This window comes from Paramormyrops kingsleyae, chromosome 19 (genome assembly GCF_048594095.1).
Source record: "Paramormyrops kingsleyae isolate MSU_618 chromosome 19, PKINGS_0.4, whole genome shotgun sequence".
NCBI lineage: Eukaryota > Metazoa > Chordata > Actinopteri > Osteoglossiformes > Mormyridae > Paramormyrops > Paramormyrops kingsleyae.
In genome coordinates this window covers 545,814-614,013 of record NC_132815.1, presented here as the reverse complement: position 1 = coordinate 614,013, position 68,200 = coordinate 545,814, and the positions used below count along the sequence as shown (strand labels likewise).

Here is a 68,200-nt window from a genome sequence, read left to right as displayed (position 1 = left end):
TTTACCGCGTACATGGCAATAAATTTTAATCTACCGGACATTCCGCCATTGCTTAGGTTTACTGCTGTTTTCCCCAACTATACCTGTCCTGTCCATTAGTCTACTTAAATATGTAACACTACGGTCCACGGGACGTTATTTTTGAAGGAGTCTGGTTGTGTCAAAGCCACACATGACCTGATTAACCATAGAAATATTACCGGAGTTGAATAGCAACTCCCACCATAGGAATAAAATAAGATGTTCTTTTATCAAGTTCCCTTATCTTCGATGCAGTGAATGAAATCGCAACTGAGAGCGGTTTTCAGTCGAAATTTAGTTATATTGACGGGATACTGATCTAAATATTACCGTTCTAGTCACAAAAAGGAAATGGGTCGGCTGTTCGAAAACAATGGAGCCATAAAACCCGGTTCCACTCAGCTATCAATCTCTATCAGCAATCTTTCAATATCTACATGTAGATACATCAGTCGGACACAAACACACACACGTACATGACCATTTGCTTTTTTAGGAGCAATTGGGCGGCTCTGAAAAGAGCCTTTGGGTCTGTAGATTTCCTCGCTGTAGCTTTCACGCTTAGCCGCCGAAGCCGTACAGAGTGCGGCCCTGGCGCTTAAGAGCATACACAACATCCATGGCGGTGACGGTCTTCCTCTTGGCGTGCTCGGTGTAGGTAACGGCGTCGCGAATGACGTTCTCCAGGAACACCTTCAACACGCCACGGGTTTCTTCGTAGATCAGACCGGAGATACGCTTGACGCCACCTCGGCGGGCAAGACGACGAATAGCCGGCTTAGTAATACCCTGGATGTTGTCGCGAAGGACTTTACGATGGCGCTTAGCGCCACCCTTTCCGAGCCCTTTACCTCCCTTTCCTCTGCCAGACATAATGCTTTCTTTGAAACACAATTAACAAATACGCTTTCGCTAGTCATTTGTTATATGCTTGAGAACTACCTGATTGAAGCCATAGATGAGATTATGCTGATTGGTCCGCTGCAACCCCCGCCCCTTTGTGTAGTGTTTTTATATTATTTTACTTCCCACATCTATATACTTGGACATTTCTGTATTTTTTAAATAACTTTTCCATCTTTCTTTATCTAAATTCAACTTTATATTTACACAAATCTTCCTGTATAAGTTCATATTGAAATTAGCGGCAGAAATTTGACCGCTCCCCATTTTCATTGGCTACGAGTAATGTCGATCTCAAACACACGTATATACTGTAACCACATTTCGGTTATGGTAGTTGGCAGACGCCGTTAGCCAGGGCAGATTCTAATAACAAAATGAGACTTTTTAAAACCACTGAGGCTTTCGAGCCAAAAGGTTTATTACTGTACACTAGTGACACCTACTGGTAAATAAACTTAGCACCACAAGTAAGGAAATTTTTCTTTGTTGTGACAATACTTCTTGGGAATAAATATTATACCGTTGGAAAGCATATTTATTTCCCTTTTAAATGGTGCCACATTTGTAAGGATAATGTATTTGTGGGCTGAGCAGCAGAGATGCGTATGTGGGTTACCCCCTGACAAACTTGTCAGATCTCTGCCAATGCTAAACAGCTGATTCTGCTATTGACTTTTGTTTGCTGTCCTTTAGTGGATTGGATGATTGAAATCTGGAGAAACAAGACATATTGGTAATTTAATAATTTATTCATTTAACAAACAGGAGCCTCAGTAGCATGTGGAAGAACCATACACACCCATAACATCTTCTCATGCTGGTCACCAGCTTGGTCACACACTGCTGTGGGATGCCATCCCATTCTTCAATCAGCATTTGTTGCAAGTCAGCCATTATAGTTGTTTTGGTCACTCTGGCATGAACAGTGCGCCCAAGCTGATCCCACAATTGTTCAATGGGGTTGAGGTCAGGACCGCAGGCAGGCCATTCCATCCTCTCCACTCCTGAATTCTGGAGGTAGTCTCTGATAAACCTCACTCTGTGCGGGGCGAGTGTTGTCATCTTGGAGGATAGAGTTTGGTCCCAGACTGTGAAGATATGGGTTTGCCACTGGTTACAGAATATCATCTTGATGTTTTTCTGCATTGAGATCGCCTCCAATGATGACAAGCCTTGTTTGGTGGCATGGATTCAACAAAGTGCTTGAAACATTCCACAGAGACATTAGTCCATGTTGACATGACACCACCACACATTTGCTGCAGATTTGACAAATGCACCTTTTATGATGCAAATCTCTTGTTCCATCACAACCATAGGTGCAATATAGGATAGAGATCTTGTGACGGATGCTAGTGTGTGTATACACAGATGAGACAAAACATTATGACCAACCCTACATGACAAGAATAATGTTTTAAAAACAGTACATGTCAAGGTCTGGTATATATTTCATGTTAAGCTATCATATAGTGACATGGTGAATGCAGAAGAAATTAGGAAGGGCTAAAGATCTGAGTGACTCTGAAAAGGGCCAAATCATTATGGCCAGAGTATCGCCAAAATGACAAGGTTTGTGGGGAGCTCACAGTGAGCCATAGTGAGTACTTACTGGGAGCAATACAAGCATGGCCAGAGTATTGTCGAAACGACAAGGTTTGTGGGGCGCTCACAGTGAGCCATAGTGAGTACTTACTGGGAGCGATACAAGCATGGCCAGAGTATTGCCGAAACGACAAGGTTTGTGGGGCGCTCACAGTGAGCCATAGTGAGTACTTACTGGGAGCGATACAAGCATGGCCAGAGTATTGCCGAAACGACAAGGTTTGTGGGGCGCTCACAGTGAGCCATAGTGAGTACTTACTGGGAGGGATACAAGTATGGCCAGAGTATTGCCGAAACGACAAGGTTTGTGGGGAGCTCAGTGAGCCATAGTGAGTACTTACTGGGAACGATACAAGTATGGCCAGAGTATTGCCGAAACGACAAGGTTTGTGGGGAGCTCAAAGTGAGCCATAGTGAGTACTTACTGGGAGCGATACAAGTATGGCCAGAGTATTGCCGAAACGACAAGGTTTGTGGGGAGCTCAGTGAGCCATAGTGAGTACTTACTGGGAACGATACAAGTATGGCCAGAGTATTGCCGAAACGACAAGGTTTGTGGGGAGCTCAAAGTGAGCCATAGTGAGTACTTACTGGGAGCGATACAAGTATGGCCAGAGTATTGCCGAAACGACAAGGTTTGTGGGGAGCTCAGTGAGCCATAGTGAGTACTTACTGGGAACGATACAAGTATGGCCAGAGTATTGCCGAAACGACAAGGTTTGTGGGGAGCTCAGTGAGCCATAGTGAGTACTTACTGGGAACGATACAAGTATGGCCAGAGTATTGCCGAAATGACAAGGTTTGTGGGGAGCTCAGTGAGCCATAGTGAGTACTTACTGGGAGCAATACAAGGAGGGTGTTGGGCAGCCAGGACTCGTCAATGTGCGATGTGAACTAAGGCTATCCCGTCTGGTACGAACAAACAGAAGAGCTTCTATGGCACAAACGGCAGATAATTTTAATCATGACTGCGGGAATAATGTGTCACGGCACACAGGACATGAAGCTCTGCTGTGTTTGAGCCGTCAATCAATCCATGTCAGATAAACATATTTGGTGATAGAGAGGCTATAAAAAGAATATATGATCGCATGCCATGTCACATTATTGCCGGCAAGGTTTCCACAATATTTTGCTTCGAGTGTAATGCTTGGGTGAGGGAGTCAAGCCCTGTGACATCACCCCTATGGTTGCGGGTTTGACTTCCAGCTGTGTGGTTTGCATGATCCCTCTCAAGTATAACTGCACTCCGCAGTGACACTATGGGTCCTGGGAAAATGTAAAGTAGGTTTTTCCTATAACAGGTGTTTCAGAAGGGGAGTTGTGAGCCACCTGGGAAAAAACATTAAAACCATTATTTTTCTTTTTTTTTTTTTAACTCTCACTTTATTTTGGTAATATTACTATAAATTTTACACATAAATCATACTTTTTTCCACACTCCTATACAGAGTTAAAACTATATTTCTTTTTCTCTTTAATTAGGTCAAGTAAATGTTTGAGTACTTCCTATTTGAAAATTTCCTCCAAAGAATTTAGATAAAACATTTTACATGTGCAAGTGGTTTGTGTAGCTAATGCAAAACTTTAACACAAAGAGCAATAAGACAGGAGACTATAATGGTTTAGCTTATTACCCACAACTTGGTACAGAAGACACCACAACCACAGCTGCTGGTGAGGCCGCACACGCCCTTTTTACCTACTATGCTTGTCCATTTATGTGTAAACGCATGTTATGACCAGCCATGCTCTCTGCCTTCCCACATGTCCGCGTGGTGCCCAAAGTGGGCACCATCTGAGCTGGAGTCCTGGTTCAGTCCCATGGAGGGGTGACATTGTGGATGTGACTTACAAACCGTAACGTCATATGTGTAGCCTTCAGTCTGCCACCCTACACAGTCAAAGAGATTCGACTCTGATGAATTTGACTTCGCCCTTGACCACACTTCACATCTTGTTTTTAGCAAGCAAGCCCAATCTTTGTTTTTCAATAATGTTAGCATTAAAACCTGGGCACCCTGTTGACCTTGGTTCTCCAAAAACTTGGGAGTTCTTGGTTCCTCTCCTCTGTTGGCCTTTGGCTTTCTTTCTCTCTTTCTTTAATTCATTCATTCATTTCTTTGTCTTCCCTTTTCCCTGTTTCTGTATTATTCTGTCTGTATGATGATGTAATGTATCACAGCTCACCCATGTAAAGCGTCTACAGCCGATTGATATGAAAGGCGATATACAGAAATAAACTGAATTGAATATCCAACACTTTCCACTTTGAAAAGACAACAAAAACATACATTATGTGCTGAAATACATACAAGTACTGTAATTTCACCCAACATGAATGTGTTAAAACTAATTTTATACACTTCCTCACACAGAGTAACAGTACACAGGCAAAGTCTACAGTGTTGATAAACATTGGTAGCTTCGATCAGTAATCAACAACACAATTACAAAACAAATAAACAAACGTGTATTTTTCAATAAATGCATGTTTCTGAAATTTAATTTAAGAGAGGATATTAACAGTCAGACAGGTTGTTTCTTAAGCAGCTGTGTCTATGTGCTTGGATTGACCTGAAGACGACTTTCAAAGGTTCACTGCTGCCAGGAGCAGGATAAGCCATTTTGGACTAGATTTACTAACAGTTCACTAGTGCAAACACTCTTTTAGCATTAAAATAATTAAAATAGTACTGTCAGGATTCACTAAAGACGCACTGTGGAAAGGCGTTGACGGTTAATTTTGCGACTGGCCATATTGCACATGAGTTTTTTGAAGTTCCTTTTCAAAGCGCAAAATTTGGGAGAGGACAGTAAATGAATCTCGCAATGTGATTTACAGGAAGCAAATGGCTCGTTTTGCACTGGCCTTGGTAGATTGGGTTGGTCATTATTTAAATGAGCTGACTGCAGGTGATCTACGAAAAATGCACAAATTTATGGACACGGATGCAGAGTTGGTCACTCCAATTTCTGCTTTTTTGTGATTATGTCTGCAAGCTAATTTGGCTTTCTTAGTAAATCTGGTCCTTTATGTAGGCCTAATAGTTTTCATGCTTCGACAATCTGTACCATATTTTTAAATCATATGCAAAAAAAAAAAAAAAAAAAAAAAACACAAGAGAAGCATCAAGGCACTGACTTAAGACTGTTAAAAACCTAAGTTGCCATGGAGGAATAACATAATATTGTATATTAATAAATAAAACAAGCAGGTGGCTGGGAAAAGCCAATACACCGACAGGAAAATATTCTGAAAACAATCACTAAGGGTGCAGCAATTGTAATTTGAACTTGAGAGGTTCGTTGATATGTTTAGTGTCTGATGCAACAATTTTTATACATTTTCTGTCATAAGGCCTAAGGGCTACTGACCTAGAGGACAGAGTGTCCAAGCTCTCTGTGACCTTTCGTTAGACTTTAGAGGAACACCGTCAGGGGATTCGGACTTTATGGAGGTACTCCAGCATGGCTCCCAAGGCCCAGCTGCTCTCAAAGCCTTTCACTTTTTTTGTCAGCTGCAAAATAAGAAGAACATATGAGGGAGTACTGCTGAAGGCCTCCCACGGACAACAACACGCCTGACCTGCAGGCCCACGGACAACAACACGTCTGACCTGCAGCCCCACGGACAACAACACGCCTGACCTGCAGCCCCACGGAGAACAACACGCCTGACCTGCAGCCCCACGGAGAACAACACGCCTGACCTGCAGCCCCACGGAGAACAACACGCCTTACCTGCAGGCCCACGCTGTCCTGAAAGCCAAAGCCCTCTGTCAGCAAGGCCGTGATGTACGTCAGGTCCATACAGTCAAAAGGCTTGCCGTAGTGATCCTTGGACTTGTCACCACATACTGCAACACAGCACAAAGAACAAGCTCTTCGCAACCAAGTGTAGCTGAAAGCCTTGTACTGTATGATATATTCACTTCAAAACATGCAGTTACACAAATGAGGTCTGCTCTCTCTCCCTGGCCAGACAGGGCACAAATGTTTGAGCTTGTGCCAAATCGAACACAGTAACCTGCACAGCCAGGACTGACGCGGTGAGACCCCCGCCTGAACCCCCCAGCTTTCAGCAGGACACGTCCTCACCTTCTTTTGCTTTCTTCTTAAACCTTTTCACTTCCACATGCTCATCTTGACTGCCTTCTGAAATAAATTAAAAATTTCACTTTTATGCACAATTTGAGTACATTTTAAAATAAATTAGGAGCATTCCAGGGATTTCAGTGATGGCAGCTGATATTTCTCTGCACATTTTTTGGAAACTTTTTTTTTTTTAAATGATATCTGAAATATCGAAACAGAACCCGGAATAATTAAATATATAAAAATTGTCCAAAAAGTCATATGTAACATTTTCATGTGAGCCCTGGACCATGCCTGAGCACAGAGCCAAGCTCTACTGGCCTGAAAGACTCAGATGGGGGAACCAGACAGAACCCTATTCCAGAGGTTCTCAAATGTTTTGATCAAAGGCCTGCATCAGATTTTTGTTCAAAGTCAGAGGTTCAGTATAATAACAAAAGTGTTAATTCATTAAAGTTCATGTGATGCTAACATTCATTATAGAAATCAATATATAACGAAAATAATAGAATCTTAATGTAAATATGGATTCAATGGGGGGGGATTATGACAAGCTGTGTGCAAAGTTTGATGGTTCGAGATTGTACTTTTGCATTTCAAACCACATTAAGCCTTTTCACATTAACCATATCGACTCATAAGGTGCGTTACCGGCTGGGTCCGGATTAACCTGTAGTGAGGTTGGCATCCAGACCACAGTCCGGACTTTGAGAACCCCCACCCTAATTGCTGCAACCAGGCTCACTCCAGTCTGCAGATGTGGCGTAAGGGAAGAGCGTCAGATATAACCATCCAGAGGAGCTCTGCATGCTATGGATTCTACTCACCAATGAGGCCTGAGTCCTTAGCCATGTCATAGTAGTAGGCAACAGCATGAAACATGTTCTCGTGAACATTGTACGGCTTGCGCACAGAGCCCTTGATGGCCTTCAAAACCTCTTTGTAGCAGGTCTCGTAGCCATTGTAGCCTGCAGGCAGATTACAAGATGTGCAAGTTATTAAAGAAAAATAATCTAAGATCTAAATGAATACTCCCATTTCAGGATGGACCACAGGATAACTCACTGCATAATCAAATCCAGTCCCTATCATGTGAATACAGAACATTCACCACAGGCATCAATATCAACCACTATTTGAAGTTTTTCCAAGCAGGTTTAACTGCAGGCTTTTAGATTAAAACAGGCGCAAGTCCCACCCTTTTCACCAAAAAACATAACTGAAAGAGAGTGATATCGAAGGGGCTTCTATTGGGATCACTATTGGGGAAAAAAATCCTTGTAACCCCATTCCGGTGGGGGAGGGGGGGGGGTGATCGATAACCACAGTCGTGCTGGCAATCAGGCTTAGTTAACCATACTATCGCATTACATCTGGGTAAGTAAAATTTGCTTCTTAGTACAGCACAGAACTCTCCTTTGTCATGAATGCAAACAACAAATGTATTCTGAAGAATGCTGAATACTAACAAAAGAAAGTGAAAGTTTCAGTTTGTCACTCCTATGAGCAGATTCTTACCATTTATATTTCCACGGACTTCGTATGTGATCCCACCAAAGGTATAATTATCAGAATAGTTCTTCGGCAGGCACAAACTTTTAAAAACTTTCTTTCCTGGATCTGGAAACCAAGAAACATCAAAGTTGCACCGGCATCAATTGCAAAAAAAATTTCACAATTCACCAAACATGGACAGCATACATGATATACATATATACATCAATAATATAGTAACTTGGTCGTTACTATATTAAAATGAGAATGTTCAGGAAACGGGGTCGATATGTCGTCCCCATGCCAGCATATGACCCTGAGCTGTGTGAGAGCGCCGTAATTTCAGCACAGGGAGAATAAGTCCTAAAGGACATGAACCACAATGAAACTAAACTGCTTATGCATGAATAGTCTTATATTTGAAATTGAAGTGCATTTCCCCAGATTCAGAGCCATTGTTACTACAGCCGATTTCCAAAACAATCAACCACAAACTGCAAATAAATTCATACATTTGATATGTCTCACTCTTTGCCACTCCAGAGTAGAGAGAGGCCTTTGAAACACAGTCATACAAAGTCTGAAGCATCTGAAAATTAGCGCTAGAGATAAGATGCTTTGGGACACGACAGTTTTGACTATTGCTAAATGCAGATTTTTACAGAAGTAACCTGGGAAGATGTATGGTTCAGTTTAACCCAGCGGTGGCCAATCTTATCCGCAAAGGGCCGGTGCATGTGCAGGTTTTTGGGATAACCTGTAGGTCAGCTGTTCAAACCCAGGTGTGAGGACTCTTCAGCCAATCAGTCCTCTAATTAGTAATATAATTAGGGAGTTGCAGTGAAAACCCGCATACACAGCGGCCCTTTGCGGGTAAGATTGGCCACCCCTGGTTTAACCAATCACATTTTGCTTTGATGTATGATTTCCTAACTCCTTCTGCTGTGCTTATAAACCATATTGTGAAAGACCATTGTACCATTATTTTTCTCTAATACCTTAATACTAATTACCACACAGTATTGGAATCAAAGTGCACAATGACACAAGTCTGCAGTGGATGTATCGTGCTCCCCTAAGCTGTAGTACCACCTTTTTTTAATGTCTGATACCGATACTGTAAATTTGGATATCGGCCGATACTAATACAGATCTGATACAGTCTTTTTTTACGCAACAAAACAGAAAATTGTACTTTGAGTGTTGAGGTATGCAGAATGCATGCAGACATTTTTTCCCAAATATAAAAAGCATGAAAACCATGAAACAAATATTATACTGATAAGAAACACATTACACCCAAAACATGCCTTAGTTCAGATAATACCTGTTTTTTCAGTACTATATGGACGTTTACTGACTCAGTACATGAGACAGCGGTCCATCTGCTTACAGCATGTGAATAGTTTGTGAAGCATTTCCATGATGTTTATTGGATCGGATCACATTTTTCATTCCTCCCTGATATCCGATCCAGAAATTTAAGCCAGGATCGGACCGATACTGATATTGGATTGGCACATCCCTACTACAGGTATACATAGAATACTATAAATGAACAAAAGAACAAGTACATCTTTGTGATAGCTTCATTTATGTTAAGAAAAGGATTTGACATTATGGTTTCATATAGTATTACAAAGGAACTGATTAAGGACACTGATAGTTAGCAGAAACCCAAACAGAACCGTTCAATGAATCAGCCATCCATGTATCACACAGACATGCTCTTAATTAATCTAATGTGTACGTACATAAAAGATTCAATCATTCGACAGACAAAACTGTGGCCCCAAGGCTGTGTGATTCCCTTCACAAAATACACTTTACATACCTGCATCACCCAGGGCCCCTAAAGTGAGAAGGCGAGCAACTTTGAGTCCATTTTTGAGGTAGCTGTGAGAAGAATATTTGCGTCAGCAACAAACATATACAAACATGAATGACAAAAAAACACATTCAACCCAACAAACATGAGAAATCACTGTCCCTGTGTGCCCCAGCGCATGGCAACAATTAGCTTTTGCCCTTCAGGCCCTTAATTTACAGTGTGCTGATGGCTCCTGTTTATCATGGGAAGTATCCAGTAATCACACCATGCTGACTGCATGGTCACATGCCCTTACATACTTTTTGTTGGTATGCTGCATTTAATCAAAACTGGGAATTATGTCACACTGAAGTTAACCCTGTTCCAGTAGGACGAGCCAGGTTAGTCATGAGCAAAATCAGTTCTAAGAAGGATCATTGGTAGCCATTGTTATATATACACTCACCTAAAGGATTATTAGGAACACCATACTAATACGGTGTTTGACCCCCTTTCGCCTTCAGAACTGCCTTAATTCTACGTGGCATTGATTCAACAAGGTGCTGAAAGCATTCTTTAGAAATGTTGGCCCATATTGATAGGATAGCATCTTGCAGTTGACGGAGATTTGTGGGATGCACATCCAGGGCATGAAGCTCCCATTCCACCACATCCCAAAGATGCTCTATTGGGTTGAGATCTGGTGACTGTGGGGGCCATTTTAGTACAGTGAACTCATTGTCACGTTCAAGAAACCAATTTGAAATGATTCGAGCTTTGTGACATGGTGCATTATCCTGCTGGATGTAGCCATCAGAGGATGGGTACATGGTGGTCATAAAGGGATGGACATGGTCAGAAACAATGCTCAGGTAGGCCGTGGCATTTAAACGATGCCCAATTGGCACTCAGGGGCCTGAAGTGTGCCAAGAAAACATCCCTCACACCATTACACCACCACCACCAGCCTGCACAGGCATGATGGATCCATGTTCTCATTCTGTTTACGCCAAATTCTGACTCTACCATTTGAATGTCTCAACAGAAGTCGAGACTCATCAGACCAGGCAACATTTTTCCAGTCTTCAACTGTCCAATTTTGGTGAGCTCGTGCAAATTGTAGCCTCTTTTTCCTATTTGTAGTGGAGATGAGTGGTACCCGGTGGGGTCTTCTGCTGTTGTAGCCCATCCGCCTCAAGGTTGTGCGTGTTGTGGCTTCACAAATGCTTTGCTGCATACCTCGGTTGTAACGAGTGGTTATTTCAGTCAAAGTTGCTCTTCTATCAGCTTGAATCAGTCGGCCCATTCTCCTCTGACCTCTAGCATCAACAAGGCATTTTCGCCCACAGGACTGCCGCATACTGGATGTTTTTCCCTTTGCACACCATTCTTTGTAAACCCTAGAAATGGTTGTGCGTGAAAATCCCAGTAACTGAGCAGATTGCGAAATACTCAGACCGGCCCGTCTGGCACCAACAACCATGCCACGCTCAAAATTGCTTAAATCACCTTTCTTTCCCATTCTGACATTCAGTTTGGAGTTCAGGAGATTGTCTTGACCAGGACCACACCCCTAAATGCATTGAAGCAACTGCCATGTGATTGGTTGATTAGATAATTGCATTAATGAGAAATCGAACAGGTGTTCCTAATAATCCTTTAGGTGAGTGTATAACTACAGCTTCCACTCCAGTCGATGAAAGTTGCAGCCATCTTGGATTCTGAGGTCAGAGTTGCATAAGTTCTTGATTCTAGTGATTCTGACTACAGGGGGGCATCCAGTTGAAATTTGACTAGGAACACAGAAATTTTGACTTTCCAGTTCAAATGGAATACAAAATTACCATCATTCTCTGAATCCCATCAAACAACTCACTCATAGTTCCAGCAAAGCAGAAATGAAGGCTCACCCCCCAAATGATGCTTCAGTTTTCTGTGATATTTGAACCCACAATACGATTTAGACACTGCAGACCTCGTGAGCATTAAAGTCACACAGTGCTCTATATTAAGGAGGCTTTGTTTCTCATGTCCTGATACAAGACCCAGTCTGTCTTATTCCCTGGGTGTTACATGCACACACACACACACGCGCACAAACACAAACACACGCACAAACAAACTTCACTGGTAACAGACAAAAAAAACAAAACACTGGCCCGGTTACCTGTGAGTGTAGAGCAGGTATGTTGTGTTTAATATCTCCAATTTGGCAACATGATCAGTAGGAGCTTTATTAACTGTTTTCTGTTAAATAAAGGGATGTAAAATACAGAGGACTGCATGTAAAATACAGAGGACTGCAAGTAAAAGCAAACAATATTTTAAAAAAGAATCAGTGGAAAAAAATGCACGTAATGAAGAATGGCATGTTTACCTGACACTTAGGTAGAAATGAGATTTGGGTTGAGGCCCCACCCAGGTCTAAAACGCCTGCTGATCTCTTCATGTCGACATGCAAATGCCCTAGAAACAGGCACATTACTGAGCACCACGCCCCATGAGAAGACATTAAAAATGTCCTGAAGAAAACAAAACAAATATAGAGAAGAGGCCAAAATCGGTGAAAGTTCCGGGAATTCTGTCAGTGATAAGTTTACTAAGTGAACAATAACGTGTTTGGCTGAGCTCATTATTCATGGATTTGGAGACAGATCCTACACTTCGCTGTGTGGGTAACAATAATAAGGAAAGAATATTTTACACACTTCTAACTAAAGCAATTAAAACATGTTTCTATCCATTTGTAACTCACAGGTGTCTAATAAAAATACAATTTGTTTTGTGACTTAAATCAATCAGCTTAACAGCACTTTACCCATTAGGAAGTTCAGAGACACCCAGGCCAGGATTCCTAACAGAAACAGAACAGAAATCATTTAATATCACACCGCTGAGGATGCAGTAATATATGGAATTAGCAGTCATGACTATACAAGATAAAATTTGCATTAAAAATAAACTCAGTCCACTTTTTATTTTTAACTCAGTGTAAATTTCTACTTACTAAACTACCTACTTTAGTTAAACTACACTGCCATACATGTATTACTTATTATTATTATGAATGCAAAATAAATTTTAAAAAATGATATTGTAGAATTGTGCCGGTTAACTGCTGGACAAGAGAGCTTTTACTTTCCCGTGAGGTAAGAGTATGGCGGCCTGCCTTTTGGTAATTCTGTAAGCTGACTCGATACGCAGAGCAGTGGAGTTGTCTAGCCTGCAAGGGTAAGAGTGTGGCGGCCTGCCTTTTGGTAATTCTGTAAGCTGACTCGATAGGCAGAGCAGTGGAGTTGTCTAGCCTGCAAGGGTAAGAGTGTGGCGGCCTGCCTTTTGGTAATTCTGTAAGCTGACTCGATACGCAGAGCAGTGGAGTTGTCTAGCCTGCAAGGGTAAGAGTGTGGCGGCCTGCCTTTGGATAACTCTGGAAGCAGCCAGCCACACATACCTTCATATGTACCGTCGATGATACTGACGCTTCTGCTTGTCACCAAGAAGGGGGACTGACTGAAGACTTCCTTGATCTTAAGGAGAGAAGAAATTATAGCAAAAGGAATACCTGAGGCACAAGAAAACTGCAGAAACACCTAGTGCTCCACAAAGAGAAACACCAGCTGCCAGGACTCAACCACCAGACAGTTTCACCTGGATGACTGAGAATCTTCACAAACACCTACTGCTCCTGTTTGACATAGGGAAACCTTCTGTACATATCATCCACAGAGGACATTCAGAAGAACTTAAACTACATATGCAGTCAGAATAGGAGCAGAAGCTCATGTTAGTGAAAGCAAACCCAGGATATTTAGTCTGTGAGATGTCAGTGTATATGACTCCTGTGATATTGAAATGAACCTTCCCGGCTTCACACGCAGGCGACTCACCTCCTCAATCAACACGTGAGCTTTATCCGCAGGCAGCAGCCGAAAGCCGGCGGTGGCCCTCAGCACCAACGGGGTCTTGTGCCACATGGCGCGAGGCACTGCCGACGTTGCAACCTTCAGTAGTTCCCGCACCAGCTTCCCAGCCTGAGGGAGCAGAGAAAGGACAAGCAGGGCTGTCTGATATCTGGCCGCACTGCAATCAGTCCACTCCCAACTACAGAGCCTCAGCCGTGGACTGTACTCTCAGGTGAAGCCGCATACACAGCCAATTAGACAAGACCAAGAGAAAGATGTCAAAAATGTCTGGTCACAAAATGCATGCCAGGCAGCATTACAGGGAAACCTGAACCTACCTCCTCAGGCGTGTTCACATACGAAGATAAACCAATCTCTTCCGAATGGAACGTTTCGTTGTGCAAATACGGCAGCCCGTCTTTAACGGAAACACGACAGAAGCTTAGGCACATTCACACATGAAATGGAAACGGCAATCGGAGCCAATGAGAAAGAACAGGGATGCTTTCATTGTGTTTCAAAGTCCAACACACTGAAGCCAAATTTAATGCAGTATAATTTAATCTAATAGATACTACTGTAAAATCATATTTTAATGAATTACTCAAACAATGGCCAATTGAGAGAAATATTTCCAGATAAAACGGCAAACAGCCATGGGCATGACACGTGGCATGGAGTGCAGGGTCTCACCCGGGTCCTCCTGGATGAAAGAGTAAACATGGATGCGAGTGCCCGTGCTGCCAGCGTCCATCATTATCCCGTAAAACACACGGCTGCTGTTGGCTGGCCGGGCGCTGTTTGGCAGGATATTCTCCCGCTGTGCAGAAAAATCAACATCAAAAAGATTTCCTTCAACAAAAATGGTTCCATCCAGAGCCCGGACCACCAGTACAAAAAGCTGCAGGAAGGTCTTCAAGTCCATGCTGAAATTTTTGTTCCGTTTCCCCTCCTCTGGTCTGTGCCTGAGAAGAAACGAGTCCGGTAAGTTGCTAAAGCACAATCCGAGTCACACTATACACTGTGCATAAGGTGCAAGGAGATACAGGCGCACAACCACTTGTCACGTACAGTTATAATGAAAATATTCAACATGTACTAGACAGGAAACATCTACGATCACTTCGGAATTTTAGCTCATTTATCAACGGTAACATCAGAATACTGCACCCAGTGGCACATGGGGGCAGGGAAGAAAAGTATGATGGATGAAGAGGAGTTTTCAGAATCTGCTGAATTATTCAGGGTTTTGTCCAATTTTAAGTACCGGGGATTATTTGAAACAAGTTTTCAAGTTTATCTTTTCCTCCCAACACACTTGCAGTTTAAAGAACAAAAACGAAAACGGATTTAAAAAGAAATCAATTTTTTTAAATAAAAACTAGTTTGTTGCTGGCAAAAACTAACAATACAATATTAGTGGGGTAGGCTTCATAAAATTCTATAGCAGAAAACGAACTTATATGCTAGTTGGGGAAACGCTATGTGAATGTTATAAAGACGCTTTAGTTAAGTGCATATACATATTTCCATGAATTTACGCACTCCGATAACAAAACCAACCAACAGGAATTAAAACCTGTAAACTGTCATTCACAACATTTCCTATTAAGTCCCATTTTCTCACAAGCAATACTCATTTTGTCATTTTGTTAACACTTACTCACCTCCTCCCAAAGATTTAGAGGGTAGTTACAAAACGTAACTGCAAGACACAATGACAGGTGCATACATTACTTTTCCGGGGGTAACAAATTCTATTTACCAGCGGGCCACAAAAAGAAAGAAAGAAACAAAGTTAAATAGTTAAAAATTCTATGTGCGATACATAAATAGAACTGTATCCCATCTAAGCAAAACACTGAATTGGCAAAATCAAAATGCCGCAAACCTTCCAATTTACCGCAAGCGAATCCGCGACAATAACCGATTATCTGGATGCGAGCAGCCGGTCTTCTAAAAAGACAAAATGCGAACATTAAAACTTAGCAGGTTAGCCAGCTAACTGCACACAGCAGTTAAGAATCACAGCTATGACACGTACACAATATGGGCATACTAAATTAAAATTCCTTACCCATGACATTACGCTTGGTCTACATATCCAGCGTGTCAGCACACAGACCAAACACATCAACCTGAAAGTCTACGCGTTACCGAACCACGTGATCCTGCCGCTCCCCGGCTGTCATGCAGCTGCCTCGACTTCTTCGCTGTATTTGGCGACGGAATCCTTATTACATTTGTAGGGACATATCGCCACCTACTGCCCTAGAATGTAAATGAAGAAGACGTGTAATTATCATTTTACTTAAAAACAATCGTTGTCTTTTTCAGTATTATTCAAGAAAGTTCTACATTTCACTCATATAGAATTCAGGATATCTTAGTCAAGGTCAGGCACTTAAAAACTATGGGTAGTTTTTTTCTGCATATTAAGTATGAAATTTACGTGTGTATTTACAGCAAATCATGCCAACAGCTTTGATTACATTCATTCTCAAACCATAAAAATATTCACTCCTAATAGCAAACTGACGTCTTATCACACTATTAAATTGCGATTACAGAATCGTTGCAATTTGTTTAGCCTCAAATTGAATTAAAAGACTCTTTAGGCAAAATTATCGACAATACTGTTGATATGTCTGGAAGGTACATTATAAATAAAATCAGGCTGATTATAGATGTTTTAGCCGGAATTGGTCACCGAAGAAAGCTTTCTCGACTTTCATGAAGCATTTGATTTCATTGAACACGTTTTCATTTAGAAATTGCTAGAATCGCTTGGTTTTGGTAATTTATTAATAAAAGCAATAAAAATGTTAAATGCTCATGGAAATAGCATTAATAATTAATAATTATCCTTTGGCACTACAAAACGCTTTAAGAATGACATAAACAGAACAACTGAATCAAACTAACAAAAGGAAAGACATTCCATTTCGAATTTCAAGCAGTAACCCACCAGTTTTAGATTCTGGTAGATCTTATATTATCTACCTGCCCTTTTTATTTTTTTTTCTGGAAATTCTATATACATTCTTGTATATCTGCTGTTCAAAAGTCAAACTTCATTGCGTTGAATGCATATTTACTGACATATTAATACATTATAAAATCTAGTAAAACTCTACAACCAGAAAACTATAACTTTATGGAATAAATTTGTTGTCTGAAATGTTTAATGTAAATTTGATTTTAATTTATTATACTTTTTTTCTCATTCTATTTGCTCGTCTCCACTGGAGCTGTTACTTTGTCAATGCATGAACATTGTTTTCCAAAATGCCTTATAAAACGTTTTTGTCTATCTGTCCTGTTTTTGTAATTAAATAGTTGTGTGCCATACAAAAGACACGTAATTGATGGGCTTATCCACCAATCGCGTAACTGCATTACGCTTGTTTTATTTAATATTGTTAGCCAATCGCAGTGGAGAGGCGGGCTTATTCGAAATCACGTGGAGACGACGTTGTGCAGGTAACGAAATAGTATGATGGCAATGGCGCTGTATTTCATATGTGTATTTATATAGGTATCTTTCAGAATATTCTGTTAAAACTAACTTATTGCGTGATAGGAAACTGTTATTATAAGCGGTGCTGTTTTGCTTATTGATATAGTTTTCTCTTAAGTTCGATGCTATTATATGTTAGCCACCTAGCTTGCTTGGTAATTTCGCCCTAATGTGGCGATCTTACCTTTAAGGGAGGTACAAACTTTTGTTGTACTTAGTGGATGTAAGATTGGCATTGGTATAGTTAACGACACAGTCAATCCGATACGAAACGTGACTGAAAACTTTGGTTGAGCCATGTAAGGCGGGTTTAGTGTTTTGGAAGAGAATACACTGTAGTAAGTGCGCGTAAAATGGTAGGTGCGTTTCCGGATTAATACACTTTTCTTCATCACTGGTGGTGGGAATGAAGACAGTGAACATGCAGAATAGAGGGAATGAGCGCAGTCGGCACCTCTGTGGCTCAGGTTGGCGAAGACACGGCAGTAACCGCAGGGCTTACGAGCGGAGTTACCGTGCGGCACCGATGGACGCGCTGCATTGAGTTACACTATATCGTTTTGATTATCAGTATGGTTTCAGTTACACAGCATCAAATCGCCTTTTGCTCTTTCATCAACTATAAAATCATGACGATGAACATGCTAAAATACACTATCTGTATTGAAATTCACGTTTTGTTTTTTCAGTCAGTCAAGCAGGAGTCTTCTCATTCCCGTGACATTCATTATCTCATATTTTTTATGTCTAAACACACCAGTCAATTTTACAAAAATCACATCTTGTTGATAATGATTCGTCAGGCTGTTTTGGGATAAACTTCTGAAATGTCAATTACAAAAAAGTCTGCCAGCATTCCATCTGATATTAATATGGAATTTGATAGATTCTCTGGGCCAGATATTTAACGCACATTCTTGTGTTTCATCTCCTCCGAAGAGATTGTACTGGACGCTTAAGGACTCCCTTAATTTCTTGGTTTTATGCTGGTGTCCTTGACATGCACCCTCAGCTACGCTGGTTATTCCTGTGAATCTTTCTGCAGCCTTGAGGGAGTTTGTGCATCTGCTGAGACCCCTTCTCACAGGGCATTGGGTCACGTCACAGACACCAGCAGTTCATCCATCAACACTCAGATGTCTGCCCCAGGTAATAAACTGCTTTTTTTTGGGGAGAAGTTAATTTTTTTATGATATTTGGAAGTCTAGGTTATATGTTTTATAAATTTGGATTTGAGTTTTATGTAATGCATGGCATTTGTGTTGCATATTTTTTAGTGCTGATACTTGGTAACGCATTAATACACTGGCTAGTGTCATTGGTGTATTTTGCAGTCTTTGTCATACTTTTTGTTTTGTGTTTTTTTACAGAATTGCCAGGGTTCTACTTTGATGCTGAGAAGAACCGTTACTTCCGTCTGTTGCCAGGACATAACAACTGCAACCCGCTGACCAGGGAGGGCCTGCAGCGGGAGGAGCAGGAGCGTCGGCGCCTGCGGCTCCTGGAGGAGGAGGCGGCCAGCGTAGGGACGGTGAGCACGCCGAGCCAGTGTGCGGCCCTTTGTGGCCAGGTGTCCGTATCACCAGCTCTGGATTTTATGTCAATTTGTATACGTCCAGTTCATTATGACATTGGAAATAGCTGGACCCATTTCTATGGCCGCAGTGCAGGTCAAAAACAGCGTACCGGGATTTTTCTTTTCTCTAGAAGTCACCTCGGGTCGGCCTCAACTCTACGCTGCTCCTGCAGAAACGGCACCTGGGGCTTATTCCAGGAAACTCGTACAGCAGGTAACCTGCCAAATGGCTTCGGCTGCGTTTCTTCTGAGTGTAGCTGATCCGGGGCCGTAGCTGATCCGGGGCCGTAGCTGATCCGGGGCCGTAGCTGATCCGGGGCCGTAGCTGATCCGGGGCCGTAGCTGATCCGGGGCCGTAGCTGATCCGGGGCCGTAGCTGATCCGGGGCCGTAGCTGATCCTCAGCAGTTAGGAGATCTTAGCAGTACTATGCCTCGCTATGGATGGATTTTTTCATGTACTTTGAATATATACATTGACATTTCACTGGTATTCTGTGCAAATTAATTGTCCTTCTGATTGCTGAGGCTTATTCATGAGCTGAAGGTGTGCAGCATGAGGCGCCAACGACTGGAGGTGCGCAGCCCTGACTCCAGCAGCCCCGACACCGACAATTTCCGCCTTATTGTAGTGAGTAACCGCGCCTCCTTCCACCTTATTGTGGCGAGTAGCAGTGCTTCCTTCTGCCTTATTGTGGCGAGTAACAGCGCCTCCTTCCGCCTTATTGTGGCGAGTAACGGCGCCTCCTTCCGCCTTATTGTGGCGAATAACGGCGCCTCCTTCCGCCTTATTGTGGCGAGTAACGGCGCCTCCTTCCGCCTTATTGTGGCGAGTAACGGCGCCTCCTTCCGCCTTATTGTGGCGAGTAACGGCGCCTCCTTCCGCCTTATTGTGGCGAGTAACGCTGCCTCCTTCCGCCTTATTGTGGCGAATAACGGCGCCTCCTTCCGCCTTATTGTGGCGAGTAACGCCGCCTCCTTCCGCCTTATTGTGGCGAGTAACGCCGCCTCCTTCCGCCTTATTGTGGCGAGTAACGCCGCCTCCTTCCGCCTTATTGTGGCGAGTAACGCCGCCTCCTTCCGCCTTATTGTGGCGAGTAACGGCGCCTTTCGATATAGGGCTGGCAAAGACATGTAGTGTAAGCAGGCCCAGGCAGTGTTTGTGTTCTGGTCCTGGCCTACCTTAAAGCTGATTGATATAGCTCTGATTGCCCCGCCCCCGTCACTGTGGCAGTAGTAAGCCCTCTCCCCACACTGTCCTGTCCCCAGGCTGACTCAGCTTGCGAGCGCGTTTTCACCGTCAATGACGTGGACCACGGGGGCTGCAAGTATGGCATCATGAACTTCCATGCCGGCAGTAAGGGCTCACTGTCCGTCGAGATGTGCGACAACCTGTATTTCACCAACCGTAAGGTAAAAGGGGAATAGGGTCACCTGGTGTCGCTGCCTTGATTGTCTTGGCTGAAGACAATGAATGTATGGATATGAGGCTGCGACTGGGACAGCAAGAGCTGATACATCCCTCTGTTTCCAGGTGAACTCAATTTGCTGGGCCTCCGTCACCCATCCAGATTCACACGTACTGTATCCTTCACGCATCTCAGGGCCATGTGTTGACAGTCTCTTCGCTGGTCTTTGGTACATAATTTTTTTTTTTTACATGAGGGGACCAAATGGCAACAACAATACTTGCTTCCTTAATGGGTTTCCGCAGACTGTGTCTGGTTGGAATAGCCCAGACGCCAGGCTGCGTCAGTTTGCTACCAGCGTCTCTGTTTAGCAACTCGAACACTGGTGAGATGAGATTCCTTATTCCTTAGCCTATTTATGTAATATATGTGTGTGTGTGTGCATGAAGTGAAAGTAGTTGTCATTGTTGACACACCACAGCACACAGTGCCCAACATGAAATGTGTCCTCTGCATTTAATCCATATGTGACATCGTGACATAGCAGGGGGCAGCTAATTCAGTGCCCAGGGAGCAGTGCTTGGGGGCGGTACCTTGCTCAGGGTACCTCAGCCTTGCTGGTGTGTGTGTGTGTGTGCGTGTGTGCGCGTGTGTGCGCGTGCGCGTGTGTGCGCGTGTGTGCGCGTGCGCTCACTAGTTACATCCTAGGATATTAACCAGGTAGTGTATAATATGGCAATTTGCTCAAAAAGGGCTTTCATTGTAGTTTATGACTTATCGGTTGTCTGTGGGAGGGAATGAGATGAGAAATGCTCGGTCCTGTGTTGCAGACCAGCCCGGAATGCTGTGCAGTTTTAAGATCTCGACAGCTTGGTCCTGTGCCTGGTGTCTGAACCCACAGGCTGACAAGAACTTCAGCACAGGTGAGTGAGCGCAGGGCCCTGGGGCTGCATGACCGGGAGGGGGGCATTTGCTGGGCTGAGCCCTTCCGAACCACTGTGCCGTTGTAGGGCTGTCAAGACGTGTCATCGTGACGGACGCTGTGACGGGCCGGCGGCAGACCTACGGTGTTGGCAGTGACGTGCTGGCACAGCAGTTCGCCCTGCGGGTGAGTGAGCGACGCCATGCGCCGGGCGCAGGTGTGAGTGAGCGACGCCATGCGCCGGGCGCAGGTGTGAGTGAGCGACGCCATGCGCCGGGCGCAGGTGTGAGTGAGCGACGCCATGCGCCGGGCGCAGGTGTGAGTGAGCGACGCCATGCGCCGGGCGCAGGTGTGAGTGAGCGACGCCATGCGCCGGGCGCAGGTGTGAGTGAGACAGCTTGCGGGTGTGAGCAAGAAAATTTTTTGCAGTTGATACTGAGACCACTGAAATCTTTAAGTTCTTGATATCTAATTCGATACCACAGCAAAAACAATTGTTCCATTCAATCATTCAATCCCATATAAATGAGGAATTAATAATAAATGGTAGTAAAACTGTTACTATTATTAAATGAACATTGAAAGTGGCTGTAACTGGGAGTTTTGTTATACAATCGTTAACTGGGGTAATGCAAAGAAAAAGGTAAACGATTAAAACAAAATAAAGCAAACAAAGTTTTTAACAATATTAGAACATTGATTTGTCGAACTCAAAAAATGGCACCTTAAAAATAAAAAAAGTTACAAGTATCATTTACAGGTTTATGGGATATCAAAGAACATAAAATACCCAGAAGCCTTAAACATTCTTTTTGAATGTGCTGTGTGGCGGCTGCAAATGCTGCAGCTCATCTCAGCAACTCCCACGGAACAAACTCTGGCGTTTCCTCGGAATTCCACACCGAGAACAGTGGCAGGTGTCTTGTATCTTTGCATGACCTTGCTCCCCCTGTCATCCGCCAGGCCCCGATCCTGTACAACGGGGGGCGTTCGGGGGAGATCTTCAGCATCGACCTCAGGCAGCGAGCCCGTCGTGGCCACGGCTGGAAGGCCTGTCGCTTCTACCAGGAATCCGCCATCACCTCGGTCCATGTACTACAGGATGAGAACTACCTCGTCGCTGCTGACATGAAGGGAACGGTCTGTCGCTGAAGCCTCTCCTTTTCCCACCAATCCTGTACTTTTATAGCACATCAAATGGAACGATCAGTTAATTCTCCTACCTGTGACCTGTGTCTTCATGGGAACCCCTTGTATCTTTACCCTGCGGATTCCCAACTGGATACAGCAAAGAGCTCAGAGTAACTGTTCCTCTAATAAGCAGAAGTTCTGTGTGTCTCTGGGTGAGCAGATCAAGCTTTGGGACGTGCGCGTCACCAAGGCAGTGCGGCAGTACGACGGGCACCACAACGAGCATGCGTACCTGCCACTGCACGTCTGCGAGCCGGAGGGGCTGCTACTGGCAGGTGAGCAATGGAGCCGCTGGTGTGAGCCGCCCCGTCTGTGGCAGGTGAGCGAGCAGCTTTGTGTGCAGTGTGCTTACGTACCGTGACTCATTCCCTCCCCAGTGGGACAGGACTGTTACACCCGCCTGTGGAGCCTAGGCGATGGGCGCCTGCTGCGGACCATCCCCTCCCCCCACCCCGCCAGCAAGGACTCTGTGCCTAGCGTGGTGTTCTCCTCGCAGCTGGGGGGTCGTCGCGGCCTGCCCGGCCTCCTGATGGCCGTTCGACACGACCTCTACCACTTCCCATACAGCTGTGACTACGGGGACGGGAACGCACTGTCGAAGGGCTGCTGAGGCAGGCGAGCTGCCAGCCACTGCCAACCACGTCTAAAGATGGCCACACGGCTGCTTCCAACGCCTGTGTGGAGGGGGCAGTTCTTGGCCCCAGGGCAAGCTCACACTTGGCCATCAGTCCTTCTGCCATACTTACACTCTCCTCAAATAACCTTTTCTTGAAGGCCCTGTTTTATTAATGACCTCTGCAAGTGCAATTTAGACTAAAGGATCAGTTTATTTTGTGGTCAAACAGTTATTTTATGCAAATGTTCCATATTTCAGAAAGAATTAAAATGTGTAATGATTTACAAAATACATTTTCTCTGCTATATATAGAAATGTGTCATTCTGAAGGGATGTTGACACAAATTAAGACACAATCACTAGGAGAACAGTGTTACTTGCAGGGCAGCTTGGGGATTCTGGTTTGTCACTGGCTGCAGTCAGTCAGCGGCTACAGAGAGCAAGTTGGGGGAGGTATAGAGAGAGTTTCCCCACTGGGATCAGTGAACTCTCAATTATTACACATGCTTAGTTTAATTGCACAAAACGTAGGGGAGTGGCTGTCATGGAAACTGCCTGCAGGACGTGAGGCTCAAGACGACGACACCCGAGAACGACCCTGATCCTCAAAAATCACTGGCTATATTAGCTCATGATGGAAGGACTTGGCTCACGATCCCTCTGATACCTTATCGGGAAGCTTGTGACTGGAGATCAGGTTGGCCTCTTCTGCCTGGAGAATCGGCCGAAGCTTGTGTGGAGGCTTCTCCTTTCAAGACTGCTGCTATTAGATAAACTCGCGTGGCATTATGCGCTAAAAAGTCCTGCAGTGTCAATTTCAACATTATCATTCAGTTGTGCAGTATCATTGATGTTGATATAATGATCCCCAGTCTAGGGTTGGGGATCGCCAGAAAGGTAGAGGAGAGGGGGAGGGGAAGACGGGACAAGCAGGGAACGGGAAAGGGGGACACAGGAAACAAAGGCATCTTTTTTTGTATTTTTTTATATTTATTCACAGACGGTTACAAACACGAGGTGCAACAAACTTCGGGAGTGACCCACGCCAAAATGACAACCAAAACAGCTAACGAACACATCCCAAACTAAGCTAACTCTAAAGGTAATGAAAACAAGAGGAAACAAAATGACAAAGACTAACCAAAACAACAGTAAACACCATGTTCGCAAAAACAACAAGGCAGTCACTCCTTACGCACCTAACAGACATGTACAGAAACCACACAGGCCGAAACACGGTATCCAAAAAGGGCAAGGCAAAGAGAGTAGTCAGGAGCTAAGCAAGAGTTCAAACCAGAAGACAAACAAACCGAAGGCAAAGGTACCTATAGGGCAAAGCAGAAAGTCAGAAACCGGGAAACCAAAACAGTCATATACTCAGTAAGAGTCAGCCAATAACAATCCAAACACAAATCCAAAAATGAGCAGAGCTCTCGAAGGTTGTTTCTGTCCGGCTTAGAATTTGGTCATCCGTGGTCAATGTTGACACACCATAAGCACAACAACAAAATGTGTGTTCTGCATTTAACCCATATGTGACATCATGACGTAGCAGGGGGTAGCTAATTCAGTGGCCGGGGAGCAGTGCTTGGGGGTGGTACCTCGCTCACGGAACCTCAGTGGTGCCTTGCTGGTCAGGGATTTGAACCAGCAATCTTTTGTTGTCAATTACAAGTTCTTGTCAATTACAAGTGTACTTCCCTAACCATTAAGACGCTACAATTGTCATAGTCAAAATATTTTGATATCATTGTTTTGATATAGTTTATAGGCATATATCCCTCCGACTGTAACACGATGATGATACGGTGGATTTAAGATACCCAAATTTGTTCACTTACATTGAGCCCAGCCTGTCTTAAATCTGACAAGCTGTCTGTCTGAGCAGGCTTTGAGATATGGGACCCAGATGTTGAAAGCTTGGAAACTATGTATAAACAGCAGTAGCGGAATATTCTCCAAGGGTCATACTTCTTAAAAACACTATCTGCATAAAATGCGTCTGCATAAGGAGATTCATGTTGCGGTTTTTGAATAGTGCTCTGCTTTCCAATCCGAATAGATCCATTTGCTGAGCAGAGGTTCAAATGTAAAGCTGGGCTTAAAGCTGCCCTTGACTCCTACAGTATGACCAGTGGGATCACTGTCAAACCTGCTATACAGAAATGAGAAAATGTGATAGATGTCTGACGCATCCTTCTGTAGATACAAAAGGAAACGGATATCTACTTAATGCAAAGTGATGTTTTTAATTCCAGTAGATCCAGTGCTGGATGGTGTTCAGAGGTAACATAAAGGTTAACAGGAGATGACTGAGTTATAAAACTTCTACAAGGTTCCAGCTCCAAGCTTAGTAAACTTGTTTGTATGTCTGTCAGAAGAACGGATATAAAGTGCGCTCTACTGCCTCCGTGTGGGAAAATTAGTTTCTGCAGAGGTTATTGTGCTTCGGATCGCACTGATCGAAGTACATTCAGTGCAATCTGTATTAAAATTAAGGCAGTTGGGCATATATAATTATGAGTATCTCACTTTCCACTATTAGACATTTTAATACTGAGAAGCTGGAATGAATGCTTAATGAATATTATTGAATTAAATAAGTCGCACATATCAGGGCAAAGCTATCTTAATATTGAAAGAGACCTTTCCCCTAAACACACACGGTACTCCTACAATACTATCAGTTTGCGCAAGAAAAATAATCAGTCAGTGACAATGAAACAGTGGGAACCGACTATCATTCAGATTCTTGGAGCTCAAAAGCATATTATACCGACATTTTGACAATATATCCAAGCATTTTGACTCATGGTTAAAACGATGCTGATTCTACTTTTTGTTTTGGTGACACTGACTAATTCATTGGTGAAGTTATTTGCTTTTGAGACATAAGATAATTGTTTTGGGTGAGTTACAGGCTTTTGTAGGTAAACCGTAGTGTTTGTGTACTGTATGCATGAATTGTTTTGAGAAATGCTCTTTTTTGTTTTGAGTCTTGAGAATGTTAAGCACGTGTCATGAAATGTGCCAAAGCAATCGAGATAAATTGTAATATTGAGCGAAACAAATGACTGCATTTCCCAATATGCACCGCTTTCAAGAAACGGAAGTAATTTGGGTTGTCTTCTCTCAGGCTCGGTGACTTCTTTTGCGTATCTGTCTTTGCATATAAACTAAACCTGGGACTATTTCGTATTGTTCATCGTACAGATTTGCTAACTAATAATTTACGGTTCCGTCCTATACTCCACGATTTTCCAAAAAGTTCTCCAAGTGCAATTCAGGAAGGATTTGGATTCACGCTTAATCATGGCAGATGATGAATTTACCGACATACATGGTAAACCACTTTCGCTGGAATACCGTTTTCATTCCAGTTTCTGTAGAGAGTTCATAGTAAGCGCGCCTAAAGTGTCCTTGCTTAAGGTCATGGTGTACACTTGTACAGTTTGGTTATTTGCCTACGCCGTGTTTTTCGTCACCGAGGTAAGACGGTTCACCAGTCAAGATGCACATGTTACTTTCTGCAGACTTTGGCGGTGAGTCGTGTTAAAGTCGCTTGGTTTGCATTGCAGAACACGGCGGTACTGTCCGCTGCCATCCTTGTGACGCTTGTTGGGATGATGCTGCACATCCACTTCATCAAGATCGACCACGAGACGCTGCTGATCATCGGCTCTTTGGGCATCCAGGTGTCGGCGTCCTATGCATCGGGCAGGGAGAGCACGACTTTCATCGAAATGAGCAGGATCAAGGACATTGTTATTAATGAGGCTATTTATATGGTGAGATCCGAGGAGACATATTCTCCTGAAAGTGTTGACGACCAACGTTAAATAAGCAATTACTTGTATTTGCATTTGAAGATGAGGCATGGCTAAGATCAGCAAATTGACAAGTAAATTAATCCACGTGCTTTGTGATGTGTTTGGTGTCCTTGGGGTGGTTTGTAATTAATATTTTCATAAATCTGTTTCAGCAAAGAGTGATTTACTACCTGTGCATTCTGGTAAAAGAACCGGCAAACCCTGATTCGGTGTCCAACGTGGTGCCGCTCTTCCAGGTATGGCTTCGATGGAAATGATCATAAAAATGCTGTTTTATTTCATGATTTTATTTTAATTAATGTGATCAGTGGTAATTTCCCATAGGCTCTGGGGGCACTGAAGTATACAGTGTAAATTAAAAGCAGATTTTGAAGACATAACAGTAGAAATGCCCTGGGCTGTCTGTGACGTGCTGTGTAATTATTAGTGGTATGCACTATAAAGGAATAATTCTCTGTTTTAATTTCCTCAGAGTTCCAAGCCGAGATTAAATTGCTTGATTAAGGTATATAGAAGTTGCCAAGAAATTCTTGGACAGAGCTAAGTGCTATACAAAGTAAGTCATTATATGAACTGCAGAAAGTCTTCCATCACATATAATCATTAGATCTGACACTGGAAAAAATTCGTTCGAAACTGGAAGGTTTAGGTCCAGAGAGTACAAATCCAGACCAAGATTTCGTTTCAACCAGCCAGTTGAGTATAAAGAGACACAGTCACAGAGGACTGAACTGGTTGGTTGCAACAAAATCTTGGTCTGGATTTGTACTCTCTGGACCTGAAATCCCCACCTCTGCCTAATGAACCTTCCTAACGGAGGGACTGAAACATGGCAGCTAGTGTATTTTCACTGGTGCTGAACTTCATTTTTTCATTGCTATTTGAAAACCTATGGCTGGAATACTGCCTGTTAATCAAGCATCTTCATTATTTATAGCCTGCATAGATGTTCAGAGACTAAATCTGAGAATAAACCATAATTCACAATTTTCATAAAATTACTTATAGTATTTGTATCATATGGTGTGGACATGTATTTTGGAGCACAGTGGTCTTGTTTGTAATGTATATGAAACTAAGAAACTTGCTGTATTCTGTTTGGTTATTGTGCTGTGAGTATTATTTTAAAATGTTCTCATTCTGAATAGAATAGAAGCTTTAGAGACTTCAGTTAACACCTTTACAGATTTATTGGTCCTTCAAAATACTGCACATTTACTTGCTAATTGTTTTTCTTCTGTTTAATTGAAGGGACATGAAGTGAGGAGCACTTTCAGACTCACAATTGAAAGTGAGGTGCACTACTGACCAAAAAAAGGCAGAATTCCTTAAGACTTAAGGCTTTTGTGAGCTTTCGTGGAAACGTTACACAGATTGAGCCGCATCAAAAAACTACACTATGCTGTAAAAGTAAAATCTAATTTTAGCATTACTGCTGTAATGATTTTAACGGAATTTTTTTTAGTCTTTATGTTTAAAACATTGGAATTCCACGGTTTGAGTATCACATTTACTGTGAATGTCACTGATATCAGCTTTTTGGATTATAGTCAGTGTTACTGTGTTAATATAGTCAGCTGAAATATTGATTTATAGCAGATTACTTGAGAATAAAGACCTGTATAGCAAGACTGTGTTTAAAGTAATATAAACCTTATTTTTTAAGAGTTCAGGTTCAGGTTACTTTATTTGTACCCGTAGGTAGAAGTGAAGCTAATTATAATCTTGACTATTTTTGTACACCATTTATGATGATCAGTATTTGTTTTTTGTAACATCTGTACATCCAAAGACTGTTAAATTCAATGTGGATTCTCTGAGATTTATTAAAATTGAATTTTTATTTATGTATTTGATTCTCATTTTATTTTTGCTGGCTATTGGTTTCATTGAAAACAGTTACTCTGCATGATTTAATTTTTAAAATATAAAACCTTACCATAATGGTGACCATTTCTGTCTAGTTTAAGAAAGTGATTGAGTGACAAAGGGATGTCTGTTTTTTACTATGAAATGACAATATTGTCGTTGTTTTCTGTGTGCACATCAGGAAGGGCATACTTCTGAGTTTCTTATCGAACATAATTCAACAGCATTATATTGATTAAATGATTATATTCTGATACATAAACTGGAATTATTTGCAACAGATTTGGTTCCCAACACTGAATTTCATATTTAATCCTCATATATGAACTGTTTCATTATATTAAGTCATAAATGCACTTAAATGTAATCTGAAACTGTTTCACATATTACTGCAGAGAAATTCCACATGATAATAATACCTGATCAGGATACATCTTTGGAAGATAGATGGATAAATAATACTATGGGAAAAATGAAATTCTTTGGCACGTAATCGTTTACAAGACAATTGCAGGTCAAGTTTAAATCATAAAAGCGTTGTTAAACCTGGGAAAGTTTAAGACGAGGCTGGTTTGGTGGCTGAAAACACCCCTGCAATCTGCTGTGTATGTGCAGCATGTCTCCTGTGATGAATCCCAGCACAGGAGGAGGTTCCCTGTGGTAACTTTTGTCAAGCAATAAATTTTGTCTATGAGCCATTCAGGCTGCAAAGGCTCTGAGGGCAGATAAGGAGGCATTTGTCAGAGGAATCTGAGAGCAAATGATGCATAACCTGTGGTCTAGTGACCCACATCCTGCTTACAGAGGAATCCAGGTAATACACACATCCAAATCTGTTCCTCTGAGAGTCGCAGTCTGGGCAGGTGATGGAACAGTCCTTACAGATGACAGTCAGCTATATCTGTCAATTAAACACAATGAATTCAGTAGATCAGATAATCCAACTGAGTATAGGAGTGTTTAAATACTGGGTGTCATGCAAATTTAAAGTTGAATAAGATAAACCCAAAGTTTTGATCACTGGGCCTGCAGGGAGTGCTTGGTCCCATTGGATCCAAGGTGAAGTTGTGTGTTAAGAACTTGGGAATTATCTTTGATTCTCAGTGAAATTTTTCTCTACATGTAAAGAAATTAGGTCAATCTTGTTTCTTCCAATTAAGAAACATTGCAAAAAAATCACATGTGCCCTATCTTTTCAGGACACAGAAATAATTGTTCCTGTATCTGTCATCTCACCTGGACTACTGCAATTCCTTATTTACGTGCCTTCGTCAGAAAACTCTGATGTGGCTTCAATTGGTTCAAAATGCGGCGCCTCGACTTCTTACAAAGTCTAGACGCTTTGATCATATTAGTCCAGGACTGGCCTCCCTCTTCTGGCTCCCAGTGACGTTCAGAATAGAGTTCAAACTATTGCTGCTAACCTATCAAGCCATACATGGCGAGGCTCCTGAATATCTTGTTGAATACCTTAAATTGTTGACTGTTTATTCGAGTTCTGGGTGCCTAAGGTCCTCTAGCCAAGGTTTGTTAGTGGTTCTTAGAACCAATATAAAGTGGAAAGGGGACTGTGCTTTTGCCGCTCGTGCCCTGAGATTATGGAATATTCTCCCCCTGCCTGTTAGGGAGTCTGACTCTTTTGCCACTTTTAAAAGGCGACTAAAGACACATTTTCACTCCTTAGCTTTTACTAGCAGTGAGTCAGTATGACTTTTTATTAGTTTTACGCATTACGGCCATGTGGCACGATTCTGAGGGTGATCCGGCTTGCAGGATCCTCATAGCTGAGGACCCGAGCGGCTGGATGAGGGCAAGAGGACTCTCACCCAACACCTGGCTGTGGCAGATACTGTAGATGGGCACTTGGCAGGAGGGCCTGACCCGCGTGCCAGGCATGCTCCCCAACCTGACCTGACCAGAGCAGCCCACAGGGAAAATGCAATATGGCCAATCCAGCGCAGTTCCTACAGGCCACCTTGTGTTTAGGGTTTGTGTCTTGCAGTGGCCTAGCTTTGTCTCCCAGGGTGAATTCCAGCCTTGTGCCTTGTACTGCCCGAAAGCTGCTTATACTGTTCGGGATCACGGTGGTACTGCAGCATATCCCAGGCAGTACGGACCCCAAATTTGGGCTTCACCCTGAACTGTATGCCAGTCCATCTCAATGAACATATGGACTTCAGCGTCAACATCATAAAGTCATATCTGCAGCCTTACTGAAATGTAAAAGTACATGTAACCTGTGTAACAACCACGTCTAAAGCTAGTTTTATAGGCAATGCTTGATGATAATGTTTAACATGGATGAGGTGAACATTGATTTAAGTTGGTTTTATCAGTGGAGTTGGTGTCTTGGGTTGGATGCAGAGTTTCATTAGATACATTTTAATCTTATTTCAAACTTCCCGTATCCCGTATTTTGAGGGATGGGTGGCAACCCTAAACTTAGGTGGCATACCACTTTCTTGGTGGTAACGGACAGAACATTTCGAGCCACGAACGGCAGAAAACGCGTAATCATAACTTGTGCTTAAGTCCAAAATCCACGAGCATTGCGCGAAATCTCGCCCAGAACGAACTGCGTCTTTGGCAATCACGTGACCTTGGCTAACTGCCTTCCTTTAGTAAGAGTGGGAAGCAGGTGTCAGCTTATGCGTTACACCTTCGTGAGCACTCTGGAATATAACAAGACTGATGCTTTCTACACTTATTTTATCGGTCACACTAAAAAGACAGAAAAATATAAGAAATAATATAGTGCAATACACAACTGTAAAAAAATGTCACAGGAGAGAACCAATACACACAGTAAGATAATGCTACTTCCGATTTTTAAAGTAGATAAAACCTCGCGATACATAGGGCAGAAACTTCGTCACGAATCGACGTCATGCAAAAGGTTCGGCAATCATCGGGATTTTCAGACTATTCCAATAGAAAACTGATAGCGCAAATGGAATACCCTCAAAAAAGTATTTAAATATTAGATACGTAGCCAAATGTAGTCATTTCTAGTTAATACTGGTGCGTGTTGGCGCATGATGTTATATTGGTAACAAACTTTGAACAAAAACCCGGTATTTAATCGCGAAATAGTTTCTGTATTTGATTTGTATGCCTGTTCCCTACTTTCTCCTCGCTATGGCGCCGTGTCCCTGCTCTCTCAGTTACTGAAAGTGGCCGCCTCTCAGCTGCTGCCGGCTCAGCGCTCACAGACTCGTTCGTTGCCCAGAACCGCCATCTTGGAGACAGAGAGCAGAGAGCTGGCAGCAGCTGAGAGACCGAGAGAAAAGGGGACAAGGGGGCCGAGGTGAGCTAGTGCTTTTGAATAACATGGTAGGGGAGCCATGGGGAAGATGGCCGGGAGGGAGAGAAAGTATTAGAATGCGGGGATCGGGTGGTAGAGGCCGCTTTCTCTCTCCGCCTGCTAACGGGGAAAGGAGGAGAAATTTTGGACTGGATTGTGGGCCTCGCCGAAAAGCAAAAACACACCAGGTTCAAAGTCTTAGTCTGGATAGTGAACTAATACTTTCATTTACCATGAATGGTGGTGGCCTTAAAGTGACAGAACCTATTTGAATAATCAAATGCTGAAGAAGTCAAAGTTTTAAAATACTGTGGTGTCCGACCTACTCAAAACAAAGGGCCCCAACTCGCTCCAAAGCCCCGTATTCAAATAAACGAGACAGTAGACGGCCAAGTGCGGCGTTAAATTCGCCGGATTTTATTTCAGTACTAAGTTCTTTGATCGTGGGATTTTGTGATGGCAAACAATCCAAATTTGTATCTGACTAAAGTACCATTATTGGAAAGTTAGCCGTTTTGTGATGCGATCTTATCTCATACCGATAACACATGACCTCGTACACAAAATATTCATTTTCTATACGCGTTAATGATCCGTCTGCTTGTGCTTCGTGTAGGTAACCAGCTAGGTTATCGATACAGGGTAGCTAGTGCTTATACTGCACAAGTGTGCGCCACCACGGGCGAATTCCACACGTGTAAAACGGTAAAACCCAACCACAGGTCATCGATCCCCTTTATTATTTAACCCCCATTTTTACTGCACACGACTTAATACTGTCACTCATAAGACATTTAAGATTCACATTACCACCAACACTCAGAATTTAGTAAATACGACTGCAATGCACTGAGTTGAGGCTAGTTAGCATTAAAGCTAAACCTTTAGAGCAAATACGGGGTTGGGATTCAGAGCTGGGTCACGATTGGATCGCCCCGCATTACGTATGAAAAGTTATAGTCGAGGGAAAATATCCCACCAGTTTAAAAGCATATAATAACGCGATTTATATACTATGTGTTAAGTTTAGTCTTTTCCATTTAATCACATTAAATTAATGGCAGAGTGTTGGTATGCGTAATACGGAATGCAAATACAGAAAGTGTGTAACTATGATATATGTAATTTGGTTGCATTTTAAAAACACTTGATAAAAAAGTTTGTAAGCATTGTGTGTTTTTGAATTAAACACAAGGTCCGAAAAACTGAGATATGCATTATATATTCAGAACAATTTATTTAAATGTTTAGATTAATAAGTTACGAATTATAATCAGTCATTAAGTTTGTCATTTTAAAAAGACTGGCGTTGTACCTGACTGTGTGCTTACTTGGTGACCTTGAAAAAGGACAGTCTTTTTCGATTAACAGGCGGTTTTAGGAAAAGTTGGTGCCACAGCTAAAGGACAGACAGATTCCGATTGGCAGAGAGGCCCATAATGCATGTCCAGTTTGCACAGGACTATGTGCCTTCTGTTGCACAATAACCGCACTCTATTAGAAATCTTGTGTTTTTACCCACAGGATATGCATAGGGCATCCAGTGTGTATGTATATTTGTTCATTCACAAGATGAAAGCATAAAATTGATTTTAAAATATGGCTTAATTGTACTGTTTAAATTACTGTGTAAGAAATCATCCATGAATTGTTAGTTCGGGCATTTATATTGAGAAGTCCATTGGTATATTCTACACCTAGTCAAGGCTTTGTCTCATTTTAATGGCGTGTTATGAATATAATTTATTATATGTACAATAATTTCCTTACAGCTGTCCAATAAATTCTAATACATGAATCGTGTGTCACCTGTATTTCTGCCTGCCTACCGTTTCTGTGTATGTCGTTGTCACTTGGTCAGCGTGTGGTGTAATGCGTAAGGAACATAAAATGTCCTTTGTTCGTATTATTGGAAGACTATCTGTGCACAGGTGATTGTTTTACAGATTGGTAACAAATAGCTTTTAAATATGTAAGTTCCTCCTGGTAAAAATATTTGGCTGCTGCACATTTAATTTAATAACAACATAAGAACAAAGTATTTTGATATAGATAAAAGCAAGAGCTCACAAAAATGCCAGTGTCAGTATGAGTCTTTCCTTGAGATAGTTATTGGTGTTGTGTAGTAATTGGATGATGCTATTTTCATTTATTTCCATACTCTGTGATGTGACTGTCCTTATGCTGCAATGCATTATATGTAGATCATTTATGGATATTTGCTTTCATGTGATTTCAGTTTTAATCTAGAAGGAATTCCTATAAAATCTTCCAGAATTATTTTGCATTTGCAAATTTAAAGCTCCATATTAATGCTTAGCTCAGGGTATAAAAAGATAGATAAATTAATACCATTTATCTTTGTTTCTCATTCTCTCATAGGAAAAAAAATATATACTTTATTAGAATCGTATTGACAGGTATACAGGTATGTGAAATTATTATTATTATTATTATTATTATTATTATTATTATACCCCCACAGGTTCTATGTTAAATGGAATTAAACTCTTGTTCCATGTATCTTTTCCTGTCTTCTTATAAATGATAATAGTGCTTTTGCCTTAATGCCGTTTGTTGGGGCGTATAACCTGAGTCTGTCCATGCAGCTGTCATTTAATGAGGTAAAATTGAAGGAAAATAAATGTTGGATTTTTGTTTTTCTTTAGGCTGCAGCTATTTCTCAGGATTTCACTTCTGAAATGAAGACCGTATTGTGATATTTTAAAAGGTTGTCACCTTTGACTTGTGATGTTTAAATGTATCATGTTTAAAATGTTTTGTTAAAATGTATGTCAGCAGACCACAGTTAAAGCAGAGAAAACTCACTTCTTTAAAATGTAGCATTTAAAATGTAGCACTTTAAGATTATTCATGTTACAGATCAACTGAAATGCAGGTGTTATACAGGCATGTAGGTGACTAGTGACTCTGTGCATTCTGCTGCATGCCTTTGGCATGGCGCTGTGTTGGGGTCCTGTAGCTGTGCTGAGGCCTTCTCCCAGATGGCCCTGGAGCAGGATGAAGGCGAGGAGTCTGTATGCTCCAGGCTGGCCCGACCCCTCCATCTGCAGTACCTGGAGAGGTCCTTGAGGCTGGATGCCTTCCTTCGGCAAACAGCCACCGTCTTTAACAGAGATGTGTCCAGGTAAGGGAGAGCCGCACTGGCAGGTATGTGCAGCAGCGAGAGGCTCTCTGGGAAGTCGCGAGGAGTCCGACACCCGTGTCTCTGCTCTCTCGCTCAGTGATGACAGTGACGAGGGGACAGAAGATGCTCTTTCAAGTCCCCAGACACCCCTGCAGACGCTGCGGGGGGCAGATGCAGGGGATACTGCTTCGGGCAGACTGGTGGAGAATAGCGCCCTCAACGGAGCACTCCTGCAAGGTGCGTAACACGCCTCTGAAGCCAGATGTTCACATTCCACCCTGAAAGGAAGTGACAGAAGCTGAGTTGAAGCCTCTAATGCCCCTGCAGAAAGCAGAGCTGACAAGGCGAATCTCTACAATTTCTCCAAACTGAAGAAAAGTAGAAAATGGCTGAAGGTATGTACAGATCCAAACAGGATTTGAACGCATGCCTGCGCAGCTAGGTTTGCTATTTGTTTAGTTTTGGGTGCTTAGCTGGAGGAGAAGGTTCCTTTTGATGGGCGACTGCCTTCTCCAGGGGATCCTTCTGAGTGACGATACCACGGACTCGGACTCGGACTCGGACGACTCAGACTTCTCCATGTCGCGGGAGGAACTGCAGGACATGCTGCGGCTGCACAAGTACACGAGGGAGCACCAGTGCCGCCTGCACACGGACCGCGAGGTGCGCCCCCTATCTGGCCCACGCGCACTGCAGGTCAGAGGTCGACAGATAATAATGATAATTTTAGGGAGATACTGTCATGGCAGTATTTTGGAGAAAATGTGCATCATACAAAGAAACCAGCAAACTTTTAAAATCATTAGCCTGCGGTTTGCCTCAGAAGCTGCAGCATTTACATTTAGCACGGTAAAAATTGTGGGTTTCCTGACAAAAATGCAAAGACCTGCTCTGCAGCTCAGCCAGTGACCCCAAATCGCCTTGGCGTGCCAGCTGCGGTTTCCATGTTGTGAGTTAAACAGCGACTATAACCGGCTGTGAACTGAAAAACAGGGACTGTGTTTATATGATTCCAGTTGCAACAGTACCAATACTACAGCGCCGGGCTCCTGGCTACCCATGATCCCTACTATGAACAGCAGCGCCATCTACTGGGTCAAAAGAAAAAGAAAATCAAAGAAGATAAGAAGCTGAAGGGTGTGTACTCTGACGGACTGCCAGTGGGTCAGCTGGTGACCCAGCAGAATCAGCGTCAACGATTAATTCCCACTCCTTGTTTCTACCTGCAGCCAAATTAAAGAAGGTGAAGAAGAGGAAGAAGAGAGGCGAAGACTTCTCTAACGATGGCCGGCCTTATATCACCAAAATATTTGCCAAGTTTTCCCATGATGCTCCTCTTCCTGTGTCAAGGAAGAAACACCTCACGGTTGAGCAGCTGAATGCTCGTCGGCGCAAAGTTTGGCTCACCATTGCCAAAAAGGAGAACCCAAAGGCGAGCAGGATCGACCCAAGACACTGTAGCCGCTCTCTGCTTTTCTGGAGCTCACTGCTGGTGCTGATCTATGTAACATTGTTCTTTCTCATTGCAGGCATTTAAGCAAAAAGCTTCAGCTCGGAATTTTGTCTTAACCAATGCTAAAAAGGTAATACTATTGATTTATAACTACTAATCCTGGTAGATGCAGATAAATGGAACAGAAGCCTTTGCTAAGTTGTTTTGGGAGAGAATTTGCTGGAATCGACCATTTTTACGCTGTGTGTGCTGGTCTGGCTCAGCTGGCCCAGCAGTGCATGCGGGAGGTCCGCCGAGCCGCCATCCAGGCCCAGAAGAACTGCAAGGAGACGCTGCCCCGAGCACGGCGCCTCACCAAGGAGATGCTGCTCTACTGGAAGAAGTATGACAAGGTGGAGAAGGAGCACCGCAAGCGGGCCGAGAAGGAGGCGCTGGAGCAGCGTCGGCTGGACGAGGAGATGCGAGAGGTAGGCCGTAGCTCCCTTCTTCACCGGCATGGCACCCCCTACTGGTCTGGGATTAGATGTCAGGCTTGTTTCGAGCTGCCGGTGGAAGAGGGTGGTTGGAGATGTTTTACAGACATGTTGCACAGTGAATGCAGGTGATCCTGGAGTATCCGAGCCTGCGGTTCCCCCTGCCGGCGGGAGGCCTGACACGCTTTGGTCGTCTTTGCCGCTTCAGGCCAAGAGACAGCAGAGGAAGCTGAACTTCCTCATCACCCAGACGGAGCTGTACGCTCACTTCATGGGGGGCAAGCACAGGGCTGGTGCAGATGCAGCCACGGAGGAGATCCTCAAGAAACTGGAGGACAACTCCGCGCACCGGCAGATTGACATCGGCGGAGGGGTGATAGTCAACGTCAGCCAGGAGGAGTACGGTGGGTTCAGGCCTCTTCGCCCTGGTCGCGGCAGAGCTGTGAAGGTGCGGTCACTGTAGCACGAAAAATCATCATCTTCACAGAGCCGAGCAAAAGTGGCTGTGGAACAGGATGCGACAGTGTTAGTGCAGTGAAGTCAGTAGGGAATAACGTTAATAAGGAACAAGTCAAATATAGTTTGCCTTAAAATGTATGTTTGAAAACTACTTATTAATTCTTTTTCTTGTACCTTGCCAGTTAGTGTTGGTGAAATGAGTAGCACATGGTGGAATAAATGCATATCGTAGTATTAGCCTTCTAGCCTGATAAGCTTGGTATGACGCATGTTACATAGAGATTTAATAAAATGTGCTGTAATGTGTTTTTTACCTTCGAGACCTGACTGAATGCTCTGTGCCATCATACAGTTTTTGTCCTGTTTACGAATTTACATTCTGGGAATTGACAGTTAAAAAGAATTGATTGCTCCACGGCCCACGGCCGGTGAAGGTGAAATGTCAACCCCACCCACTCCGCACCTGATTGGTTGAGCTAGGCGAATTTGTGGGTAAAAATTCAATTAAGATGAACTTGCTGTGAAATCGCTCTGCTATCTGAAGTAAGGAATCAGATTTTTGCATCATGCAGCTATAGTGGAAGTGAATGAGATGCAGATATGTTTTTGCTCTAGTGTGACCGCTCCTTAAGAATGTTAGTGTCAGCTGCAGAGTACGTCCTTTATTTCTTGTTGTAAAAATAGTTGAATGTTCTTTTTTTCCACAGACAGCAACTACTACAAGTCCCAGGCCCTGAGGAATGCAGAGGAGGCTTACCAGATACACCAGGCTAGGGTATGTCCATTAGCACGTAGCCCTCACTCAGCCCTCGAGTAAGCAGGCCCCTTGTATCTCTTTGGACTGCTCCTTTGAATTTGCATTCTCCATAGATCCGTATCCCATTCCCTGCGTGGGTGGTGAGTAGCGGTCACTGTGTTTTTGTGGTGTAGAGTGTGGCTGTGCGGTTGCTCTGGCTCCCCTAAACAGCCTCACGTGCTCCCGCTTCCCCTAGACACGGCTGTTCGACGAGGAGGCCAAGGTCAGCCGCTTCGCCTCCCTGCGCGTGGGCCCCGCCTCAGACTCCGGCTTCGGGGAGAGCTACAGCCTGTCCAACCCGTCGATCCGAGCCGGCGAGGACATCCCGCAGCCCTCCATCTTCAACGGGAAGCTGAAGGGCTACCAGCTGAAAGGCATGAACTGGCTGGCCAACCTCTACGAGCAGGTGAGCCTCGCGCTTGTGTGCAGCTGGAAACGGCAGTTAAAGTGGCGCGGTGAGGAAATGCCGGGGGCAGCTGTGACTGTGGGGTCTGAAAGTGACAGGAAGCCTTTGAAGAGCTTCGGATGGCTGTGAGTATGAACTGTCTGAGAAAGGTGGGTGACAGGCTGCTGTGGCCATTTGCTCTCCGGTCTCTGTTAGGGTATCAATGGCATCCTGGCAGACGAGATGGGTCTGGGGAAGACAGTGCAGAGCATCGCCCTGCTGGCTCACCTGGCGGAGGTATGTGACTGGGAGCCCGTGGAGGCTGCTGGCGGCCCCCCCACCCCATTGCTGTTGCCGTGCCAACCTGCTCGCAGCTCAGGGTGATGTGCCCGCGTCAGCTCACACGCGGGGGGTCTTAGCTCAGGGTTTCTTATGTGTGTTTGTTCTGGGTTTATTCAGGGTTTGTTCTGTTTTTCACAGAGAGACAACATCTGGGGTCCCTTCCTGATCATATCTCCGGCCTCCACGCTCAACAACTGGCACCAGGAATTCACCAGATTTGTTCCCAAATTCAAGGTAACTGTGTTAGTGCGAGTGTCCCAGCATCAGTGGGGGAATGAATAGATTTAGTTTTCTCAACCATTTCTCCTGATTCATGGATTGAAAAAGTTTGGAGAACAGGGTTTGAGTCTCCATGTGTGTGGAGTTTGCATGTTCCTAGCCATGTTGTCGTGGAGTTTCCTCTGGGTACTCTGGTTTCCTCCACAGTCGAAATATGTGCTGAGGCTTATTGGAGTTTTCAAATTGCCTTTATGTGTGGGTGAGTGAGAGAATGGTAAGTAAATGTTGTTCAGTGAGTGTTAGTGACTGAATGAATGTTGGTGTTTGAGTGTTAGTATGTGAGTGTTAGTGAGTGAATGTTGGTGAGTGAATGTTAGTGATTGAGTGAATGGTGAGTGAGTGTTATTGAGTGAATGGTGAGTGAGTATGCCTTGTGATGAGTGGGGTGGCACTTTCAGGATATTTACTGATCTACCATTTCTTTGGAGATTACAATACATGCATTGAGATTTGTTTCCTATTTAAACTGCTGATTTACTTGTTGCTCATATTAATGTTTCAAATGATACCAAGAGCTTATTTACCAAGAGCACGGCATTGTTTGCTTTGGGATGGGTATGTGCATGTTCCTGTGTGCATGCTTACATCGCAGATGTTACAGCTGAAAGGATAATTCGCTTCACCATACGGTTGCAGACAGGATTCTAGTAACATTTTACTCTTAATTTCTTTATATAAAAACCTGTATGGAGAGGAAGTTATCCAGTATTACACATGAGACCAAATGAATACCAGTGACACAGAAGTCATATGCAGATTAGGTGTTAAGATTTTCTATAAAGACCCTTTATTTCTTTTGAGCAAAATATTCAGAAGGAAGTTGTTAGAAAATGGCCAAGAAGAGCTTGCTGATGTAATTGTGGTAAAATGGAATATATGTAAAAAGTGACACACATAATAAGAGGGTTGCAGTGTGAATCGGCTGGCATCCATGCTTCATAGCTGTTTGCTTTCTCTCCTCAGGTCCTGCCATACTGGGGTAACCCTCATGACCGAAAGGTGATCCGAAAGTTCTGGAGCCAGGTACAGTGAAGTCCTGTTTATCGCCATGTGCTTTTTGGGGGCGGGGCGTAAGGCGCCCCTCCCCCACGCTACCCCTCCCCTGCGTTGACCCCCTGTGCTTCCGCCCACAGAAAACCCTCTACACGCAGGACGCCCCCTTCCATGTGGTCATCACCAGCTACCAGCTAGTGGTGCAGGACGTCAAGTATTTCCAGCGAGTCAAGTGGCAGTACATGGTGTTGGATGAAGCCCAGGCCCTGAAGAGCAGCACCAGGTGCCATGAGCCTTTCTGACGGCCGGATATAAGGAAAACAATGAATGGCAGCTTCCTGTGCGCATGAAGATTTCTGTTGGTGCTAGTCTCTGTCCACGAGATGTGGAAAATCAGAGAAGAATCTGGCGTCTGCGGGTGGGAAGCATTGCCCATTGTGGGTGGGAAGCATTGCCCGTTGCGGGTGGGAAGCATTGCCCGTTGCGGGTGGGAAGCATTGCCCGTTGCGGGTGGGAAGCATTGCCCGTTGCTGGTGGGAAGCATTGCCCGTTGCCGGTGGGAAGCATTGCCCGTTGCGGGTGGGAAGCATTGCCCGTTGCTGGTGGGAAGCATTTGCCCATTGCGGGTGGCAGGCAGGATGGTGCTGCTCAGAAAGCTGTCAGGAATTGGCTTAACTTCATTTGCTTCATTTAAAAACATACCGCTTTTTAAATGGGTGAAAATTCTGTCACCCGTAAGTCATATGAAATAAGTCATGACCCTTGCTGGTTTGTCCTCGCTGCCTCTTTCCACAGCGTGCGCTGGAAGATTCTGCTGCAGTTCCAGTGCAGGAACAGGCTGCTGCTAACGGGGACGCCCATCCAGAACACCATGGCAGAGGTGCCCCCTTCATTCTCACCTTGCTAGAATGGATAGCAGAGCCTGGCCACTGTCGGGACTCAGCATGTGGCATCACACCTTCCCAGATGGTGATGAAGCTGCAGTCCCAGCAATCCATGAAATGGGAGGCCAGTCGATCATAGAATATTATACAGAATAAGAGAGAATATCATCAAATATAGGGATGATTCAGGCCCTTCGACACTGTGGTGGAGCCAGCGATGCCCCCTGCTGGTGTATAACAGCGCTGCTTCCTCTTCCTTTGTTTCTTAGCTCTGGGCTCTTCTTCATTTCATCATGCCCACGCTCTTCGACTCGCACGAGGAGTTCAACGAGTGGTTTTCCAAGGACATCGAGAGCCACGCTGAAAACAAGTCCGCCATAGACGAGAGTGAGTGTTTGGCGCATGACTTCCCTGGGGTGGGTCTGTGGTGAATGGCCAAAGCAAACCCACCCGATGGAGGAATGCGAGCTGTTTCCCAGAATTTATGCTCTGCCTTCTACTGTGTAACGTTAAATATTTGACATAATATGACAGCCATTGAAATGAAGTCATTAATATTTCTGGAGACGAGAGGCCGTTGTTGAATTTGTGTCTCTATGATGGTTTTTAAAGCTTCAGAAAATGTCAGTGTGGTGGTTAAAGTCTTGCCGTTTTGTGCCTCAGATCAGCTGTCCCGGTTACACATGATCCTGAAGCCCTTCATGCTGCGAAGGATAAAGAAGGATGTGGAGAATGAGCTGTCTGATAAGGTATTTTCTCTACTCTCAGCTTTCTCATGTTACAGTTTTAACAGTGTCAGCATAGTAGGTTTATATTTTATGTTGTTTTATACTTTTTTATTGGGACGTATATATGAGTAGATATTTTGAGATGATAATCTGATTTACTTCCAGCTTAGTTGGTGACTCTGTTCTTCCAGCTGTTTAAATTGTCAGTCTGTAGTGATGGCAACTAATACACTAAAGATGTGCCAGAAAGCCCTGTGGTCAGTGGAAGCCCTGTGGTCAGTCTCCTCAGGCCGCGTATCCGTCTGCCTCCCTGTAGATCGAGATCCTGTCCTACTGCCAATTGACTGGCCGGCAGCGGCTGCTCTACCAGGCGCTGAAGAACAAGATTTCAATTGAAGACCTGCTGCAGTCATCCACCGGCACGGCCCAGCAAGCCCAGAGCACCACCAGCAGCCTCATGAACCTCGTCATGCAATTCCGCAAGGTAGGGGGCACTGTTAGGGTAAGGTCGTCAGAGTAGGGTGTGCTGTTGTCCCTTAGGGTGGGATCATCAGGGTGGGGGGGGGGCGCTGTTGTCCCGTATGGTGGGGTCATCAGGGTGTGGGGGGGCGCTGTTGTCCCGTAGGGTGGGGTCATCAGAGTATGGCGCACTGTTAGTGTAGGTGTGTTAATTGTCTGTGGAGCTGAGTGTAAAGGTTTCTGTGGTATGTTGCAGCTGGACTTACATGCTTACTATGTCGTCTGTTGGCAGGTGTGTAATCACCCGGACCTGTTTGAACGCCAGGAGACGCGCTCGCCCTTCCACATGTCCCTGCCGCCCTACGTCATGTCCAAGTTCTTCTACTGGCAGGGTTTGATCGCCAACATAGGCCACTGGCATGCCAGGTCAGGAACTTCAGCCTCCTCGCGCTCCTATCGGCCTCCTCGCGCTCCTATCGGCCTCCTCGTGCTCCTATCGGCCTCCTCGCGCTCCTATCGGCCTCCTTCGGCCTCTCCCAGTCCTGCTCAGCTTCTTCTCACTAAGCCCCCCAGAATTTCCCTCACGCTTATTATTCTCTAGATCATTCTGCAGGAGTATGTGTCTGAGTTTTGATTTTCAGTCATTTTTCTAAGTTTCTTGCTCACTTTGGAAGAAGTCCTGTGATCATACACAGCCAAGAGCATTTCCATGCTAGCGGTGTGTATACGTTGTAGCTGCTCATGCTCACTGTCTCCCCCTGCAGGCTGCTCCAGGTGCTTCTCTCGCCCTTCTCTGCCCAGCACATCCAGCAGTCTCTGTTCCACAGAAAAGGTGAGCTTCACGTGCAGCCAGCCCCCCTCGACGGGCTGCTTGGACCGCAGCCTGGTGCCTTTCTAACAGCTGTCCCGTCCCGCTGTCAGGTGACCATGAGGGCAGCAGCTTCTCCTTCCTCCGCTTCATAGACATGTCCCCGGCCGAGCTCTCCAGCTTGATGCTTCAGGGCACGTTGGCCAGGTCAGCTCATGGGACGTCGCCTTTTCTCGCTGAACGCATGCACCTCTTGCTGGAAGTGTGACGCCCCTCGATGCCCCCTTGCTGCTCCAGGTGGTTAGCCCTCTACCTGTCTCTGAAGTCCTCCTACCGGCTCCACCAGCAGCGATTCTGGGCCTCGGCGGGAGAGGGGCAGAGCCCAGAGAAGTCGTCACGGTGCTTCTCCCGGAAGGACTTCATCCTCTGGCTGGACTCCCCCACCTCCTTCCCAAGTGTCCGGAACAGCCCTGTCCTACAGGTGAGTCTGCTGGGGCATTCCGGTCCTGTGGGTGAGTCTGGCGGGACGGCCTTGTCTTCCCGGCGAGTCGAGCAGAACACCCCTGTCCTCCCGACGAGTCGTGTGGGGCGTTCCTGTCCTCCCGGCGAGTCGAGCGGAACACCCCTGTCCTCCCGGTGTGTCGAGCGCAACACCCCTGTCCTCCCGGCGTGTCGAGCGGAACACCCCTGTCCCCCCGGCGAGTCGAGCGGAACACCCCTGTCCTCCCGGCGAGTCGAGCGCAACACCCCTGTCCTCCCGGCGAGTCGAGCGCAACACCCCTGTCCTCCCGGCGAGTCGAGCGCAACACCCCTGTCCTCCCGGCGAGTCGAGCGGGGCGTTCCTGTCCTCCCGGCGAGTCGAGCGGAACACCCCAGTCCTCCCGGCGAGTCGAGCGGAACACCCCTGTCATCCCGGCATGTCGAGCGGAACACCCCTTGACTCCCGGCGTGTGGAGCGCAACACCCCTGTCCTCCCAGCGAGTCGAGCGCAACACCCCTGTCCTCCCGGCGAGTCGAGCGCAACACCCCTGTCCTCCCGGCGAGTCGAGCGCAACACCCCTGTCCTCCCGGCGAGTCGAGCGGGGCGTTCCTGTCCTCCCGGCGAGTCGAGCGGAACACCCCAGTCCTCCCGGCGAGTCGAGCGGAACACCCCTGTCCTCCCGGCGAGTCGAGCGCAACACCCCTGTCCTCCCGGCGAGTCGAGCGCAACACCCCTGTCCTCCCGGCGAGTCGAGCGCAACACCCCTGTCCTCCCGGCGAGTCGAGCGCAACACCCCTGTCCTCCCGGCGAGTCGAGCGGGGCGTTCCTGTCCTCCCGGCGAGTCGAGCGGAACACCCCAGTCCTCCCGGCGAGTCGAGCGGAACACCCCTGTCATCCCGGCATGTCGAGCGGAACACCCCTTGACTCCCGGCGTGTGGAGCGCAACACCCCTGTCCTCCCAGCGAGTCGAGCGCAACACCCCTGTCCTCCCGGCGAGTCGAGCGCAACACCCCTGTCCTCCCGGCGAGTCGAGCGCAACACCCCTGTCCTCCCGGCGAGTCGAGCGGGGCGTTCCTGTCCTCCCGGCGAGTCGAGCGGAACACCCCAGTCCTCCCGGCGAGTCGAGCGGAACACCCCTGTCCTCCCGGCGAGTCGAGCGCAACACCCCTGTCCTCCCGGCGAGTCGAGCGGAACACCCCTGTCCTCCCGGCGAGTCGAGCGGAACACCCCTGTCCTCCCAGCGAGTCGAGCGCAACACCCCTGTCCTCCCGGCGAGTCGAGCGGAACACCCCTGTCCTCCCGGCAAGTCGAGCGGGGCGTTCCTGTCCTCCCGGCGAGTCGAGCGGAACACCCCTGTCCTCCCGGCGAGTCGAGCGGAACACCCCTGTCCTCCCGGCGAGTCGAGCGGGGCGTTCCTGTCCTCCCGGCGAGTCGGCGGGGCGGTCCTGTCCTCCCGGCGAGTCCAGCGGGGCGTTCCTGTCCTCCCGGCGAGTCGAGCGGGGCGTTCCTGTCCTCCCGGCGAGTTGAGCGGGGCATACCTGTCCTGCGACGTCACATGGGTCGTCTCTGTGCTCCCCATCGTTCTATTCGGTTCCTCAGCAACAGACCCCCCAGGCTTTATATCCAGAGGGGGGAAGCTCTGTGTCTGCTGGCTCATGCTGTGTACTTCATCACTGTTTATGATAACATCTTTGACATAAAAATAGACATTATAATGTGTTTGTGTCAGGCTGCGCCATTAGGGTGTGTCCTTGTACTGTGACTCAGTGGGTAGTGCCCTTTGTCACCTCATGCCTACAGCGTCATGGGTTCGAATCCCCCCTCCAATCCCCTTCCTCTCACTCCAGGGACTATGGCATTCTCCATATGGTATCCTCCTGCAGTCCAGTGACATGTGCGGCTAATTGGCATTTTGACACTGTGCTTGGTCCAGTCCAGGTCTTGGGATTGGATATTCAGTTATAACTGGAGAACAGAAAGAAAGCCCTGCCTCTGAAGTTGTCTCTGTCATATTTATATGTGGATTGGTGCTGGTGAATAATACACGGTTACTCAGCACTGGCCATCTGTTGCTTCTCATTTGGTGGCTCTTGTTTAAATAGAATTCCTACCATGTCACTTCTGTCTTGCAGAACCTGGTGTTCATGGGCTTGCAACCCTGGCTGGGTGCCCACGTCGATGTCCTGGTGCACGGACGACGGACTGGTGTCGCGCTCCTCAGGTCCTGCCAGCCAGTGCTCTGGCCCAAGTTCCTCTTCGCTGCTGCTCCCAGGGTGAGAGGAAGCCACTGCTCAGGGTGTCGGTGCCGACCGTAAGCTGCCTCTCAGGGTGTCAGTGTCGACCATAAGCTGCCTCTAAGGGTGTCAGTGCCGACCATAAGCTGCCTCTCAGGGTGTCGGTGCCGACTGTAAGCTGTCTCTCAGGGTGTCAGTGTCGACCATAAGCTGCCTCTAAGGGTGTCGGTGCCGACCATAAGCTGCCTCTCAGGGTGTCAGTGCCGACCATAAGCTGCCTCTCAGGGTGTCAGTGCCGACCATAAGCTGCCTCTCAGGGTGTCGGTGCCGACTGTAAGCTGTCTCTCAGGGTGTCAGTGCCGACCATAAGCTGCCTCTCAGGGTGTCGGTGCCGACTGTAAGCTGCCTGTTAGGGTGTCGGTGCCGACCGTAAGCTGCCTCTCAGGGTGTCAGTGCCGACCGTAAGCTGCCTCTCAGGGTGTCGGTGCCGACTGTAAGCTGTCTCTCAGGGTGTCAGTGCCGACCATAAGCTGTCTCTCAGGGTGTCGGTGCCGACTGTAAGCTGTCTCTAAGGGTGTCGGTGCCGACCATAAGCTGCCTCTCAGGGTGTCGGTGCCGACGGTAAGCTGTCTCTCAGGGTGTCAGTGCCGACCATAAGCTGTCTCTCAGGGTGTCAGTGCCGACCATAAGCTGTCTCTCAGGGTGTCAGTGCCGACCATAAGCTGCCTCTAAGGGTGTCAGTGCCGACCATAAGCTGCCTCTCAGGGTGTCAGTGCCGACCATAAGCTGTCTCTCAGGGTGTCAGTGCCGACCATAAGCTGCCTCTCAGGGTGTCAGTGCCGACCATAAGCTGCCTCTCAGGGTGTCAGTGCCGACCATAAGCTGTCTCTCAGGGTGTCAGTGCCGACCATAAGCTGTCTCTCAGGGTGTCAGTGCCGACCATAAGCTGTCTCTCAGGGTGTCAGTGCCGACCATAAGCTGTCTCTCAGGGTGTCAGTGCCGACCATAAGCTGTCTCTCAGGGTGTCAGTGCCGACCATAAGCTGCCTCTCAGGGTGTCTGTGCTGACCATAAGCTGCCTGTTAGGGTGTCGGTGCTGACCATAAGCTGTTTGTTAGGGTGTCTGTGCCGACCGTAAGCTGTCTCTCAGGGTGTCAGTGTCGACCATAAGCTGCCTCTAAGGGTGTCGGTGCCGACTGTAAGCTGCCTCTCAGGGTGTCGGTGCCGACCATAAGCTGTCTCTCAGGGTGTCAGTGTCGACCATAAGCTGCCTCTAAGGGTGTCGGTGCCGACTGTAAGCTGCCTCTCAGGGTGTCGGTGCCGACCATAAGCTGCCTCTCAGGGTGTCTGTGCTGACCATAAGCTGCCTGTTAGGGTGTCGGTGCTGACCATAAGCTGCCTCTCAGGGTGTCGGTGCTGACCATAAGCTGTTTGTTAGGGTGTCGGTGCCGACCATAAGCTGCCTGTTAGGGTGTCGGTGCTGACCATAAGCTGTTTGTTAGGGTGTCGGTGCTGACCATAAGCTGTCTGTTAGGGTGTCGGTGCTGACCATAAGCTGTCTCTCAGGGTGTCGGTGCTGACCATAAGCTGTCTCTCAGGGTGTCGGTGCTGACCATAAGCTGTCTGTTAGGGTGTCGGTGCTGACCATAAGCTGCCTGTTAGGGTGTCGGTGCTGACCATAAGCTGCCTGTTAGGGTGTCGGTGCTGACCATAAGCTGCCTGTTAGGGTGTCGGTGCTGACCATAAGCTGTCTGTTAGGGTGTCGGTGCTGACCATAAGCTGTTTGTTAGGGTGTCGGTGCCGACCATAAGCTGCCTGTTAGGGTGTCGGTGCTGACCATAAGCTGCCTGTTAGGGTGTCGGTGCTGACCATAAGCTGTTTGTTAGGGTGTCGGTGCTGATCATAACTACCACTCAGGGTGTCAATCCCAACCATGAGCCGCCACTTAGGGTATCGATGCCGACTGTAAGCCACCATTCAGGGAGTTGTCGGCCACTATAAGCCACTGCTCACGGTGTCGGTGCTGACTGTAAGGCACTGGGGTGGCCTCTCAATCGGCCAATAACAGTGAGTCTCTAGGACTGGAGTTGAGAACTACTGTTTTATTATTGGCTGATTGAGAGACCTGTGCCGTTTAATAGAAGACACATGCAAGTAGTTTGTATCAAATTTTGAATGCAGTTCCATAAAAGAGCTCAGCGGTACAGGGAAAAAAAAAAAAAAAACGTTACAACTTTCCCCAGTCTCCCCTATGTTTAAACTGCAGCTTCTTCATATGAAATACTGTACAGTGTTTCTGCTCTTTGTTTCTGTTCTTCCTGCTGAGTTGAACAGTCCCTCCAACTGTTCTACCAAGAACTGGTCTGTGTTCATTACTCACTTAACATTTCAGCTGCATTTCTTTTACCAGAAAATAAAGACATTTTCAGTTATAGCCAGTGTTCAGTGGGAGGAGAGGTATCTGAAGGACCCTCCTGTGTTTGGTGCACTAAGGGAAGTCAGTGTTTGAAGAGAATGAAGCAGGACACGAGCTGCATGTTCACAGTGAATGAGCCTTTTTTCTGGCCACATGTGCCATGGGCAGCTCGCCCCCTTCCCTGTGCAGAGCTGGCGCTGTCTTTCTCACCTCCGCCTGCCCTCCCACCTCCCCAGGTGACCGCGGCTCCCTTAGAGCGCTACTGCGTGGACCGTGGTGCGGAGTACGAGTGGCGGGCGCTGAGGGGAGGCGGCAGCCTGGCTGCCAGGCACTGCTTCCTGTACGGCGCCCCGGACCTTTCTGCCGCCTGGGCCGGCCGCCTGCTTGCCTTCTTCCCCGAGAGCTCCGGGGGGGTCATGGCGCTGCAGCCCCCGCATGGCTGGTCCTACATCAGGATACCCGGTAAGATGGGCACATGCCCCCTGCTGGCTGCAGACAGAATTAAAGTTTCCTTCAAAAAAATATATAAAATTGTGTGTGTGTATGTGTGTATATAACACACACACATGCCAGAGTGATTATGTCTGTTGCCTGAGTGATCTGCGATTGGCTGCTTTGTCAAACCTCTCAGCTGGGGTGCTCTTCTTTAATTGTGAGCTCTTCTTTAATTGTGAGCTGTCCTAAAATATTTTGAAACACATTTGCTGCAGTTAAAGCTGAATCATTTAACTGCCACTTACATTACTGTAGGAGTAATGTGGCTGTCATGTTACCATTGTGTCCCTAATGTCACCCTTGTGTCACTCTCCTGTCACCCTCGTGTCCCTCGTGTCACTCTTCTGTCACCCTCGTGTCCCTCATGTCACCCTTGTGTCACTCTCCTGTCACCCTTGTGTCACTTTTGCTGATGGATTCTCCAGGGCTTTGAACATTTTTTTTGTGCAGTATCTCAGTAAATTGCAAATATGTCAAATACTGTTAGCTGATTTTGTCTTCACTGCAAACCACAGTTTGGGTTTTCAGTTTTTACAGATGTGCAATGATCACTGTATTTAATAAATCTTATCTTTTCTAGGAACATAGTTCTTTGATGGATGTGCAACATTATCTCTTTTTCAAATATATAAAGAGGTGTATTGAGGCATGCAAACACATAAAAATGCATTTTCACATATAGATATGGATCATTGCACTGCTGATGATAAATGGCTTTTTCCTACTTCGTTTTGTGGGATGCGGCAAACTCCTAGTTCTTAGGCCCAAGAGATTCTTTCCAAAGTCAAATTTTTTACACTTTGGCCAATATTTCAGCATATGTTTAAAGATGTTCATCCTCCATGATCCTAAAAATTTCACCAGCAGAGGGGGCTGCTGTGTCTTAAATCAGGGACCTCTGCAGCTAACCATTTTATAATGTTTAACAATTTTTGTTTTTTACACTTACATGAAAATGTAGACTTTGTGTTTTATTTAATTATCAAACTGTAAACATGATCTGTATTATCAAATGAAAAAATTGAACAGCCAGTTGTACAGCAATTTTAATTCAGATTTAATTTAAAGACTTCTCCAAAGTTGACATGTACAATATTTAATGTTATTTGGAATATATGGGAGTTTTCTTTTTCTCTGACTTGCAACAGGCTGCTTTGTGTGCAGTGACTTTAGTTTCTCAATGGTTATGATCATTCTGGGCTTTCCTGTGTGAAAAGTAGATCGTCTGGACAAAATCAGCCTTTGCCAAAGCATAATTATGTGTCTGGCAGCCAGACTAATTTCCAAGCAATGTTTTTTTGTGGGATCTTAGTCGGGTGGCCCCAGGTCAAGCCAGTCTCTCTGCAGCACATAATTAAATTAGCAGAGACTGTAGCTTGATCATAATATTTAGGAGGGAGTTTATTGGTGTGTTTCTGCTGCCGTATTCATGGTAACAGCCATGTTCAGTAATGGCACGAGATTGAGTGTCACACAGCTCTTGCTTTAGTGAAACATCCAGGAATGATGCATTCTGTATTTTTAGCTCGATAAGTATAGAAACTCGACTTGAAGCTACATACATGACCTGAAGTCTAGGTCTAGAACCTACCGCTGAACCATAACTGTTAGCTTATACTCAAAGGTTAAAAAGTTTACATTATTACATTATTACATTATTACTGGCTGCAGAATTGGCCTCTCTGCCGAAAAGCGGGGTGGGATTTGAGTGTTTGTGAGTATAATGGCAGATCTAGCATGCACCACTGATCTGGTAGGTGAAGAATTCTTAAAACTCTACTCTAGAATTTATTTCTGCTGATATTATTGCTAATATTTGCCAAATCAAAATGAAGCCAGACCTGGAAGAGTCCGCTGTACTGCATCATGCCATTCTTTTGCTGACGTCAGTACCAGTAAATGGCTGGGTTTGTAATTCCATGCTGCCAGATATTATAATGGATAGACATACGAGGCTCGGCGCGCTGGCCAGTCGGTGAGAGCGGAGCCTCCATGGCTCTATTCCTGATCAGCACCTGTCTGGGGGTGTGGCTGGGCAGTGGCCTGCTCGGCCTGGGGGTGTGGCTGGGCAGTGGCCTGCTCGGCCTAGGGGTGTGGCTGGGCAGTGGCCTGCTCGGTGTGGGGGTGTGGCTGGGCAGTGGCCTGCTCGGCGTGGGGGTGTGGCTGGGCAGTGGCCTGCTCGGCGTGGGGGTGTGGCTGGGCAGTGGCCTTCTTGGCGTGGGAGTGTGGCTGGGCAGTGGCCTGCTCGGCCTGGGGTGGGGGTGTGCTGCTGTCCTTGTGTACCCGTATTTATCGTATGTTCCTCGCTCTTGCTTGCCATCATGCCCCTAGGACTTTGTGTCCTGTCTTTGTATTTGTATATATGACATGACGTGCCATCACATCACATGATCACATCACGTGATCACATCACCATCTTGCTGACTCCTTTCTGGCTTTGAGCTTCTCGTCAACAGTTCCAGTCATGGCTGTCAGTAGCTGTTTGTGTTGTTGGTGCTGATGTTACATGTTTTTGTTTGTATGTCTCTGCCTGTTAGAATTCTAGAAGGCAGACAAACAAAAATGCTTACAGAGGCTGTTTGTTTAGCAGTGCTTTGAATTGTTAACGATGGCAGTTTAAACGAGTCACTTTTCCTGTTTCAAAGGATGAAAAAATGACTGAAATATGTCATATATAACAATGTTAATACTTCGTGACACTAACTTGTTTTGGATTTTTCTTTTGATCAGTCTGGTAGATGCAGGTCATAGTCAACCCACTAAAATCTATTTTGCTGATTTCAGAGTTCTGGCTAAAAGCACTAATGTACCCATCCCGTTACAGACAAGGAGGCGCTGATCACTGACAGTGGGAAGCTGCACACGCTGGACCTGCTGCTGACGCGGCTGAAGTCGCACGGGCACCGTGTGCTGATCTACTCGCAGATGACCCGCATGATCGACCTGCTGGAGGTGACCCACATGCTCAGCTCATATATTCCCGTCATTGTGGGGATGCTGTGTTCATTTCTATGGGCATGACCCTAACCCTAATTATGATGACCTTAACACCTACCCAGCTCTAACCTTAACCATAAGTAACCAGAGAAAATATAAGACTTTTGGCAGTTTTAGTTTTTTGATTGCAGTCACAAGCTGAAAAGTAACAAGTTTTAGGCATTGTGCGGACATACAAACACACACACAACAAACACACACAAGCTGAAAAGTAACACGTTTTAGGCATTGTGCGGACATACAAACACACACACAACAAACACACACAAGCTGGCACTGACTCCGTTTGAGTCCAGAAGCCTTCCTGTGATTCGCAAATCATCCCTCCAAGGTGAATAACAAATATAAATTTGATGTGACCTCCTTTCAAGAATGACATACTGCGACATCAGAATTAGAGGGATAAGGCCCTGAATGAGCAAGAAGTACAGGCAATCAGCGATACGAGCACCGTGTTTATCTCAGGTGATCCAGCAACAATGTGAGTGATGGCAATGCAAGTTTATTTATTTAGCACAATTCAGACACAAGGCAATTCAAAGTGCTTTGGAAAGGCAGAACACATTTAAATAAAAGACATTAATCATAATGTCTAAAAATAAAAATAATAAGATAAAAGAAATAAGTTATATTGTAGCGACAGTGTATGACTAAACTGATTTAATTTATTGAAAAGCTGCAGCAAACTGAAATGTTTTAAGCCCTGGTTTAAATGAGCTTCTTAGTCTCCCCATATATGTCTACTGAATGCCTGAATTTCTGTTAAGATCAATAAAGTGTCTAGTGGTCTGTCGGTATGCCTGCCTGCTGGTCTGGCTGTCTGTCGGTCTGCCTGCCTGCTGGTCTGCCTGCCCGCTGGTCTGTCGGTCTGCCTGCCTGCTGGTCTGTCGGTCTGATGGCCTGCCTGCCCGCTGGTCTGTCGGTCTGCCTGCCTGCTGGTCTGTCGGTCTGATGGTCTGCCTGCCCGCTGGTCTGTCGGTCTGCCTGTCTGATAGTCTGCCTGCCTGCTGGTCTGCCTGTCTGATGGTCTGCCTGCCTGCTGGTCTGTCGGTCTGATGGTCTGCCTGCCTGCTGGTCTGTCGGTCTGATGGTCTGCCTGCCTGCTGGTCTGTCGGTCTGCCTGTCTGATGTTCTGCCTGCCTGCTGGTCTGTCGGTCTACCTGTCTGATGGTCTGCCTGCCTGCTGGTCTGTCGGTCTGCCTGTCTGATGGTCTGCCTGCCTGCTGGTCTGTCGGTCTGATGGTCTGCCTGCCTGCTGGTCTGTCGGTCTGATGGTCTGCCTGCCTGCTGGTCTGTCGGTCTGCCTGTCTGATGTTCTGCCTGCCTGCTGGTCTGTCGGTCTACCTGTCTGATGGTCTGCCTGCCTGCTGGTCTGTCGGTCTGCCTGTCTGATGGTCTGCCTGCCTGCTGGTCTGCCTGCCTGCTGGTCTGTCGGTCTGATGTTCTGCCTGCCTGCTGGTCTGTCGGTCTGCCTGTCTGATGGTCTGCCTACCCGCTGGTCTGCCTGTCTGATGGTCTGCCTACCTGCTGGTATGTCGGTCTGCCTGCCTGCTGGTCTGCCTGCCTGCTGGTCTGTCGGTCTGCCTGTCTGATGGTCTGCCTACCCGCTGGTCTGTCGGTCTGATGGTCTGCCTGCCTGCTGGTCTGTCGGTCTGATGGTCTGCCTGCCTGCTGGTCTGCCTGTCCTTCGGCCTAATTTAGTTTCCCAAAGATGATGTACCAACCTGTGAGGAGGAGCTTCTAAGAGACGGGATGGCAGAGTAGGGCCATACTGCTGAGCAGTGTTATATATGGGCTGGGGGGGGGGGGGGGGGCTGTCCAGTGTGTCCCCTGGGGAAAGCAGACATGGACACGGCTGTAACGGCTTTGCTGCGCCGTTCCCGGTCAAGTCATAGTCGCCCATCTCAGATTTATCCCAGTGCTCTTGGCAGACATTAAAGCCAATTGTTATGATTCTTTTGTTTTCGTTTTGTTTTGTAAATTAGAATATATGTAATAGAGTTTCTGTTTTTCCTGTAATCGCAGCCTGGGAATGATGAGCAGACGTGTTGGGTCTGCGCCGGATCGCTGATGCGTGCTGAACATGCTTCTTTCTGTGTTGGTTCATGTGTCGCAGCGTGTGTGACGGGCGACGGGCCTGAACGCCGCCAGGTTTTCCAAGGGAGCTGCATAAAAATGCTTCACTCTTATCAGATTCATCAGTGTGTTATGTTGTTATAGTACAATGATTCTGTCCCATATGGTTACATTCAATACAATACATTCCAAAAGGAGAAGCATTTGCTAAACCCCTTTGATTCGACAGCGCCTCCCAGTTGACTAAGGGCCAGCCTGCCATGGTATGAGAGGGGGCCGCCATCACTAAGGTTGCCGAGCATGTCCTGGGGGGTGCCAGGTTGGCAGCAAGACTTTGGCACGATCATTAATGATCATCATGCTTTGGGAGTAAAGGACTTTTTATTTTGCCAGATGTGTTTTTAGGAATAGCTTCAAGATCACCAGTCATGATGATGGAAAGTTTGCAGTGTATTTTATAAGTGATATGTGTGGAATGAAGCGAGGCACACAAGCTGTGTCTCTTGGCTGAAAGTGATTTCTGGGTGATAGGTTTCTTGGATTCAAGCCAATGAGACTAACAGTTGTGGGGTTCCAGACTTCTGCTGTGTGTGTGGGCCGCGCTCTGGCTTTCAACTTACATTTATTTATGCTGCAGATGCAGTAAGCAGGATCAGCCAGTGCCTGGTGCAGTCCAGAGCTAGGGGCCTCACTGAAGGCAGCTGAAGGGCCTGGCGGTGCTACGATTACTCTTACAGACCCAGGGTGTGGAGCCCACAACCTTCTGGACTTGGGCACTGATCCCTATCCTGCTGAGCCACTCCCCGCCCTCGTTGTTGACTTTTATAGTTAATTACTGCTTTCCTGGAATCCAGATACAAAGAAAACGCAATAAAAGAGCAAATTAAACTAAGAAAGTCTCCTCTTTGTATGCTGGCTGGGTGGCTGCACTACTTCATGGCCCTGGTCATTGTCTCCAGCTGATCATGGGGGGGGAGGAGGAGGAGGGAGGCCCCCAGCCTCCGGGAGGCATTGGGGTCTCGCTCCATCTGCCAGCGGCTGACTGATGGTCCAGCTTATAGGCTGCCAGGGCCCTGGGCTGCTCCCTCCGCGCCTCCCTCTGCACCTCCCTCCACGCCTCCCTCTGCACCTCCCTCCACGCCTGCAGGCTTAGTCTGTCTCTGTCTCTCTGTCCCAGGAGTACATGGTGCACCGGAAGCACACCTACATGCGCCTGGACGGCTCCTCCAAGATCTCCGAGCGTCGCGACATGGTGGCCGACTTTCAGAGCCGGTGAGTAGCGGCCCAATGGACTCTGGCTGCAGAGGGTGCTGCAGCTTAATATGAAGTCAGCACAGGAAGAGCCTCACAGACTTGAGTGTCGGCCGCTGTTTAGCACAGCTGGCCTTTATTTTCAGTGGTTCTGCAGTGAATCCACTGCCATGAAGTGTATTGCACACTTCAGATCTCCATTTCAAGTTATTGTGGCTAAATGTTTTGTGTGTAATTTTGAATACGAGTTATGAATTGAAGAGTCTGACTGCAGGTAGTTTTCTTTGGAAGCGGGTGAGATGTCTCCCAGGATTCTGTGCGAGTTTCTCCAGTGTCTCTTCTCACCTGCGGCTCTCGCTCTCTGTGTCGTACACAGGACAGATATCTTTGTCTTCCTGCTGAGCACACGCGCTGGAGGCCTCGGCATTAACCTCACTGCAGCTGACACTGTAAGTCTGCAGGACCTCAGGATGAGGCTGCCCTAAGCGATGCCTGTCTGCTGGCAGAACACACAGGTGCTTGTGAAGATCAGGAGTGACCAGCGTGGCCTTTAAGCCGAGGCTATGAGAGATTCTGTCTAGCCATTTGGACGACAAAAACAAGAATAGCTAATCATTTTATTCATATAATATTTTAAGCTGAGATAATGCCTTTAGTAATGTTTTAGTTAGTGTTTTTCTTACTGTGTTTCTTTGTAGCTCAAGTGAAAGATGACAAATTTATGATTAGCAGTGCTGTAAGGCAGAGTCAGTCAACCCATTGGCCGACACTAGCAGCTGCCAAGGGCACCATCTTGTGAGAGGGTGCCAACTTAGCAGGACAATTACACTTTGCCCCTCAAAGGGGCACCAGCGGTGAAGCTGGCCTAGGGTGCCGCATGGGTTTGGACCGGTACCAGTGTAAGGGAACAGATTTCAGTACAGCAGTCCTGGGTGTGCCTCTGCTCGTGGCCGTGGGTGACGGAGCCTGACTGCCCCGCTGCAGGTGATCTTCTACGACAGTGACTGGAACCCCACGGTGGACCAGCAGGCCATGGACCGCGCCCACCGGCTCGGGCAGACCAAGCAGGTGACTGTGTACCGCCTCATCTGCCAGGGCACCATCGAGGAGCGCATCCTGCAGCGGGCCAAGGAGAAGAGCGAGGTGAGGGCTGTGGGCGCCGGGGTGGGGGGGCAGGGGCTGTGTAGCCCAACCCAGCGATGTGCAGGTGGGCGGAACGCTTAGCCTGCAGTAATAACCATTATGGATGCTTAAACCCGAATGCTCAAGCATGGAGTGAATGTTCTGGATCTCGGAGGTTCTCCTGGTGTCATTTGGAAGGAACCGTCTATGGAATCAGAAGAGCAGAAGGATTAGGCGATAACCTCAGAGTTCAGCACCTGAATGAGACCATACCTCTCTTTTGGCCACAGATCCAGAGAATGGTTATATCCGGGGGGAACTTTAAGCCTGACACCCTGAAGCCCAAGGAGGTAGTGAGCCTCCTCCTGGACGACGAGGAGCTGGAGAAAAAGCGTGAGTTTCTTCATGACACACCTACCTATACTTGCAGCGTTGAGCTCTGGAAAGTGCACTTTAGAACAGTTCCCATTCTTCATGGTTCTGTGTGGTTTCATGCCAGCATTATTAGGGTGTTATGTACAGGCTGGAGAAGGTAAGTGCTTATAAACACCTTGTTAGTATCGGTCTTAAAAGGTCTTTGATTTGCTATTAATGACTATTTTGACTGTAAACCAAAGCTGCACCTCCATGGCTGTGAATTAAAGTGTTTCTCTGTGATTGGCTGTAAACCAAAGTTGGGTCTCTGCAACTGACTGCTGTTATGGTGTTTTGGTTTCCTTCCAGTGCGGCTGAGGCAGGAAGAGAAGAGGCAGCAGGAGGAGAGCACCAAGGTGAAGGACCGCAAGAGGAAGCGGGAAAAGTATGCGGAGAAGGTAACCTGCACTGAGAACAACACAAGTTTGTGACCCCCGCTGAGGAGTATTGAGTAGCTAAAGCAGAACCTGGCTGGGAAACTTTCAAGACTTTGTGAGGCTGAAGAGCTGCTCCTGTGTTGTGCGCTGCAGAGGAAAAGGGAGGATGAGATGGACGTGAAGAAGAGGAAGGAGGGTGTGAACATTGTCATCCCCTTTGCACCATCGGCAGACAATTCCAACCTCTCGGCGGATGGAGATGACTCCTTCATCAGCGTGGACATGGACTCGGCCATGCCCAGCCCATTCAGCGAGGTGACGAGGGCAAGAAGACAAGGAGGACTCATTGGGGGGATAGAGGGAGACAGTGAGAGAGTGATAGTGGGAGAGTGAGGGAGTGACAGTGAGACAATAGGAGCGTGACAGTGGGAGACAGAGAGAGAGTGAGAGTGGCACAGACAGTGAGGGAGTGACTGAGAAAGTGAGAGTGACAGTGAGAAAGTGAGAGAGCAGCAGTGTGTGACAGTGAGAGAGCGACAGTGAGAAATTGAGGGAGTGACAGTGGGAGAGCGAGGGAGTGAAAGTGAGAGAGTGGCAGTGTGACAGAGAGTGAGGGAGTGACAGTGGAAGATAGGGAGTGACAGAGTGAGGGAGTGATAGTGCGAAAGCGAGGGAGTGACAGTAAGAGAGAAAGTGGATATAGGAGGGATGAAGTTGACATAGGAGGGAGCTGTGAAGTTGAATATGCTCAGAGGAGTAAAACTAATATAAAACACAATTAAACAAGGCAAAAAAGACATAACTATGTCACAGCTAAATAAATGATGTATTTATACGAGACAGCACTGGCCCCGCATGGAGAAAGTCACAGAGTTTTCCCAGTGAAGATGCAGATCTCTGTACAGTGATTTTGCCCCAGCTGCTCTGCTCACCGCCCCTTCCTCTGGTCCTGACATGGCTGCCCTTCCTTCCTCACCCTTTACCCCCCAGATCTCCCTGAGCAGCGAGCTGCAGCCCGGCTCCATCCCTCCTGACGAAAGCAGCAGTGACATGCTTGTCATTGTGGATGACCCGGTGTCGTCCGCCCCGCAGTCTCGAGCCACCAACTCGCCAGTGTCTGTTGCCGGCTCCGTGTCGGACAACATGAATGGTGAGCTGTGTTCATGCGGGTCTGATAGGAAGTAAAACCATCCAAAACAAAATCATTCAAAGTAAAATGTTAACCACTACTTATCAATAAAAACTGTTATTACGGACGCGTATTACTGCCATGACCTAATAAAAAATATATTCTCATAATTGAAAATGATTAAAATATTACATTATAACGTGAAAATATCACGCTAAAACGAGAAATCGTATCACGTGATAACGTGAACATATCACGTTATAACGAGAACCTATCCTGATAGGATTAAAAGTTAAATTGATCAGGGGCGGTGGTATGCCGAAAAAGGCATCCCCTTTGATTTTGCATTTCTGCAGCTCTCATCATCAAGTACATGAGAAATATATCCCCTCACCGACTTCATTGCATTTGCACTGACCCCAGCATGAAGCGCATTTTCTTAATACAATTATTTGGAGACAAGTATCATCTGAGCTACATGGTGCAACACTATTTACACTATTTTAGCCATATATATATAATATGAGGTACCCTGAGCAAGGTACCACCTCCAAGCACTGCTCCCCGGGTGCTGAATTAGCTGCCCCCTGCTATATCACATATGGGTTAAATGCAGAGGACACATTTCGTTATTGTGTGCTGTGGTGTGTCAACAATGACAATTACTAAATTCTAAATATATCTTGTATGTGTGTATATATATATATACACACACACACACACACACACACACTATTTTAGCCATAGATTAGAACGAGACAGATGTTTTAAAAAGATTGACTTTTTTTTCCGTGAAAAGAAGTGTTACCGTGCATCTGATACAATGTAACAAGCGCTTTATTGCCAAGTTCATGTCTGCTGTTTTGAACTTTTCGATCGATATTAACGGGCGTTTGACAGCCTGTTAAGTAACAAACCGTTTTCAGATCCGCGACTTATTTTATTAGTTTTATGCTCTATATCTGTACTTTAACAAAATACAATGTTGTGTGATGTGTTATATACGTTTTATGAGTTTACATACACAGAAACCATCATTTACACGAGTTACAAAAGAGAGCTTTCCTTTCGCTGTTTTTAGTGGTGCGCGCTCCAGAGACAGGCATGCATTCTACGGCAGGGAAGCCTTTTTCGGCACAACACTGCCCCTGATCAATTTCACTTCTGATCCTATCGGGATAGGTTTTCTCGTTATAACGTAATATTTTCATGTTATGACGTGATACGGTTTCACGTTAAAACATGATGTTTTCATGTTATCACGTGATACGATTTCTCGTTTTAATGTGATTTTTTCACGTTATAACGTGATAGTGAGAATATTTTTCTTCTTATGTCGTGGCAGTAATACGCTCCCGTAAGTGATATATCGGTTGGTATCATTAATCCAGTTGGGCTGCAATCCTTTATTGAGCATACCTACTGTATATTTTCTGTACTGCCCAACTATTGGCCTGTGACCTGCATAGGAGAATGTCTGTCTGGCTATCTGTGTCTGTCTGTCTGTCCATCTGTCTGTGTCTGTCTGTTTTTGTCTGCCTATCTGTCTGTCTATGTTCGCCTGCCCATCTGCCTGTCTGTGGGTCTACCTGTGTCTGTCTGTCTGCTTGTCTTTTTATGTCTGTCATCCTGTCCCTGTCTGCCTCCCTGCCTGTCTTGTCTGCCTGTCTGACTGCCAGATTACCTGTGTCTGCCTGCCTGTCTGTCTCTGAGTCTGCTTGCCTAGCTGCTTGTCTGTATCTGTCTGCCTGCCTGTCTATCTGTCTGTTTGTGTGCCTACCTGCCTGTCTGTCTGGCTGTCAGTGTCTGTCTATCTGTTTCTGCCTGTTTGTCTGTATGCCTCTCAGTCTCTGTCTCCCTGCCTATATCCCTGTCTTTCTCTATGCCTGTGTACTTGCCTGTCTGGCTGTCTGCCTGCCTGTCTATCTCTCATTCTTTCTTTCTGCCTGCCTGTCTGTCTGTCTGTCCATCTTCTGGCACTAACCCTATTCTGAATTTGTCTTCCTTCCCAGGTGTTGCTGCTCAGGACACCTCCAGTCCAGGCCGTGGGAGGGGGGGCCGGAGTCGGGGCCGACCCAAGGGTTCGGGAGGAGGAGGGAAGTCAGGGGGGAAAGGGCGTGGCCGCAAATCCACGGCAGGCAGCGCGGCAGCAATGGCAGGGGCCATGGCGGGGGCGGCGGCAGCATCAGCGGCCGCTTACGCAGCTTATGGCTACAGCGTAGCAAAAGGTACGAGAATCGTGACCCTGACCCTATAATCTGTGTGATAGAGATTGTGTGCCAACACCCTGTCACTCCCATCTGCCCTCAGGGATGCAGGCGTCCGGATCCCTGCCGCCCTCGCTGGCCCGTCCCACAGCTGCCACCTTCATACCCAGCGGGACGTCCGCCGCTCTGGCCACCACCCAAAACAAGAGCACGGCTTTCGGCAAACGCTGAACTGTCACGGCGTTTTCAGCCCTATTGTCCCTTATCTTCCTCTATGGACTCAGGGCAGGTAGGGTGGGGGTTGCTGGCAGAATAAACCCCCACTCACCAGCTCGCATTGAGAGATCTTATGTAAAAAACAAATCATTTGCTGTCAGTCCGTAAATGCCTTCGTATCGTGGAGGGCCTGTTACCCTTTCAGATGCAGAGACGACTTTCAGCATACTGTCCCTTGTAAGTAAATTAAGGAGATTGTAATCTGTGATTTTTTAAAGATTTTAGGTTATTGTAATATGAGCTAAAACAGAACAGTCTAGATGGTTTTAAATGCCAGTTTTGCAGTTTACGTAGCTTTGAGTGAAATTCAGCACATACCCATCTGGTTCCTTTGTGTCGCATTTCCCGGGGATCCGCCCAGTGAGCCGAGATGTCCCTGTCACACTGCTTGCTTTTGTCTGCAGATTGGCAGCAAGTCAGAGATACGTTTGTCTGATAGCACTTCCTGTTACTAAATATCCATGAGAATCAGGGGGGTGTGCTTTATTATTATTATTGTTGTTGTTTGTTATTATTATTATTATTATTATTATTAAGCTTTGTAATTAAAATCAAATGTAGAAATGTACATTTTTTTTCCACTGTATTTGCACTTTAATACGGTGAGGTCTACTTGTGCCAAACCCTGCCCTGTCCTCATCCCAGACATTATGCTGCAGGGACCAGCAACATGAATGAAAGGAGGACCTGCGACACTGAGAGGGATACAGGGGGGTGCTGAAGGGGACACTGACAGGGATGCAGGGGGACGCTGAGGGGGACACTGACAGGGATGCAGGGGGACGCTGAGGGGGACACTGACAGGGATGCCAGCAGTACACAGTAACACCTGAGCAGTGCTCATTTGGCATAGTACAGAAACCCATTTAGTACAACAGTTTAAGGGCTAAATAATTTTTTTTGGTTCCCTGTTGGGGGTGTCTCAGCCTCCTTTTAGAGGAAGAACAAAAAATGCATTGTGATCATTGTTGTTATATAGTGATCATTTAAAAATGTTGACTTTTTTTTCTTGCTGAGCCACTTAAACTGTTTACAGATCGGACCCTGATTAGTAAATTGCATCACTGTTGATCTGTTTCGTATTTTATGTTTTATATTTTTGCTGTAAAAATGTTTTCTGTAAAAAGTTAAGATCTCAACTAATACAATTAAACGTATCCATTTGCAGAGTATTTACTCTACATTGTACAAAGAAGCGAGTGAAATTGTCACAAGTTAAGCACTGATTTCCTTTGTCCCACACTTCAGGAGACATGCTAATTGAATTACACTGTGTGTAAGAGATAATGTACAGGGGAACTGCAGTTAGAATGGATCATTATTAAGCTACTTCAGAGGTTCATCCACATTCAAATTGTTGTGTACTATTAATCAGACTGAAGATTGTTAAATATCTGCTTCGGGAATGAAAACGGAGGGTGTCTGAATAATTAGGGCGGGCGGTGGGCAGGTGCATAGGGTCAGGTTAGCATATTGCTTTCCGTTTTCTGATATATGCTTGAATGTCAAGGCGGAAGGACCATATATGGCCCTTCCGCTACGCCAGCCCACTCACCTCTGAGGGCACTGCCTTCTCAGCTGATCAGACCAGCGATCCTTCACAAACAGCGCCTCATTAGATATGACTACTATCAAAAATTATGGGTATTACTGTTTGTATTATGATATACGTATTAATTTATATTATTCATATAGATTCTGAATTGTGAAATCTTTGTAGGATTTCTCCAACTTTCATAATGGAAAAATGTATAAAATACAAGAAAAAGCTTTATGGATTTTTTTTCCCTGTTTTATTCTGTCTACTAAATGAATAAATGGCTCATGTAGTCAGTTGTCTGTGGTGAGGAGAAACACTACATTAATTGGGGTTGCCATACTTCCATATATACATAGATCAAGTGCAAATCATGCCGCGTTATGGTTAATGTCAGCTGGCTGCCATGTGGGGTCATGGTCGGCACTGACCTGCTTGGTGAAACCAATCTGTAGGCATCATAATTAAAGAGTAAACACTTGGCACCAATGCTGTTCTTAAAGGCATATATTTTGATTAATTGCAACACCGAATGAATCACAGCTGGCAAGCAAAAGAAACCCTGGTCACTGGTGAACCAAAGTGCAGACCAGCATTTGTAAGATACAGGCAGAGAACAGAAGCAGATGTACAGTGATCATGTGGAAAGACTTTATTGACATTTTCTTCCATTAGATATGAGCACACAGGTGCCACAATAGACACTCAGCATCAGACTCCACAAAACTGCTAAACAGCACTGACATTGAAGCTACAGCACCATATGACGATGACTATTAATGAATAGCAGCAGTACATCTGAATCTTTGTTCTCTACAGACTGGACATGTGGCTAATCACAGCCAGACTGCAGAGGCTGGAGGCTACTTGAAACCGAAGAGGTAGTGCACCAGGTGTAAGGTGCAGGCCTCGATGGAGAAGAGGTGCCGGTCTTCTACCTCGGGGCACTGCTGCCGCATGAACTGAGCCAGACGTTGGAGATACTCGATGTTGTGTCCGGCCTTGCCCTTGCAGACTGCAATCTGGGCGGCGATCTCCCCGTGGCCTGCACGTCCCAGGTAGTTGGCTGCATCTGCAGTGGCGATGTAGACCAGCGCCTGGTGGCAGGGCTGACTGTCACCCCGAGGCACAAACTCCACCATCTTGGTGACATATCCACCAAGCACAGCCTCTCTAACATTCAGGTACTTCATGGATTCCTCGATCTGGGAGCCGGTCACTTCATAAGCCACTCCCCACGTGCAGGCCTACAGGGCAAAGCCAAGCAGAGGTCAGTCAGGAAAGAGGAATCATGCCATATCAGGTAATCTTAAACATTCACCTTTAGTGTAAATACACTGACAATTTGTGAACTCTACAAAAGCATGATCTGTGATGAGACAGAAGGAAATAAATTATATAAAGGCTGCCGTCGTGCCATTACGACAATGCCGGAAGGAAAAGAAAAAACACTTACGTCATCATCTTCAACCAAAGTCACCACCCGACCGGGCTAGAAAGAGGAACGTCAGAAAAAAAAAATAAGTATAGCTGTGTTTCTCATATTCATTTAAAGCTCATTTTAGTCATATGATGTATTTAAACGTCGATACTGTTAATAATTACATAGTGTAAGATCAATGATTCGCATTTTGTAAAGCAGCTTACCATTTCATCGTTTCCACGGTGAAAATTGTCCCCGTGCCAAAACCGTCTCTTGTAGCCTTGGATATACCCGACTTTGCTCCTTTTGTATTTAAAATCGGGTTTCCAAACCAAGGAACCGTACCCGAATATCCACAGGCTCTTCTCCGACAGTATGTCTTTTAACTTCATTGTGGTTAGGTTTTACAGATGTGTTGATGGAGTAGAGTACAGACTAGGTGGCAAATTCAAGGTGCTGAATATTTCCTTCGATCGAGCAGTAGTGGTATTGGATGGCTCGCAGAAATACCGCGGACGGTATTTGAGCCAAACTGCTGAGCAGTTTTAGCGGTGCAGCTTTGCCTTGTACGATGCATGCCGATGCAGTAGTGTTACCGCATTTTCCAATTACAGAATCATTTTGATCTCTAATTCGAGCAAAAAATAATTAAGAGTAATAACTGTTACTATCCAACCGCTTACACTAATTACCAGTAGCTAGATAAATCTTAAACGACTATAATCTCCCCTACTGCTGTCTACTCGGTCTTAACTTAAGACAACGTACCCTAAACGTTACACGCCTTCAATATGAAGGAATTGCACCGGCTACCGTCTCTTTCTGCGGTTCGTTTGAGATGTTCTGTTATATATATACATGGGTTCCGCATAGCGTGTGACGCCTATTTAAAGAATAACCAATCATATTACAGAAATTGAAATGAGGAAGTAATTTTAACCAATCAAATCCCTCTACAAACTTAGAACAACGCGTCCCAAGGATTTTAAGCATTTCAATTGGGCAAACGAAGCATGACCATATAACGGCATTACTGGTAAAATCAAGTGTCAGTCAAAAGAGATCGTTCTGGATTGGATTGCAACACTGTCATTTATAATTCTTTTTTTTTGGAATCGGCTGATGCAACAAGACGCAGTGTTTCAGTCAGTGGAAAGCAGGCAATGACCTCAAGTATTGCGTCAGTTGATTTTACTGCAGTGTCAAAAAGAAGCATTTCTAGAAATAACGAAGACGACATTTATCCATCTGAAGATTTATCCATTACTTTAAAGAACAATACTAGTAATTTAATATAGTATTTGATCGAATACGTTATAATATTACATGTATAATGGAATTTAATAAAACACCGAAGTGTACTAGATTGATGGATGAGCGAATATTAATATTTAATGGTACAAATGGAAATATAAGTTTCTAAATACTTGTATACAAATTGAAAGCAACTTGTAACGTGTGGTAAAATGGTTTTAAACCGAAACATGGGTTTTTTCGCATGGAAATTCTTAAAAACATATCTATATTCTGTGTATGCTAAAACGACAAACATAGGTATGATGCAGGGATGGTTTAATAAAACATCGTAATTATAGTGTAGTGACATATAAAACTTAATAGCTAAATGAAGTTCGATTTTATCAAGTCCCACTGGTCCTAATTTTTTGTATACACAGCTAAAACGTAATTAATTTGTAAATGATTACAAACGACGTAGGTTGTATATGTTCAATTCTTATTTTCCCCGCTGTATTAGTCAAAGAATTATTATTTTAACACCTACTGTTCTATTTTGGACTCTTGGAAAAAATTACTGGATGTAAACAGGTAGTTAAGTTGTTGCAGGTGAGTGGGAGGTAGGTAGTGTCACTGTTGGGGTACTTGAGCAAGGCCCTTAAATGCAAAAACTGACCAGGGTATTTGTCAAATGGCTGGCTGCTCACTCTCACCTCCAGGGTATATGTCAAATGGCTGACTGCTCACTCTCACCTCAGACTTTGCTCTCATCTCTCTGTCCCTCTCATGGAGAGCAAGAAGGGATATATTAGGGTCGCGAACTTCGGTCAGCTGGCTGGAGTGAGATTTTCAGTTCAGAATCAGAACAAACTTTATTAATCCCAAAGAGAAATTGCTTCGAGACAAGTCTGCACAGGCATTTACACATATATAACAGTTCCATTACCTGATATATCTGAAATATGATGCGTTATCTATCTTATATTAGGAAGCAGTGATTCTTCATGCCAGGAGCATCTGTAATGCTGTGCACTTTCAGTACAACAAAGTGCTGTGTGATTTCCTCATTGTTTCTAATACACTGCTTTTATTCTACATTACTGTATGTGATTTCTTCATTGTTTATAACACTGCTCACAATATATATTACTGCATGTGATTTCCTGTGTTACTGTAACTTGCTTGTTAATGCCTATTTTCCAATATCCTCTCCACTTGCGCCCGATGCACTTTTGAAAGCATCCTAACCAGCTGCATCTCAGTGTGGTACAGTAACTGCACATCAGCTGACCAGAAGGCCCTGCAGCGGCTCGTGAGGTCGACCCAGAACAGTATCGGTACCCAGCTCCCTGCAATAAAAGACATCTACCACAAACAGTATCGGTACCCAGCTCCCTGCAATAAAAGACATCTACCACAAACAGTATCGGTACCCAGCTCCCTGCAATAAAAGACATCTACCACAAACTGTATCGGTACCCAGCTCCCTGCAATAAAAGACATCTACCACAAACTGTATCGGTACCCAGCTCCCTGCAATAAAAGACATCTACCACAAACTGTATCGGTACCCAGCTCCCTGCAATAAAAGACATCTACCACAAACTGTATCGGTACCCAGCTCCCTGCAATAAAAGACATCTACCACAAACTGTATCGGTACCCAGCTCCCTGCAATAAAAGACATCTACCACAAACTGTATCGGTACCCAGCTCCCTGCAATAAAAGACATCTACCACAAACTGTATCGGTACCCAGCTCCCTGCAATAAAAGACATCTACCACAAACAGTATCGGTACCCAGCTCCCTGCAATAAAAGACATCTACCACAAACAGTGCCTTTGCAGAGGTCTCAGCGTCAGTAGAGACCCCTCCCACCCCCAAACATGGTCTCTTCTCCCTCCTGCCCTCTGGGAGGCGCTACAGGAGACTTCCAGGCTCAGTAACAGCTTTTTCCCTCAAGCTTTTTAGCCACCTGAACTGTCTACTCACTGAACACTGAACTCTTCTCACTCCCCCTCCAAGTAAACCCTCATAACCCCCCACACACACTCATTCAATAATATGTACTGTATTCACATTGGCTGCTTTCAGCTTCATATTAGAACCGTGCAGCACCAATATCCTCTCAAAAAATACATAGCAGAAATATTCATTGTGCAGCGTTTAAAAAAATGCATGTGCTGTACTTTTATTCGTATTAACAACTTCCAGCTTCACAATAGTCTACACGCGGGCATGCGTGCCGCGGCTTCATCTGCCCCTTTCCAAATTTTGCTCGGGTCAAACACACAAAGGTTCCGCGTTTGCTGCATTCATTCAGTACATTTGCGTACTGAACCGAAAGACCCGTACTGAAATTTTTCGGTACGAATACATGTACCGTTAAACTCTTAGTTGATATGTATATCTGTATCGGTAGGCATAACCTGTATGTGTAATTTATTTATGCATTTATAATTTATGTATAATGTACTTAACATATTTCTAATTTCTGTATGTTATATATGTATATTTACATACATTCTCATCCCTGTCCCCCTATGTCTCCCATGTTTTTCATGTTCTGGTGAAGCCGCTACTCTTTTCATGTAAACACATGCCTACACATTGTGTTAATGACAATAAAAATGTATTGAATTGAACTGAATTGTCATTGCTATCTAATTGTCACAAAAGGTTTCAAGGTGATTCAAGCTATGCTGTTTTGAGAGACTATTCTAATGTATGATACTGTGTGTTACTGCATGTGATTTCCTCATTGTTTCTAACACACTTCTCACAGTTGGTGTTACTGTGTCTTGCTTGTCATTGCCATCTAATGGCCCTAGAAAGTTGCAAAGTTATGTAAACTATGCTAATTTGAGAGATTATTCTAAGGTAGTATGGTAGTATAAATATGCTGGATTAATGATCCATTAATGGACTGGCACCCATCTCCAGCAAAAGGCTGGTCATGACCTACGTCCCATTTTGCATTCTTTGGTAAGCGAACCAATGCCGCTTGGAGGTCCCTCCACCATGTGGGCAGTCTCACCCCAGCCGTTTCTCACGTGTGGTCCCCTGATGTTGGAAGGAGCCACCGAACCACATCTGGTCATCACATCCCCTCTCCGCTTTAAAGAAATGCCTGAATTTCTTGGAATTCTTCTGGCAACCTGATTGTTTCTTGAATGCTCTTCTGCTGCGGTTACTGGCCCTTGGTCCTGCTCCAGACCTGTTTACACCACTACGCGAGCTTTCATTGGAA

At 45.6% G+C, this 68,200-nt stretch overlaps 6 protein-coding genes and 1 long non-coding RNA gene across 14 annotated transcripts; 4 read left to right on the top strand and 3 right to left on the bottom strand.

Moving 5' to 3' along the window:
* Positions 1 to 559: 559 nt before the first annotated feature.
* On the bottom strand, positions 560 to 896 carry LOC140581135 (histone H4). The gene has a single exon (XM_072702957.1). The coding sequence runs from the start codon at positions 892 to 894 to the stop codon at positions 583 to 585; it is 312 nt and encodes a 103-aa protein (XP_072559058.1). The 5' UTR covers positions 895 to 896; the 3' UTR covers positions 560 to 582.
* A 761-nt stretch (positions 897 to 1,657) lies between these two features.
* On the bottom strand, positions 1,658 to 16,045 carry LOC111844472 (ectonucleoside triphosphate diphosphohydrolase 5-like). 7 transcript variants are annotated; one of them, XR_002838391.2, is made up of 17 exons: positions 15,914 to 16,045; positions 15,728 to 15,792; positions 15,504 to 15,541; positions 14,530 to 14,801; positions 14,175 to 14,254; positions 13,822 to 13,965; positions 13,386 to 13,461; positions 12,753 to 12,788; positions 12,312 to 12,418; positions 12,102 to 12,181; positions 9,959 to 10,020; positions 8,149 to 8,250; positions 7,458 to 7,598; positions 6,634 to 6,690; positions 6,277 to 6,392; positions 5,911 to 6,053; positions 1,658 to 2,015 (listed from the first exon to the last, which is right to left on the bottom strand). XR_002838391.2 is itself a non-coding variant. In XM_023812974.2 (16 exons), exons 4-16 carry the CDS (start codon positions 14,759 to 14,761, stop codon positions 5,970 to 5,972), a joined length of 1,317 nt encoding a protein of 438 aa, XP_023668742.1. In that variant the 5' UTR covers positions 14,762 to 14,801; positions 15,504 to 15,593; positions 15,728 to 15,792; positions 15,914 to 16,045; the 3' UTR covers positions 4,875 to 5,969. The 7 variants fall into 7 exon arrangements, 6 of the variants coding, with proteins under 6 accessions (XP_023668742.1, XP_023668740.1, XP_023668744.1 ...); XM_023812974.2 differs by lacking the exon at positions 1,658 to 2,015 and having other exon boundaries at positions 4,875 to 6,053; positions 15,504 to 15,593; XM_023812972.2 differs by lacking the exon at positions 1,658 to 2,015 and having other exon boundaries at positions 4,875 to 6,053.
* Positions 16,046 to 17,285: 1,240 nt separating this feature from the next.
* Positions 17,286 to 23,357, top strand: wdr21 (WD repeat domain 21). The gene is made up of 13 exons (XM_072702875.1): positions 17,286 to 17,319; positions 18,402 to 18,505; positions 18,727 to 18,887; positions 19,064 to 19,146; positions 19,459 to 19,561; positions 20,200 to 20,343; positions 20,465 to 20,514; positions 20,645 to 20,724; positions 21,170 to 21,262; positions 21,350 to 21,447; positions 22,225 to 22,401; positions 22,613 to 22,727; positions 22,830 to 23,357. The coding sequence occupies exons 2-13, from the start codon at positions 18,493 to 18,495 to the stop codon at positions 23,060 to 23,062; spliced, it is 1,350 nt and encodes a 449-aa protein (XP_072558976.1). The 5' UTR covers positions 17,286 to 17,319; positions 18,402 to 18,492; the 3' UTR covers positions 23,063 to 23,357.
* Positions 23,358 to 26,145: 2,788 nt separating this feature from the next.
* Positions 26,146 to 28,749, top strand: pigh (phosphatidylinositol glycan anchor biosynthesis, class H). The gene is made up of 5 exons (XM_023812837.2): positions 26,146 to 26,557; positions 26,647 to 26,856; positions 27,051 to 27,134; positions 27,371 to 27,454; positions 28,150 to 28,749. Exons 1-4 carry the CDS (start codon positions 26,381 to 26,383, stop codon positions 27,440 to 27,442), a joined length of 543 nt encoding a protein of 180 aa, XP_023668605.1. The 5' UTR covers positions 26,146 to 26,380; the 3' UTR covers positions 27,443 to 27,454; positions 28,150 to 28,749.
* Positions 28,750 to 31,914: 3,165 nt separating this feature from the next.
* ino80 (INO80 complex ATPase subunit) lies at positions 31,915 to 61,924 on the top strand. 2 transcript variants are annotated; one of them, XM_023812915.2, is made up of 38 exons: positions 31,915 to 32,074; positions 34,454 to 34,499; positions 34,741 to 34,802; positions 35,055 to 35,219; positions 35,317 to 35,456; positions 35,547 to 35,614; positions 35,736 to 35,882; positions 36,236 to 36,356; positions 36,449 to 36,651; positions 36,749 to 36,802; positions 36,936 to 37,139; positions 37,354 to 37,549; positions 38,312 to 38,379; positions 38,597 to 38,806; positions 39,002 to 39,082; positions 39,266 to 39,361; positions 40,370 to 40,429; positions 40,540 to 40,682; positions 41,195 to 41,279; positions 41,553 to 41,670; positions 41,947 to 42,032; positions 42,328 to 42,495; positions 42,763 to 42,896; positions 43,235 to 43,302; positions 43,392 to 43,485; positions 43,576 to 43,759; positions 45,892 to 46,032; positions 48,645 to 48,870; positions 51,728 to 51,855; positions 55,154 to 55,248; positions 55,604 to 55,676; positions 56,212 to 56,370; positions 56,640 to 56,742; positions 57,073 to 57,161; positions 57,294 to 57,455; positions 58,131 to 58,290; positions 60,282 to 60,497; positions 60,580 to 61,924. In XM_023812915.2, the coding sequence occupies exons 4-38, from the start codon at positions 35,077 to 35,079 to the stop codon at positions 60,705 to 60,707; spliced, it is 4,551 nt and encodes a 1,516-aa protein (XP_023668683.2). In that variant the 5' UTR covers positions 31,915 to 32,074; positions 34,454 to 34,499; positions 34,741 to 34,802; positions 35,055 to 35,076; the 3' UTR covers positions 60,708 to 61,924. The 2 variants fall into 2 exon arrangements, with proteins under 2 accessions (XP_023668683.2, XP_023668681.2); XM_023812913.2 differs by having other exon boundaries at positions 35,736 to 35,915.
* A 1,002-nt stretch (positions 61,925 to 62,926) lies between these two features.
* Positions 62,927 to 64,554, bottom strand: LOC111844441 (glutathione-specific gamma-glutamylcyclotransferase 1-like). Its single transcript, XM_023812916.2, has 3 exons — positions 63,937 to 64,554; positions 63,746 to 63,781; positions 62,927 to 63,536 (listed from the first exon to the last, which is right to left on the bottom strand). The coding sequence occupies exons 1-3, from the start codon at positions 64,102 to 64,104 to the stop codon at positions 63,153 to 63,155; spliced, it is 588 nt and encodes a 195-aa protein (XP_023668684.1). The 5' UTR covers positions 64,105 to 64,554; the 3' UTR covers positions 62,927 to 63,152.
* Positions 63,754 to 67,595, top strand: LOC140580845 (uncharacterized). The gene is made up of 2 exons (XR_011984032.1): positions 63,754 to 63,813; positions 66,188 to 67,595. It is a non-coding gene; the product is annotated as an uncharacterized lncRNA (long non-coding RNA).
* The last annotated feature ends 605 nt before the right edge of the window (positions 67,596 to 68,200 follow it).

Excerpts from the sequence above, each read along its gene's own strand:
- LOC140581135 (XM_072702957.1), bottom strand. The coding sequence starts at position 894 with ATGTCTGGCAGAGGAAAGGGAGGTAAAGGGCTCGGAAAGGGTGGCGCT.
- LOC111844472 (XM_023812974.2), bottom strand. The coding sequence starts at position 14,761 with ATGGACTTGAAGACCTTCCTGCAGCTTTTTGTACTGGTGGTCCGGGCT. Across the intron at positions 12,182-12,311 it reads CATTTCTACCTAAGTGTCAG|AAAACAGTTAATAAAGCTCC; the intron begins GTAAACATGCCA and ends TTTATTTAACAG. Across the intron at positions 7,599-8,148 it reads AGTCCGTGGAAATATAAATG|GCTACAATGGCTACGAGACC; the intron begins GTAAGAATCTGC and ends ATCTGCCTGCAG.
- wdr21 (XM_072702875.1), top strand. Across the intron at positions 21,263-21,349 it reads TGACAAGAACTTCAGCACAG|GGCTGTCAAGACGTGTCATC; the intron begins GTGAGTGAGCGC and ends GTGCCGTTGTAG. Across the intron at positions 22,402-22,612 it reads CTGCTGACATGAAGGGAACG|ATCAAGCTTTGGGACGTGCG; the intron begins GTCTGTCGCTGA and ends CTGGGTGAGCAG.
- pigh (XM_023812837.2), top strand. The coding sequence starts at position 26,381 with ATGGCAGATGATGAATTTACCGACATACATGGTAAACCACTTTCGCTG. Across the intron at positions 26,857-27,050 it reads TTAATGAGGCTATTTATATG|CAAAGAGTGATTTACTACCT; the intron begins GTGAGATCCGAG and ends AATCTGTTTCAG. Across the intron at positions 27,135-27,370 it reads ACGTGGTGCCGCTCTTCCAG|AGTTCCAAGCCGAGATTAAA; the intron begins GTATGGCTTCGA and ends TAATTTCCTCAG.
- ino80 (XM_023812913.2), top strand. The coding sequence starts at position 35,077 with ATGGCCCTGGAGCAGGATGAAGGCGAGGAGTCTGTATGCTCCAGGCTG. Across the intron at positions 48,871-51,727 it reads GTCCTACATCAGGATACCCG|ACAAGGAGGCGCTGATCACT; the intron begins GTAAGATGGGCA and ends ATCCCGTTACAG. Across the intron at positions 55,677-56,211 it reads ACCTCACTGCAGCTGACACT|GTGATCTTCTACGACAGTGA; the intron begins GTAAGTCTGCAG and ends GCCCCGCTGCAG.
- LOC111844441 (XM_023812916.2), bottom strand. The coding sequence starts at position 64,104 with ATGAAGTTAAAAGACATACTGTCGGAGAAGAGCCTGTGGATATTCGGG. Across the intron at positions 63,782-63,936 it reads ACCGTGGAAACGATGAAATG|CCCGGTCGGGTGGTGACTTT; the intron begins GTAAGCTGCTTT and ends TCCTCTTTCTAG. Across the intron at positions 63,537-63,745 it reads CTTTGGTTGAAGATGATGAC|GCCTGCACGTGGGGAGTGGC; the intron begins GTAAGTGTTTTT and ends TTTGCCCTGTAG.